The 70,548-nt window shown below is 46.1% G+C and overlaps 5 protein-coding genes across 6 annotated transcripts; 4 read left to right on the top strand and 1 right to left on the bottom strand.

Moving 5' to 3' along the window:
• Positions 1-22,456: 22,456 nt before the first annotated feature.
• LOC125517238 (F-box protein At5g03970) lies at positions 22,457-24,827 on the top strand. The gene is made up of 2 exons (XM_048682420.2): positions 22,457-23,667; positions 24,370-24,827. The coding sequence occupies exons 1-2, from the start codon at positions 22,500-22,502 to the stop codon at positions 24,420-24,422; spliced, it is 1,221 nt and encodes a 406-aa protein (XP_048538377.1). The 5' UTR covers positions 22,457-22,499; the 3' UTR covers positions 24,423-24,827.
• A 2,649-nt stretch (positions 24,828-27,476) lies between these two features.
• LOC125515586 (uncharacterized) lies at positions 27,477-32,656 on the top strand (the record flags this gene model as incomplete). The annotated part of the gene is made up of 3 exons (XM_087531282.1): positions 27,477-28,140; positions 29,379-29,474; positions 31,780-32,656. Coding segments are annotated over 2 exons (717 nt in total), but the record flags the coding sequence as incomplete, so codon positions are not given.
• A 143-nt stretch (positions 32,657-32,799) lies between these two features.
• LOC125515585 (uncharacterized) lies at positions 32,800-35,558 on the bottom strand. Its single transcript, XM_048681083.2, has 3 exons — positions 34,249-35,558; positions 33,290-33,392; positions 32,800-33,189 (listed from the first exon to the last, which is right to left on the bottom strand). Exon 1 carries the CDS (start codon positions 35,461-35,463, stop codon positions 34,318-34,320), a length of 1,146 nt encoding a protein of 381 aa, XP_048537040.1. The 5' UTR covers positions 35,464-35,558; the 3' UTR covers positions 32,800-33,189; positions 33,290-33,392; positions 34,249-34,317.
• A 1,533-nt stretch (positions 35,559-37,091) lies between these two features.
• LOC125512870 (choline/ethanolaminephosphotransferase 1) lies at positions 37,092-44,110 on the top strand. The gene is made up of 18 exons (XM_048677941.2): positions 37,092-37,456; positions 38,282-38,291; positions 38,376-38,426; positions 38,532-38,609; positions 39,143-39,218; positions 39,303-39,325; positions 39,403-39,503; positions 40,041-40,135; positions 40,320-40,388; positions 40,601-40,670; positions 41,013-41,076; positions 41,153-41,193; positions 41,311-41,395; positions 42,850-42,912; positions 43,013-43,071; positions 43,171-43,223; positions 43,609-43,681; positions 43,761-44,110. Exons 1-18 carry the CDS (start codon positions 37,320-37,322, stop codon positions 43,780-43,782), a joined length of 1,170 nt encoding a protein of 389 aa, XP_048533898.1. The 5' UTR covers positions 37,092-37,319; the 3' UTR covers positions 43,783-44,110.
• A 142-nt stretch (positions 44,111-44,252) lies between these two features.
• On the top strand, positions 44,253-46,786 carry LOC125512871 (GDSL esterase/lipase At5g55050). 2 transcript variants are annotated; one of them, XM_087531255.1, is made up of 5 exons: positions 44,253-44,945; positions 45,024-45,187; positions 45,591-45,827; positions 45,940-46,177; positions 46,310-46,786. In XM_087531255.1, exons 1-5 carry the CDS (start codon positions 44,672-44,674, stop codon positions 46,570-46,572), a joined length of 1,176 nt encoding a protein of 391 aa, XP_087387381.1. In that variant the 5' UTR covers positions 44,253-44,671; the 3' UTR covers positions 46,573-46,786. The 2 variants fall into 2 exon arrangements, with proteins under 2 accessions (XP_087387381.1, XP_048533899.1); XM_048677942.2 differs by having other exon boundaries at positions 45,940-46,189; positions 46,320-46,784.
• The last annotated feature ends 23,762 nt before the right edge of the window (positions 46,787-70,548 follow it).

Genomic DNA, 70,548 nt, shown 5'->3' with positions numbered 1-70,548 from the left:
CATCGTGACTCAGGGCTCTTACTGGCTCTCCAGCCCTCACCCTCTGGCCTTGACCACGGCATCGCGACCTGGCATACCAACGACGGCTGAGACCAGCTCGAGGGTCGGGACCCGAGGACGTAGAGTGCAGGCATCTAACCCAATTTTCAGGGACACATCACAAGATAAGGCCCAGTGCCAGGCGAAACCCGCCTAGAGGTAGGGCACCGTGAGTCCCGCGCTGGCTCACGGGTGCCCAGATACACCTCGCCAGGCCCTATCGTGCCAGCCACGTGTCAGGGCGGGGCTGTACACGCCCCGGGGGCTCCTCTCGGAGGGGGGCCCCCTCCCACGTACTAGTGGAAGCACCATGCTCCGCGCTGGCTAACGACACTGCCGAGGAGCGGCTATGCCCGTACACATACGGTAGCACTATGCTCCGCGCTGGTGATAAACAACTGAGGGTGGCCCCCGGGCCGCATCAACCTCAGGGAGCCCAGAGCTCAGTGTCTAGCCTCATCGTAACTCCTCCCCTCGGGAGTGCCGCGCGAGGGGGCTGGGCACGGGGGCTGCGCCTGGGTTACGCCCGGACGCACGCCGCCCAGCCAGGTCCCCCCGGGCCTGGTTCGTCGCACGCCTCTCCCCGAGCGGAGCCAAGGTATGACGGCCGTTTGGGCGTCAAGGGGGACTCCTGAGCATCGCGACTCAGGAGCCTAACTGGTCATGTAGCCCCTCACTCCGTGGCCCCGTCCTGGTTTCCGGTCGGGACCATTGCTGGGTGAGGCACACGCGCGGTCGGGCTCTACAGACGTAGAACGGTGGATCCACCCACATCACACCTCCTTACTTGTTGTTCGTGCGCCAAGGGGGACTCCTGAGCATCGCGACTCAGGAGCCTAACTTGTCACGTAGCCCCTCACTCCTTGGTCCCGTCCTCGTTTCCGGTCGGGACTATTGCTGGGTGAGGTACGCGAGGGGCCGGGCTCTGCCGGCGTAGAACATAAGCAAGTAGGAAGGAAAAGCGCAAATTTCAAGGAATTCAAAAGCAAATATTACAGTCCACACTGTTATCTCAACGCCAAACACAAGTTTAAACGCCTCCCCGAGGCATGATACATGTGCAGGAATTAAAAGCAGGACAGGAGCCACGACGGAGTCACTTGGCGGCGGGGGAGCAGCGCGGAGTGGGTTCGCCTCACGGAGTAGCTGGATCGGCAGCGTCTTGCTCCGGCTTGGTGCTGAAGGCCCGGAACTTCCCCAGCAGAGCCTCTGCGTGACCCTTCATGGCCTCGGCAGTGGCAGCGGCATGCTCGCCGCTCGCTGGCTCCAGCAGGCTGTCGAGGTCGACGCCGGGATCGCGAAGGTAGATGTGGGTGAGGACCCGCGTCAGCGCTACAGAAGACAGGACACGCGCCTCAGCCTTGGCAGTGGGGCCAAGGCCAAGGGTGACATCTTCAAGAGCATGAACCAGGAAGGGAAGCAACTTGGCGGGACCATCCTCGGTGCCAGCCAGCGGGCTCTCCAGGCCGCTGTCGTAAAGCATCCTCAGCGAGGAGCGAGCCCTCGCCTCCAACTCCATGAAGGCCGCGCGGTCCTCGGCAAGAACCAAGGCCTTGTCGTCCAGCTCGGCCTTCCTCGCCCTCAACTCCTGCTCCAGCACGCCTAGGCGGTCGCGGCGCTTCCTGAGCTTGGCCTCCCGGCCCTCAACGGCTGCCTCGCGAGCCTTCACGCTTTCTTCCTGCTCTTGGCGAAGGCGGACCTCTTCTGCGAGCTAGTCCCGCAGGCCTTGCAGCTCGTCCTCCAGCGCCTTGCAGCGACCACGGACATCGACCACCTCCCCCAGGGCTGCATCACGAGCAGCCTTCGCCTCAAGGATGGCCTACTTCTCCTCGTCGCATGCCGTCGAGGCCTGGACCAGCGCCGCCCGAATCGAAGCGTCGGAGCGAACCCATCTAGAAGCCAGCTCCAGGCGCCCGGCCACCAAGCGAGGGTCGGCGCCAAGAAGATCCTGCCGCAGTCGGTCCAGCTCGGCAACAGCACGATCCAGAACGGTAGAAGGAGTCGGAGAGACAGCAGCCGGTGGAGTAGGAGGAGAAGGCGGCAGCGCGGCCGCAGCATCCTAAGGCGGAGTCTGCCGCACCTCGATAGCTGTGGTGGTGGCGGCAGGCGAGAGCACCTCGGGAGCCACTTGTGCCGTGGGGGCTAAGCTCGCCCCAGCCGGCTCAGCCAGGCCTCGCGAGGACGACCGAGCAGGAGAAGCCTGTGCGTCACGGTCACCCTCCTTCCCAGGCAGGGGCGCTGCCACGGGTGGAGCCTCAGGAGCCCCCTTTGTCTTCTTCGCTGCGGGCACCGGCCTATCCAAGAGATGAGGACGTCAAGCCGCAGAAGCAGAGCAAGAAATAAAGACAAGAATTGAACACTTACGGGTCGTCGCCAGCGAGCTCGAGCGGCCTCCGGCCAAATTTGAAGCCTGAAAGCCGGCTGGAAGGGTCAACCTCGGGAAGCTTGGAGGCGGAAGGTGCATCTGCGGTTCGCCCCGGGGCCGGGGGAGACCCACGGGAGATCAGCCCGGTCCTGTCCTTCTTCGGGATCGGGGGCGAGCTCCCGCTGCCCTGCCCATCGTTGTCCTCGTCATCGTCTTCGTCGTCGTCCTCATCGTCATCGCTCGGAGAGAGGCGAAGAACGCAGGACCTGCGCTGGGAGAGGGGGGCCCTTGACTCTCCGTCAGTCGCCTCAGAGTCAGGCCCTTTTCCCCGCTCCCCTCCTTCCTCCTCTTCGCTGGAGTCATCGGAGGGCACGTCCACCGGTCCCTCGGGAGCTTCTAGGGGCACGGGCCCCTCCCCGTTGAAGACGGGCATGGACTTCACCACCCGCTCCCAGTCGTCGCGGAGGAACAAGGGCGTAGGAGCGCCCTCCAACTTCGCCACATTGCCCCCGACCAGAGATTGGAGAACCGCAGCCAGGTCTCCGTCGGCCAAGGCCGCGGAGCTCGGACGGGGCCTCCACATTGGAAGCGCGTACTGCCGAAGCGGAGCCAGCTGGTGCTCCAGGAACTCCCTCAGCAGCGACGCGCCGGTCAGCTTCGCCGCCGCCATGTCGGTCGGCCTCAGATCCGCGTCCATCTTCTCCAACACCATCTTCGTGTGGGGATCCGTAAGCTCCGCTCGACCCCAGTCGCTGGAGCTCATGGGCGGCTCTGTGGGCAAGATCAGCCGAGGGTGGATGCGCCCGGCATCCACCAAGATCCACTTGCTCCTGAAGCCCTCAATCCTCTTCCCAGAGTTCGAGATGGCAATGGCGTCGCCATACGCGACGAAGCTCGCGCACGCGGAAGCAGGACCGCGAGAGGTCCGGAGATAGAAGTAGTGGCGCAGCAAGGCCACTGAGGGCTGCACCCCAACGTGGGCCTCGCAATAATAAGCAAAGATTGCCAGGAGAAGGACGGAGTTGGGATGGAGATGCAGAGCCTGTAGCTTGTAATGACGGAGGACAGAGAAGAAGAACTCGAAGAAGGGAGGCACCAGGCCAGCAACAATGGCACTTACGAAGAGCGGATAGAAGGTGCTCCTTTGACCCTCAGGGGTGGCTGAGCCGGCCTTGAACTCCTTCGCCCCGTCGATGCCCCACGCCGTCGCCATCCGGCACAACCGGGCGAGGCCCGCCTCCGACAAGTTCGGCGGGTACAGGGCAGATGAGTACCAAGCTGCGGCCGGGGGCTGGCGAGGCGCCATGGCTTCCTAGGTCGCACGGTCAGAGCAGATCTGGAAATTTCGGAGGGAGGAAGGAGAGGCGCAAGAAAGGGGATCTGAGCAGCAACCGGGGAAAGCAAGAAGCAGGGCCTAGGCGGATGCCACTCCCTTATCAACTCGTGCGGTTGCTAAGGCGCCCACGTCCAGTCAACCGCCACGCAGCGCCCAAGGCCGCAAGCTGTTAGGGCCCTCGGCGCTTCGCTCTTGCCCTTTCGCCTCCCAGCACGGCCAAGTCCGGGCGCGCCTTGGTCCTGGGGGCTACTGTCGGCGTTCTGGGAACGGGGGTCCCCAGACATGCCTGCCTGAGGCCTGCGGCGTGGCTCAAAGGGGGGCCCAGCACGGCCCATCTTCACCAACACAAACCCAAGACCCTCGCGAGGGGCCAAGCCTCGTGGGGCGGACGACACGGAGCTTCCTCAGGCACGGCCTCGTCAGGCTGGCTCACGAGGAGGCGGAGAGATCAAGGCGGGGTACCTCACGAGGTGCCCGTGACGCAAGCCATGACGACTCAGGGCGCCAGGCAGGTGCCAGCCCGCGCAGTGTCCTCCTTCCCTCTTTGGTGCAAAGGGGGCAAGCGCAGCCGCGGAGTACCGAGGCAACAGGCAAAGTTTGCCATTTCGGTGCAACGAGACCAAGACCAGGAGGACTACGAGACGGAGGTCACCATGGAGCCCAAGACGGCGTCATCACCAGAGCTTTGCGCAGGCGAAGACTACTTTTGTCAGGATAGCTGCCCCCCTTCAAATTAGCCCGCCATTGTTGGCTCCCTTCCGGCTCGATATTTGGGAAGAGGACCAGGGCCTCTATAAATAGGACCAGCCACCCACATAGCAAGGGGGAGGTCGATGAGCTGAGGGCTGAGGGAGTTCGGTCGGTTGGTTGAGAGAGAGAGAGAAGAGAAAGGTGACTGAACTCCACCTAGCAGTTCATCGCCCCAGCCAAGAACAGGCCCTCGCGAGGCCTTTCTTCCTTGTATTGTTCGCCATCATCAGCCCAAGAGGCAATCCACACCCCACACACTGGAGTAGGGTATTACACCACAACGGTGGCCCGAACCAGTGTAAACCTTGTGTCTCTTGCGTTGTTCTTTCCGTAGTTTAGATCCTAACATGGCGGAGGGGTGTAGGTAGGTAGGAGGCAGAATCTCCGCGCGCACCCCAGTGTTCGAACCTCAAGGGTCTGCCGAAACCCGAAATCCGACAGATTTTGAGTTGAGCATCACATTGAAATTTTTCCTTAGTATTTCCTCGACCCCCTTTAACAGTACGGTGTTTCCTATGACTCAAGAAAGAGAAAATGAAACTACGAAAACAAAAGTCTTCACGCTTCATGTTCCTCGAATGAATACCAAGTCTTCAAGGTCACACCAATTTCTTCACTTTCAAAGTCTTCAGAAATCCAAAGTCTTCAGTCGAAGAACTTCATTTTTAGGGGTCGACTTTCTCTGTAAATATCAAACTCCTCATAGTCTTATAGACCTGTGTACACTCATAAAAACATTAGTCCCTTAACCTATAAGTCTTCAATACACCAAAATCACTAAGGGGCACTAGATGCACTTACACGCAGCCACCAGGTTATGAAAATCAAAGTACACCACATTATGTCTGTAAGTTGGGTAAAGCTTTATATGGTTTAAAACATGTCGCAAGAGCTTGGTATTCACGATTGAGCATGCAACTACAACAACTTGGATTCGTACCATCCAAGGCAGACACATCCTTGTTATTTTATAATAAAGGAATTGTCACTATTTTTGTGCTAGTTTATGTTGATGATATTATTGTTGCTAGTTGAAGTTCAAGTGCCACCACTTGTTTGCTTAAAGATCTTTAGTTGGAATTTGCCCTTAAGGATTTGGGAGATCTTCATTATTTTCTTGGCATAGAGGTCAAACAGATAAGAGATGGTATACTTCTGACATAGGAAAAATACACAGCTGACATACTCAGGAGAGTAGGTTTGGAAAAATGTAAACCTGTGAGTACACCTATCTTAACTTCTGAAAAACTTTCTGTTGAAAGTGGAGAGGCACTTGGATCAGAGGATGCAACAAATTACAGGAGTGTTGTGGGTGCCTTGCAATATTTAACACTTACACAACCTGACATTTCTTATGCTGTCAACAAGGTATGTCAGTATTTACATGCTCCTAGCACTACTCATTGGACTGCAGTTAAGAGAATTTTGAGGTATCTTAAGTTTTCAGAGGGACTTGGACTTCAGATTGCCAAATCTTCTTCTATGCTTGTTACTGCCCACTCTGATGCAGACTGGGCAGGATGTATTGATGATAGAAGGTCTACTGGTGGATTTTTTGTATTTCTTGGATCCAATCTTGTGTCATGGAGTGCAAGAAAGCAGGCTATCGTCTCTAGATCGAGTACTGAGGCTGAATACAAAGCTTTGGCAAATGCCACAACTGAAGTAATGTGGATACAAACACTACTTTATGAGCTTGGAATTAAGACTCCAAAAGCTACTAGACTATGATGTGATAATATTGCACTACTAGGAAAAGGCCTACTAGTGGCGCACCAGTTTTGCCTACTAATGGCGCACTACTGGTGCGCCACTAGTACCACGCCACTAGTATTATATACTAATGGCGCACCACGTCGTGCGCCATTAGTATAGACCAACATGCGCCATTAGTATCTGGCATACTAATGGCGCACTGTGGGGTGATGCGCCATTAGTATGAATATTAGGGTTTTTTTTACTTTTCTGATTTTTGCACAGGTTACAAAATATATTATTGGACAGAATATAGACAGCACCACGCAGCAAGAGCAGATTCATCGAATACAATAGAAGATTAGTCTCCGAATACAATTCATCATATTAGTCTCCGAATTCAAAAGACCGAACAAAGATAGAACATTACAAGTCTCGAGACCGCGAGTAGCGAGTTTGTCGGAAGTAATACTAATCCTAACAAGTCCTACTAATCATCATCATACAACTTCTACTCGTTATTAATAACAAGTCATACGATCATCATCTTGATAGTCATCGAACCAACCCTACTTAATTGTTCTTAGCACATGATCATCAGTATTAGGCAGGACCTAAATACCCTATTTAAGGTAAAATAGCATAAAACAATATAGACCCTGACTCTCCATTATGGAGAATGGAGATCATCCTGTCTCCAATTCTTGCGCTTCGCTTCCTTTTGCTTCCAAGAACCTCCTTACGACTGTCCATACATTTTTTCCATCCTTTGATTTTCATGTCTCCACTTCTTTTAGAAATCTCGTATGGACAGTTGAGATTCGTAGGATGACCTGGTTGTATGTTCAAAACATTAATACTACCTTTCTGATACATCAAATGAGGCACACAATTCTCTGGGATTATTTGTTGAAAAACATAGTAATAACTTCATAGTTAGCAATGATGTACTAGTTTTAGAAGTATGCAAAAGATGCACGAATGTCGTAATAGTAAAAATCTTACCAGGGTATCTCCGTGGTAGTTACCGTAGTTGAACACATGCACTAGTGGCATGTATTGACCATAATGTTGAGGAGTTTGATTGTGGATATTGTAATTCTCAATGTTAGTACAAAATCCGACTAGATGATTTTTCTCCTTGTAAGTTGTTAATTCGGAGCAATCGGTGTAGTGGGTTTTGTCTACCATCTCCCACACATTCTTTGAACAATAAAAATAAGCTGTCAATGGAAATAAGTTGTCAACTATTTTGAAATAAACAATACAAATTAGCTAATAACTATGTTTGAAGAAACTCACATAGCGGTAGAACTGGAGGCGTATCAACAAGGACCCAAATGTCCATATTGTCTTGGTCGATGTCAGGATTACCAAGATCCATGGTGATAAGCATACCCTCATCAAAACCATACATCTTGCAAAATGCTTCACAATTTGTGCAACCAAAATGGGTTACGCTCTCAGAATTATACAGATTTACTTCAAAGTCCACATCGTGATGAGTCCTTAGGTGAATTTTCTTTGTTTCAGAAATTTCATGGTCTTCAAAATCCATCCTCTCCAAGACATAGCGTCTTGCATGGCATGGGATAAGCTATACTCGAATTGTAAAAGATGAAAATTACACATTGAAATAGTTGAAGTCATGCTTAATTATGAAAAAAAACAATTGTCATCGTTGTGTACCGTTTCAACTTCGAAGGTCTCCTCGAGCTTAATGCTGAAGCACCGATCATCGTCCAGGTGAGGCCTGTCGCACAAACCTCGATCATCGTGGCACCAGCCGCACTCCCCCGGGAGACTTTCGTCGTCCGATGACGACATTTCCTATGTTCATAATTCAAAACTACATCATCTCTTGACATTAGTAATAACTATGAGTTGATATCACACTTCTATATGTATAACACAAGAGGCAGTTGATCCTACTTAATTAAGTACTAAGATACCCTGGCCCATGCATTAGTCGCAAGTACCCCATATGTCCTATTTTAAGCAAAGTCATGCTAAAATTCACGGAAAATTTCAGCATGACCTTTGCTGAAAATGGGACATATGGAGTACCCAAATTTGCCGGAACGGAAGTTAATCGACATTCCAGCAAACTCAAGGGCCTCTTGGGGTACCTGCAAAATCATCACGACACGATGGTCGGAGACATGACATTTGCTTGTCGGTGTACAAAAAGAGGGGTACACTTTTTGTACCCCTATAACGATGCACGTGCAGTTTGAGCCACGGGCACCACCACACCAAGCAAGGCAAGGGAGGTGAGCCAGGGTAAGACCGAAGCTCAAGAGAACTAGAACGACGCCAAGGCCAAGACCACGAAGAGCAAAGGGGATGAAGCGGACTCCCCCGGCAAGATCCTTGTCGGGAGACAGTTCTAGCAGCCCCGGAAAGACCCTTGCCGCGGCGACTCGTCCCGCGCCTACGGAGCAAACCACCCTTGAGTCCACTGCCCCCAAAGGGCAAGGATTTGGGAGACATCCCCATGGCGGCATGCAGATCTTTGTGAAGACATTCAAGATCATATACGCACTAAGGAGATGACAACCCTTGGCGGGATCCCAGCCGAGGAAGACCACAAGGCCCCCGGCAAGCGCCTTGCCGGGGATGACAGCAGGCGCCTCAGCAAGACCCTTGCCGGGGCCCCGGCAAGGCCCTTACCGAGGACACCCGCAGGGCCACCATCAGGCCCATGCCAACTAAACCTCCACCACCGCATGCATGCAGCTGCCGACCCAACCAGCTGGGCAGGCACCTACGTGGCGGCATGCAGATCTTCGTGAAGACCCACCACTGCGCCACCTCAACTGCCTGCCTACCTACGTGGCATCGCAGGCGTCGCTGGCCAGCGCGCGTGTCGACACAAGAAGGAGCGGCGACGGACGAGACATGTTTCTCCCCTGTCCCCGATAAAGCAAGGACACCTAAGCAAGACGCATTAAATGCGCCTTGTCATGTAATGCGAGGGATGACCTCGCATCACTGTACCCTTTCCACCTCCTGTGTGCCACTGTGGCAACCCCTTTTTCTATAAAAGGAGGCCCGAGCCGACCAGAGGAAGGATTCGGCTTTTTGGAGCTCCTCACGCCCCATAGCTAGCTCAAGAACACAGGTATACAATCCACCAAAGCAGGAGTAGGGTTTTACGCATCCTCGCGGCCCGAACCTGGATAAACGAACCGTGTGCTATCTATTTGATCCGCTCTTCTCACGACCCCGCGCCCCGCTAACCACAGTAGGGATTCTTGTGATCCCATAGGTGTCATTCCCACCGACATCTCTGGCGCGCCAGGTAGGGGCGCAGTTTTGAGAATCGGCTTTAGCAGTTAGTTCGGCGCTTCTTCATCATCATGGCGCCCAAGAAGAAGACGACGGTGGCGGTTGGCCAGTCGGAAGCCGGACAGCCCATCCCGACGCGGGCGAGCAGCGGACCAGTGGCAGAAAGGACCCGGGGCACTGCTCGCGAACACCAACACCATCCCATCAGCCGGAGTTTGGGAGGCGGCGATGATTGTGCGTCTGGTAACGGGCCACACGTCACCAAATCCAAAGGCGGAGCCAAGCCCTTCGCGGGTGGAGCGGGGCCTTCTAGGGCCATCGCCGCCCCGCCCGAAGGCGATGCAAGGGCCTCCAAGACTCCCACACCGGCGCCAACAGCGCGCTCCTCCCAGGCAGCGCGCGACGAACGGCGTAATCACGCCGAAGATCCCGGGCGTCGCCGCGGGAAGAGCTCCGAGCGCCACTCCCGGGACGTAGAAGACCTGCCCACTCGCCGAGGCGCTGGTGAAAATGGCATGCGACCGTGGGGTCGTGATAGAGCTCCTTTTGACATGGTCAGAAGTCGAAGCGCGTCGCGATCCGTGCAGGTTTCACTGCCACCGATGCCAGCAGAGGCCCTGGCGCGCGCGCAGTTGCTCCTCGACTTTCCTCCCACTACAGGGAAACTCGACGAATGGAGAGCCACTATCCGAAGCCTTGTTGCGGTGGCCAACAAAGACGAACCAAGTCTGGTGGGGCCCCCGGGTCGACGCTCTGATGGAGTCCCGGGGACCAGTGGCGGAAAAGCCGGCGGAGCCGCGACCACGGTGCATTCACCTCTTCCCCATCCGGTACTGCGGACGCCGGCTCGTCATGACGTCGCGGGCAACGACATCTCCATAGCATCGTCTGACCCGCGGACCCACTGTGACCAGCGCCAAGCTCTTCGGGAACGAGCCCATGAAGACGCTCAAACCACTATCGAGCGCCGGCACGGAGCGCGCCACCAGTCAGACAGGTGAACAGGGCCTGCTGTGAACCACCCGGCCCCGGAGAGCCCTGGAGGCCTACCTTACGAGGTAGGCTATCCGGCTTTTACCCGTGAGCTGCGGCAGTTCAAGTGGCCCACTCACCGCACCTTCAAACCTGAGATTGGCGAAAAGTACAACGGCAAGACTCACCCGTCTGAGTTCCTCGGCATCTACACCATCGCGATGCAAGCCGCTGGAGCCCGCGACGATAAGGTGCTTGCGAATTACTTTCCATTGGCTCTTAAACCCAACGCCATGTCGTGGTTGATGCACTTGCCGGTAGACTCTATTTCCTCCTGGTCGGATTTGTGCCATGAGTTTGTAGGCGCCTTTACTGGAGGTCACCAAGCCCATGGCCAAGCAAGCGACCTGCATGTCATTCCCCAAAAGGGAGGCGAGAGTCTGCGCAAGTATATACAGAGGTTCAGTCGGGTATAGTACAATATCCCTGATGTTCACCCTGCCGCCATCATCAGCGCGTTCCATCAGAACGTGCGTAACCGCAAGATGCGCGAAGAACTGGCAATGAACAAGGTGAAAGATGTGGCAGAACTCTATGTTCTTGCTGACAGATGTGCCCGAGCTGAAGAGGGAAGGAAGTACCCCGGCGAAGATGCCGGCGTGGAAACCGACTCCTCAGATGAGGATACTGCCGCCCCGGCGAAGAATGGCCGGCGCCGCAACAGGAAGCGCAAAGGTAAGGATGTGCTTGCCGTCGAGGGATCTGACGACGCCGGCTCCGCCAAGAAAACCAAGGCAGATGACCCAGGCAAGGAAATTGCCGGATGTGTCGCCTGCCGGGCCTTGGCGGCTGCCGAGAAGCCAGGAAACTCCGACAAGCAATACTGCAAGATCCATCGCACCAAAGGCCATGATCTCCAAAACTGCCGACAGGTTGAGCTCCTTGCTGAGAAGCAGAGGGCTGAATATGAGAGGCGGGACAAGGAGAAAGGCCAGGACGGTGCTGAGGGGTCTGGCAAGAAGCATAACGGCCAGGCGGGCCGTCGCGGCAAAGATAAACAGCAGGAGAGGCCCGCCCGGGGCCATGACAAAAAGCCAGAAGACGATGATCACGAAGAGGACGATGAGTCTGGTGACCAAGAATTTCAGAAAGCTACAGAGGCCATGTGCGTCGATGGCGGCACCTCGCTGCATACCTCTCACCACCAGCTTAAACAGTGGGTGCGTGAGATTACAGTGGCGGAACCGTCGTTTGATGCCCAAAGGCCGCTGAAGTGGTCCAGCACACCTATCATTTTTGACACTGAGGATCACCCTGATCGCACTACTGCAGTCGGGTGCTTGCCATTGTTGGTTTCACCAACAATACGAAACCTCAAGGTGACAAAGATGCTAGTCGATGGCGGGGCCGGTCTGAACTTAATCTCGCCTGTCGTGATCGAGAAATTGCAGATTCCTGATGAAGACCTCGAAGAGACGGGTACGTTTCAGGGGGTCAACCCGGGAAGAAGTCAACCAAAGGGAAAGGTCACGTTGCCCATGACTTTTGGGAGTGATCTGAACTATAGGACAGAAAGGATTGTGTTCGACGTTGCCAAGATCCCCTTGCCTTACAACGGGATCCTTGGCCGCCCAGCGCTGGCCAAGTTCATGGCGGCGTCACATTACTCCTACAACACCCTGAAGATGCCGGGGCCTGTGACGATCATCACCGTCCCGTCAGACAAGAAGGATGTGCTAATTTGCGCTGACCAACTCTACCAACAAGCAGTTGCAGCGGCGCTTGCTCCTGCCGCTGGAGCCCCAGGAAGGCGAAAGAAGAAGATCGGTGAGACCTCAGGCACCCACTCCGGCAAGCGCACCTCTTCGGAGTTTAGCGCTCCCGTCGAGGACGTGCCAGAGAGCTCCACCGACAGAAACAAGAAGTCCAGGGCCACACCGCCGGGAACCAAGAAGGTTTCTGTCAAGGAGGACGGCACGGGAGGAGCTTTTACCATAAGCTCCACCCTTGATGACAAACAGGAAGACGCGCTCGTCACCTTCCTGCGGGCGAATGTCGATGTGTTTGCATGGCAAGCATCCGACATCCCCGGCGTTCCCAGGGAGGTGATTGAGCACCACCTTGTTGTCTGTCCTCATGCGCGGCCCGTCAAGCAGAAGGTCAGAAAGCAAGCTTTGGAACGACAAGAGTTCATCACAGAGGAGATCCGGAGACTAGAAGTAGCGGGTTTGGTAAGAGGAGTGCTCCATCCAACGTGGTTGGCCAATCCGGTGGTAGTGCGCAAGGCAAATGGGAAGTGGAGGCTGTGTATTGATTACACAGATATTAATAAGGCTTGTACCAAAGACCCCTTCCCGTTGCCGCGCATCAACCAGATTGTTGACTCCACAGCTGGGTGTGATTTGTTGTAATTCCTCGATGCCTACTCCGGCTACCACCAGATCTTCATGACAAGGGAAGATGAAGAGAAAACGGCATTCATCACCCCATGTGGTACGTATTGCTTTATACGGATGCCTTTCGGGTTGAAGAGTGCTGGTTCAATGTTTGCAAGGGCGGTCCAGATTGGTTTTGAACCCCAGCTCCATAGAAATATGGAAGCTTATATGGATGATATAGTGGTCAAAACCAAGAACAGGGCAACCCTCATATCAGATTTACAAGGAACATTTGCATACCTACGCAAGATCAATCTCAAGCTGAACCCTGAGAAGTGCGTCTTCGGTGTCCCGTCTGGCAAGCTTCTCGGATTCTTTGTGTCACGGCGTGGGATAGAGGCCAATCCGGACAAGATCAAAGCTATAGAGCAGATTGAAGCGCCCAAGCGAGTCAAGGATGTGCGTCGGCTTGCTGGTTGCGTTGCCCCCATGAGCAGGTTCATTTCCAAGTCCGCCGAGCGCGCCCTTCCCTTTTTCAAGATTTTGAAAAAGGCGGGCCCGATGGAGTGGACGCCAGAAGCCGAAGCAGCATTGCAAGATTTGAAGAGGTACCTCTCCTCCGCGCCAATACTAGTTGCGCCTAGGCCACAGGAACCGTTGCTGCTGTACCTAGCGGCAACGAACTAGGTGGTCAGCGCCGCACTAGTGGCGCAGAGAGAAATTGATGATGAGGTAATAGCAGCGACGGAGCCCGATGCCACCGATGCCGAGACGACGCAGCCAATTGAAGTGCCGCCGAAGAAGAAAATGATGCAGCACCCGGTCTACTTTGTTAGTTCCCTCCTACAAGGGGCTAGATCGAGGTACTCCGGTGTGCAGAAACTGCTCTTCGGCCTTCTTATGGCCTCGAGGAAGCTGCGTCACTACTTCCAGGCGCACGAAATCACTGTCGTCACTCGCCTCCCTCTGCAACGGATATTGCACAATCCAGACGCAACAGGAAGGATCGTAGAGTGGGCACTGGAACTATCCAGCTTTGGCCTCAAGTTTGAGAGTACCTCGACGATTCAAAGCCGAGTCCTGGCGGAGTTCATTGCAGAATGGACCGCGACGCCTGACGAAGAAACCCAAGAGACTTCTCTCCCCGGCAAGGAGGCAAGTTGCGACTGGATCATGTACTTTGATGGAGCTTTCTCCTTACAGGGCGCCGGGGCTGGTGTACAGCTTGTCGCGCCCACCGGAGAGCACCTCAAGTACGTGATCCAGATGAACTTCCCCAGGGAGGTGTCAACAAACAATACGGCTGAGTACGAAGGGCTGCTTGCCGGTCTTAGGATCGCGGTGGACCTCAGAATCAAGAAACTCGTCGTCAGAGGTGACTCGCAACTTGTCGTCAAGCAAGTCAACAAGGATTACCAGAGCCCGTTGATGAAGGCCTACGTCGATGAAGTGAGAAAGCTGGAAGAGTGTTTTGACGGTATACAGGCAGAATACGTTCCCCGAGCGGAGAATGATATCGCTGATTACCTGTCAAAACGCGCTGCCCTCAAGCTACCTGTGGAACCAGGTACCTTTGTGCTTTGGCTAACTCAGCCATCCGTCGATCCATCAACAGAGCAGAACAAGAGGAGAAAATCAGGGCCCGGCAAGTACTTTCCCGCCGAGCTCCCCGAAGCCGCCGGCAAGGATGTTGCCAGAGACACTGAGCCCACCACGGGACGGCTAGCTCCGACAGAGCATCAAGCTCTTGCCATGGAGACAGCCGCTCCGATAGCGGAGGAAATGCCTTTAGTCCTCGCTGTCGAGCCCCAGGCTCCAGCGTGGGCACAGCATACCGTCCGATTCCTCCAAACAGGGGAACTTCCTGAGGAGCAGGAAGAAGGGGAAAAAGTAGCCCGTCGCTCTACTATGTACCAGTTCGTCGATGACGTCCTGTACAGAAAGAGGCCGAATGGCGTGAAATTGAAGTGTATCCCTCGAGAGGAAGGACTGGGGCTGTTGGCGGAGATACATGGAGGCATATGTGGATCCCACATCGGGTCAAGGGCCCTTGCCGGCAAAGCGTTTCGGCAAGGCTTCTTCTGGCCCACCGCCCTCCAGGATGCGATGACACTAGTCACCAGGTGTGAAGCGTGTCAGTTCCATTCAAAGAAGCTTCATCAGCCAGCTCAAGCCCTTCAAACCATTCCTCTCTCCTGGCCTTTCTCGGTCTGGGGGCTCGATATACTGGGCCCTTTCCCCCGCGCTGTCGGGGGCTTTGAGTACTTGTACGTTGCAATCGACAAGTTCACAAAGTGGCCAGAAGTGGAAGCAGTGAGGAAGGTCATAGCACAGTCAGCCGTCAAGTTCTTCAAAGGACTGGTGTGCCGTTTTGGTGTACCCAATAGGGTTATCACCGACAACGGCACGCAGTTCACAAGCCACACCTTCATGCAATATATTCAAGACCTCGGCAGCAAGGTATGTTTCGCTTCCGTTGCTCACCCACGAAGCAATGGTCAAGCTGAGAGGGAAAATGTTGAAGTACTGCGAGGCCTGAGGACAAAGACCTTTGACAGACTGCACAAGAGTGGAAGGCGCTGGGTTGATGAATTGCCGGCGGTTCTTTGGTCAATCAGAACGACACCAAATCGAGCCACCGGCCAGACACCCTTTGCCCTGGTATACGGGGCAGAAGCAGTTCTCCCCAAGGAACTCATATACGGGTCACCTCGAGTACTCGCTTATGACGAGCTTGAGCAAGAGCAATTGCGGCAAGATGACGCAATGCTCCTTGAGGAAGATCGTCTTCGGGCGGCTGTGAGAGCAGCGCGCTACCAGCAAGCCTTGCGCCGCTACCATAGCCGCAAGGTTCATGCCCGAAGCTTTGAGGAAGGCGACCTTGTTCTTCGGCGCGTTCAATCGGCCAAGAATTCCAACAAGTTGACGCCAAAGTGGGAAGGCCCTTATCGGGTAATACGAGTCACCAGGCCCGGTGCAGTCCGCCTGGAGACCGAAGATGCCGTTCCGGTGAGTAACTCCTGGAACATTGAGCATCTTCGCAAGTTTTACCCGTGAGGCGCGGCTTGCCGGGACCCCCGGCAAGCCACCTTTTGTACGAGCCTTGCTGATGACGCATGTAACCCTCTGTACAAAGCCAGGTGCAGACCCTGAGCATAAATAAATGAAGCGCTGGCGCCCTAAGTTATAGCATGCATGCTAGGTTGAGTCTCGTCCTTGGTTAGGGTTGATAGTGCTTAGCGGCGACTAACCCCTAGCTTAGAGGTCGAGTGTGCGTCTCTTTGTCTTTCTTTTGTCTTCTTTGGTTCATAGGACACACAGATATCCGTGCCGAACCACTTGGGGAGGGAAAAAAAGAGGAACATACCAGCATCTAGCCCCCGGAAAGCCAGTATTGCCGGGGGCTGCAAGAGCAAAGATTTACCCACGGCGAACTAGGGTTGCCGGGGACTGCAGCTTCAGATAAGTTCTTCATCCCTTATCATGCATTCCATTATGGACTGAGGTATGTGAAACCTCGTTTTCCCCTAAGCTACCGTGCTCCCATAACTCTAGGCCCTAGGGCTCGTTCCTGGGGCCAAGTTTGGTCATAGTCGCGGCAGCGAAAGGATGAAACAAGGAGCCTAAACCCGCCTCATCCCTGCCTCCGCCAAAGGCGTGAGGAAGGTCGAGCGAAGTGGGGAGACGGCAAGGCCTGTTGCCGGGCAAGGAAATGTCTATCTTGAAGATATCAAGGATTTACTCCTTGTCGTGGGTTCCACCGGCAAACAAATGACCCGGCAAGCATCCCTTTTTCATTAAAAAAACATTCCACTCAGGTACAGTCCATAGGGAATGAAAAACATGAATGATGGGATTACAAGTTTTAAATTCAACAAAGGCCCGAAGGCTTACAAACTAAAAAGAGATAGGGTGCACGTAATCCCTTTCTTGTCCCTCTCCTCAGGAGGCAGGTCAAGGAGGCGAAAGGGACAAAAGGAGCGCCTAGGCGAGCTACGGGTGGCAGAAGACACCAAGAGAACATCTTGGTGGCCGTCCAAAGGCTGGATGGTGATGGCGGCGCCGGAAGCAGAGCTCGAAGACGAGGCGGTAGGACGTCAGCATGCGTCGAAAGCGTCGGTGCCCGCGTACTCCAACTTGATGGCCTTGCCGCCCGCCCTCTTCCTCTTCCGCAGCCTCCCAACGCCAGCTGCCCAAGGAGACGACCCCGAGAAGTTCAAGGAGCCGGCGACACGGATGATGGGGTCGCCGGTGCCGCACGGAGCGGCACCAGACACCTAGTCGGACCCGTCATCCTGCCGCCTACTACCCTCGTCGTCGTTGCCGCTGTCCTCCTCGTCACTCCCGCCCGCGGAGGAGTCTTCACTATCAGAAGAGCTCTCCACGCAGCACCTTGCACGGGTCCCAAAGCACCCGAGGACCTTGACGGAGAGAAGGCCACCCTCCATCAGCTTAAAATGGAGAGTGAGCCCCTCCGTCAAGCGGTGGATATGAGCAAACGTCTTCCATCCCCGACGAAGATACATCACGTGAGGGGCGGGGAAGTCGTCGCGGACCCGCGTGCCATTGATCCCGCAACCCCTCATGTGCAGCCGCAACGATTCCGGCGGATCCAGCTCCATCTCCCGCGCAAATGGAGTCTAGAGACGAAGGCGACGGCGCGGCGGCCGACGCAGGCTGACGAAGAACTCACGAGGGTCATCCCCAACATGTCCCTCCATTGGAGGAGGAGCTGCTGGCGGAGGCGAGGCCGGCGCGCCGCCCCGTCCTCCTCTTCCCCGAGCGCCCCGGCCTCGACCACGGCCTCGCCCCCTCCCCCTTCCCCTCGCAGCTGGCTCTGCCACCGTAGGCGCAGGAGAAGGAGGGACGCGTTGTCGAGCGGCGACCCTCGCCGCCACTGTTGAAGGACCGGGATTCCCTCTCTCCATGACGGATGGAAGGGAGGAGCAGAAGCTGAAGGAAGAAGAAGATGAAAGAATGTGGGATGCCATCCCCTCTCCCGCTCTTTATAAAGGATCGGGGTTGGGACTCGGCCGCCCCGCTCGGACAATCAAGATACGGAAGGCGCAGGGAGCCAGGACCGACCCGCCGCCCCAACCAGCAACGGCCCGGTTTCCCGCCTCCACCGTTTGCCACCCCAGGCGCATGGGAGACACATGGAGGACGTGCAGAACCAAGGGGATGGGTGAGACGACCACTCCCCACCCCCGTGATCGTGGGGAGTGGACGCCTTGAAGATCGTGCCTCAGCCCCATTCAATAAATGGGCCGCGCCTCCACGCCTCCCTCCGTTATGGGGAAGGCGCGAAGAACCTTACCACGGTAAAAACCGCCCCGCCTGCCCGTGCACCGTTTTTGGGCCTGGCCCAACAACGCGTTGCGCTTATGTGTGGCCCAGGCCCGGGGGCTCCTGTCGGTGTACAAAAAGAGGGGTACACTTTTTGTACCCCTATAACTGTGCACGGGCAGTCTGAGCCACGGGCACCACCACACCAAGCAAGGCAAGGGAGGTGAGCCAGGGTAAGACCGAAGCTCAAGAGAACTAGAACGACGCCAAGGCCAAGACCACGAAGAGCAAAGGGGACAAAGCGGACTCCCCCGGCAAGATCCTTGCCGGGAGACAGTTCTAGTAGCCCCGGCAAGACACTTGCCGCGGCGACTCGTCCCGCGCCTACGGAGCAAACCACCCTTGAGTCCACTGCCCCCAAAGGGCAAGGATTCGGGAGACATCCCCGTGGTGGCATGCAGATCTTTGTGAAGACATTCAAGATCAGATACGCACTAAGGAGACGACAACCCTTGGCGGGACCCCAGCCGAGGAAGACCACAAGGCCCCCGGCAAGCGCCTTGCCGGGGATGACAGCAAGCGCCTCGGCAAGACCCTTGCCGGGGCCCCGGCAAGGCCCTTATAGAGGACACCTGCAGGGCCACCATCAGGCCCACACCGACTAAACCTCCACCACCGCATGCATGCAGCTGCCGACCCAACCAGCTGGGCAGGCACCTACGTGGCGGCATGCAGATCTTCGTGAAGACCCACCACTGCGCCACCTCAGCTGCCTGCCTACCTACGTGGCATCGCAGGAGTCGCTGGCCAGGGCGCGTGTCGACACAAGAAGGAGCGGCGACGGACGAGACAGGTTTCTCCCCTGTCCCCGATAAAGCAAGGACACCTAAGTAAGACGCATTAAATGCGCCCTGTCATGTAACGCGAGGGATGACCTCGCATCACTGTACCCTTTCCACCTCCTGTGTGCCACTGTGGCAACCCCTTTTTCTATAAAAGGAGGCCCGAGGCGACCAGAGGAAGGATTCGGCTTTTTGGAGCTCCTCACGCCCCATAGCTAGCTCAAGAACACAGATATATAATCCACCAAAGCAGGAGTAGGGTTTTACGCATCCTCGCGGCCCGAACCTGGATAAACGAACCGTGTGCTATCTGTTTGATCCGCTCTTCTCATGACCCCACGCCCCGCTAACCACAGTAGGGATTCTTGTGATCCCATAGGTGTCGTTCCCACCGACATTGCTGAAAATTGTTTTCTGTAAAGGATGATCATGCCAGCCAGCCAGGCAGGTGATTGTCACTCAAATTAAGCTGGGCTTAGACTGACTAAAGCATCTGTCTTCCTCCCTTTCTTTTTCTCTCTTCCTTTCACATTAACTTTACTTTCCAAAGGAAATAAAAATACAATGCATACATACATACTAAAGCAGGTAGATAGATAGTTAGATAGATGAGCATGTTCAGTTTACAAGAATGAATATAAACAAGCAAAGAATGCATGCATGCATATCAAGCCCGCCTTGACAAATCTACCAAGCCTGCCTAAAGCATGTCTGGATGATGGGTATCACACTATCAGTTACTACCAGTTAATTACTAGTCATGCCAAATAAATAAGATACTCCTCCTCATCATCATATAAAAAAATGACCAATCAGAATTAGTTAAGCTCAGTCTCAATGTTCTGAAAACATAAGAGCTCACGTCATACATATGCTGGTGTGGTAAAGGAAAATATTGATAAAATAGCTCTAGCTCTCAAGAGTCTAAACGGAAGCATGTGAAAAAATGGCCAAGATTGCACCTTCTATCTACTCTGGCCCTAAGTCCCAATTTAGTTTTACAAGCCAAAGCATGAGAAAACAACAGATAGAAGAAAAATCAAGCTTGTAGATTTAAAATATGGTTTCACACAACGCATGTTTGCTTATTTCAAGATATCGAACAACCTTCATTTGAGCCAAGGCAGATAACTTTTAAGCTATGCCACTGAAGAATAAGGACGCCAAACAGAATATAGTCAACACCATATTAAATAGCTCTAGCTCTCAAGAGTCTAAACGGAAGCATGTGAAAAAATGGCCAAGATTGCACCTTCTATCTACTCTGGCCCTAAGTCCCAATTTAGTTTTACAAGCCAAAGCATGAGAAAACAGTAGATAGAAGAAAAATCAAGCTTGCAGATTTAAAATATGGTTTGACACAAGGCATGTTTGCTTATTTCAAGATATCGAACAACCTTCATTTGAGCCAAGGCAGATAACTTTTAAGCTATGCCACTGAAGAATAAGGACGCCAAACAGAATAGATAGAAAAAATGAGTCAGAAAATTTACATCAGACCAATTAGGCTCATTTTTCAAACTCCTGAGCTTGCAACTTTGCACCCCCTGCCTAATAGACTAGACATACTGATTAAATCTTACACCCTATCCATCGAGTTTCACACTGACAGAAAGAACATCACATTTATCATCAAATGCTAAGCTAACATCATTCAAGCACTTCAATTGACAAATTTGCATAGTAGAGGAGCTCACCGTCCGGTGACAAGGCAGAGGTAGGTCGGCAGCGGCCGGCGTTGAAGAGGAGGGCGTCGTCGAGGAGGGCGGTGAAGAGGGGGGGCGTCGGCGTCTCGCCTGGATGCTCTGCACGACGGGGGAGGGGGCGGCGTCCGGAGGCAGAGGAGATGGTGGGCACGGCCCTGAACTCGGGGTTGTCGGCGGAGGAGGAGATGGTGCGGGGAGCCGGCGGCGGGCAGAGTCGTCGGCGGCGGGGCTGGATTAGGGGGGTGGGGGAGGAGGAAGGCGGTGGCGGCGAGGCTGGATTTGGGGGTGGGGGAGGAGGAAGGCGGCGGCGAGGAGCGATAGAGAGATTTGGGGGCGGCGGCGGTCTGGTGGGGGCGGCGGCGGGTGGGGCACGAGGCCGAAGGCGATGGACGGGCGGAGGAGGGGGGCTTACGGGCGAAGGAGACCGGGCGGCGGCGCGATGGGTGGGGCGGCGGTGCAGTGGGTCGGCGGCTAGGCCCGAGACGGCAAGGCGGGGCGCGGGGGTCGTCGGAGCGGGTGTGGAGCGAGTGGGGAAGTGGAGGGAGGGACGAAGGGATCGAGCGAATTAGCTAGGGGGAAGATTACTAATGGTGCACCCCTGGCGATGCACCATTAGCTAGGGGAAAAAAACTTAGTAATGGTGCATCTGTGGATAGTGCGCCATTACTAGTTTGGCGCACTGTCTACATGATGCGCCATTAGTATGTTTGGAAAATGAAAAAAAAATTGTTACTAGTGGCGCACCATGTATCTGGTGCGCCATTAGTGTCTTCCACACTAATGGCGCACCTGCATATGGTGCGCCACTGCTATATTGTAGTGGCGCACCACATGTCAGGTGCGCCATTAGTATCCATTTCATGTATAGCCTTTTTCCTAGTAGTGTTGGTACAACCTATCTGTCAGCTAATCCTGTCTTTCATGCATGCACGAAGCATATTGAAATTGATTTTTATTTTGTCAGAGAAAGAGTAGCTAGAAAGCTTCTTGAGATTCAGTTTATTCCTACTGGAGATCAACTTGCTGATGGATTCACAAAGCCTCTCACTATGAGAAGGTTAGATGAGTTCAAGTACAATCTCAACCTTGGCCGAAGTCCATGAGGTTTAGATTGAGAGGGAGTGTTAGAATATGTATAGTATAAAGATATTTCATTCAAATTGTAATCTATCTCTATCTCCTTCTCTCTCTCCCTCCTGTACCGAACTCCTTGAGATCGATTTTTGATCTCTACTTGTACTCCAAGGCTTTGCCAGTATATAAACATGCGGCCCGAGACCAAAGGATACAACGCTTTCAACCTAATTTACAAAACCAACAACAGGGTTTTTGTAGTTGGCTGCACAATGTGTCAGATGGGTTCATGTGCTCTGTTTTTTGTTTTGTTGTGTCATAGTGGAGTCGGAGATGTCATGACATCCTCTAAGAACTGATAGGTTGCAGCGGATTAGAGCAGATAAGCCATGCACATCTTTCCTTCATAGCTCATCGTCAAATCTGGAATTGTCTATTATGGCGTGTGGTCTATGATGCCAGGGATCTAACTTGGCTCATCACTGAAACTTCTTTTATTTTGTTGATTATGTGTACATTTTTAGGGGAGTTGTAACTTTGTACAACTTTTAAGGGTTATAACTTTAGAAAATAATCCCTACAAAGAACTTCAGAAAATAAAAAAGGCAAGAAATCTGCGCATTGTGTTTATGTGGTGTGGGCTTTTTTTACTTTAGCTGTAGTGGGCTCTCTCCCTTCTCCTACCTAAAAGAAAGGAGTTTTGGGCTTCTATCTCACAGACAGCGTGACCCCTCTCGTCTCTCTGGTCAATCCACCACTTTCCCCATGAGTTGTGACGAGGGCGAGAGGAGTAGCCGCCGCCGCCGCCGCCGTCGCTCCCGCTCGTCGGCGGCGCGGCCGCTGGAGGATGACAACCTCCTCTCTGAGATCCTCCTCCGCCTCTCGCCGGATCCGTCCTCCCTCCCTCGCGCCTCCCTCGTCTCCAAGCGCTGGCTCGGCCTCATCTCTGACCCCGGCTTCTCCCGCCGCTTCCTTCTCCACCACCGCCGCAACCCTCCTCTCCTCGGTTTCTTCGACCCTTTCAATTTCAAACCTGCAATGGATCCCCCCAATCGTGTCCCGGATGGCCGCTTCTCCTTGTGCCTCCACGGCGAGAATGGCGACGGCATCTTCATGCCCTTGGGATCCCGCCATGGCCTCCTACTCATCTACCAATTAGCGCGGTACCAGCTCTTGGTGTGGGATCCCTTCAACGTCGACCTACACCGCCTAGCCGTTCCCCCAGAGTTCGATCGGCTCGAGGTCCCGTTCAAAGGGGCGGTTTTTCGCGCCGCCGGAGACATTCAACACTTCCGGGTGGTCTTGGTAAGCACAGAGGCAGACGAGCAGCAACATACACGGGCCTTCGCCCGCATTTACTCGTCGGAGACTGCCAAATGGGGTGATCGCATATCAACACCACTTCCATCCAAACTTCCCACCAAGAGTCACATGTACTTTACCATGGGTGTGCTAGTTGGGCATTCCCTTTACTGGTTGTTCAATGACAGATCGGCAAAAACTCTACTGTTGGATGGCATACTTGAGTTTGATTTGGAGAAGCAGATCCTAGCTGTGAAACCAGTACCAATGGGTATTCCCAAGGAAAACATGTGCCGATTCCAGGTTATGCGGGCAGAGGGTGGTGGCCTTGGCATTCTCTTTCTGTCAAATTTCAGCGCCCAATTATGGAAGGTGGAGACCGATTGTGATGGTGCTGCTTCATGGGTGCTAGGAAGAACTGTTGAACTGTATAAGCTACTTTCCATTGATTCAAGGAAGAAGAGGAAATGGCACCAAAGTATAGAGGGGTTTGCTGAGTACAATAATGTGCTGCTCCTACGGACACCTACCGACCTCTTCATGATCCAGCTTGAGCCACTGCAGTTCAAGAAAGTTTCCAAGACCAAGAAGTGGGTTCGTTATCATCCGTTTGAAAGTGTTTATGCTGCAGGTAATAGCATATGCCTTTACATTGTAGTAGGTATAGCAAAATCAAGATAATATCTATAATTGGTTGATTAAATGCTGTTCACATCCTTTCGTGTTAAGATAACAAGTGTAAGTAGTTCCATATAAATCGGTTCTTTTGCTGATGGATGATCTCCTCAACATATAGCGATGGAGTCTTCTTTTTGGATGTTTGTGTGGTGGTGTTCTATGTGATGGTTATGATTTGGAAAGAATATATTTTACTGTAGCTAACCAGTTCTGCTCTCTGGAGAGGTGATTCTACTCTATCGTGATTTGAGTTCCCTTAGTTGAAACCAGTTGTGCATCTCATTTGTCAAAAATAAAATAAAATTTAGCAATGCTGTTTTTTGCTATTCTCATACTCTTATTGTGGAGTGTGCTTAAGCATACTTCTCCCTTCAGGTTAGCTAATTGTCTGAGTGTGCATATTCTTCATTTTTTATGGCAATAGTGAGTATTTATTGTTTCAAGAATATTCTCTTTCTTAGAGAGTAGGGGTTTTGTTTATTTACTCGTCATGATGTATCAAACCTGAGTTATTTTCCTCAAATTACATATGTGAGTTTATCCAAATATCTCATCAATGCCCAATAATCTGATACAACTGGTAGTATTAGTGCATAGCTGCAGTGCAGATGTTTCTCAAGATGAGATACATAATGGTTGGAATTTCCCCTTGTAGGAATGAGCATTGGTGGTGGACATGATGGAGCTAAACTTTTGCACAATACATAAGATGATTGGTCAAATGGATATGCTATTGTGATGTATTAAATGAGGGAGTAAGCTTATCTTTTTAGTAGTAGCAGAATGGAATATTTCCCTTTCTTTTGCTTAATTGATATTTTCTGTTTACTTTTACTGGCTGCAACATTGCATTTGCTATTTTTGTGGCTACTACTCAATAAGGTCCAAGTGTGATTCTTATGTTGTCCCCTCTACTCAAGTAATTGATACCCAACAATACCTCAGCATTTGGCTTCAAACTTCGTTTATTAACTCGGGCCTATATAGGTTGCATTTCATATTGCTGTTCATTTGGGATTGTTGTAATACCTAGTGCTCGGTTGCAATTATTGTACAATCTTAGCCTTGTAGGCAGTTTGCCTAAATATTTTATCAGCATATTTTTGTTTGTCATTCTAACTCACTTATGTAATCTCCTTCTAGTGTTTTTTTTAGATGTTGATATTTTCTCGAGTTATGGACCGTCAATTGTATGATCGAAGGGTCCACATTCATCGAGGTTTTTATCCAATACCGATTAAAGGCGAGTGTAGTCAGCTGCCACTTGATAGATAAAGAAACAAATAATACCATGCTGGATTTTAGTTTTCATAAAAGCATGGCCGCAATGTCTAATAAAATGCAATAGTCTTCTGAAGGAAATAGATTTTAATGATCTTACTTGATATATATGATTATTTTCAACATCTCTATAATTTATTTTCGGGCATCCAAACTGATTATGTGATATTGAAAACATGCAAAACATTAAAATAAATCTTACAAGTACAAGTTCGAGATAGTATTGAACTTATAATTTTTCACCCTTGATTTGTAACTGAATTCTACATATGAGATTTAAATCCAAAATGAGAACTGTTTACCTTATACTGTGTGAAGGTTCTATGTTTTTTTCTCACAAAGAATAGATAAATATGAATATATTTATTTTTGACCTTGGCTAGCTGGACTATGGTCTTCCCTAATACCATTGTTAAACCTATTTCAAAATTCACCTTGGATACATCCCTTCTCTTCTGTCCATTACGACCACCCAGGCTTCATAGAGGTATTCCAACAAGCTCGGAGTCTCCCTTGCAAAAACTTTGATGGCAGAGGCACATCTCTTATAATTTCTAAAACATTAGAAGAGCCTTTCAAATCTGGAGCAGAATTCTTTCCCGCCTCTCGTTGCTTATTACAAATTGGAACATAGTCGTAAAAGCAACTTTAGAGGAGTCATTAAAAAAATCACATTAAGCTCTACTGGAAATATAGTTGCACTATCAGATGAGTCCGCTTCGGAGATGTAAACTTGAAATCCTTTCATGCGGCGGCCAATAAAGCCTGTAGTTCCGTCTTTTTGGTGGATCTTGCTAATTACTCTCTTGAAGGTGAAACTAGGCCTACTGTGCAAGGACTTGGTCTTTCTCTTCCTTTCTTTAGTAGCAGAAGCTAATGTTAGGTGTTTAAATCATACGAAAACTGTGAGATACTAACTCAGGGTGGACGGGACGAGCGGTCTGTTGGGCCCGCTCGTGGACCGAAGTGGACCGGACCGCAAGCGGTCCGTGAAAAGGGGACCGGAAATTGATCGGTCCGGTCCTGCCTTGGCCCGGTCCGGCTCGGTCGGACCGAAGGCAACGCGCTTCTTCCGCCCAGCCGCCGCGCCGGCGACGCCCTGCTATGGCGCCAGTGAGATCCGCGACGCCACGCCCCTTCCGTGTGTCACTGCCGCGCCCCTCCTCAATCCAGTTTCCTTTCCTTTTATTCTGTCGAACATAAAACAAGAAAGAACAAAAGAGGTGGGGTGCGATCCGATAATCATGGCATTATCCCGCGACTAGATCCACGTCAAAATTGAGACAAAATCGTGGGCTCATGCACGCGCTATACTACTTCCATGTGTACTAGATAAACTGCTATAAGGAACTAACATGCGCAGGCCATTTAGATCGGGGCATCATCGGCGACGTCCTCTGCAAGGATGGCGTTTAGATCAGGTCATCAGGCACGGCTGTTACGCAAAGGAATAAAGAAAGAGAGAAAACTGAAAAGCTGCAAGTCCTGTGCAGGCATGCCGTTTAAATCGGGCACCTTCCATGCGTGCATGCCATTTAGATAGAAAAAAAATTATATGAGACCCGCTTGATGAATGACACGTGGCATTTACAAATCCCAAAACATCTAATATCTTCCCTCCCCTCCCCCCTCCCTCCCTATTTCAAGTGGGGGTGGGGTAGATGCTTTGTGATTTGTAAATCTATGTGTCATCCATCAGAATGGGTCTCGCGTGAGACTTGGTCTTATAAAATTCTTTTTCCATTTAGATGGGGCACGTCCCGTGCGTGCATGGCGTTAGTGTTGCAGGTTCAAGGTTGGGAACGATAATGGCGGTCACGGTTCAGGAATAACAGCGGCGCCGCCCAGCGCACATAGTGCCCACCTTGTCGCCGGCGGTCGCGCATGCCACCCACGTCGCCACAGCAACCGCGCATGTCGCACACCTCGCCGCTGCACCCCGTGCAAGTCGCCGCCAGTGGTCGTTGGCCGGTCCGGCCCGGGCTTCATCGTCGCCGGTCTGGTCCTTGAAATCAGGACCTGTCATGCTGCTCGGTCTGGTCCGGCCCGGACCGCCGGCGGCCGGTCCGAGCCGTTTGGACCGGGACCGGACCGGTCTGGACCGTGTCCACCCTGAATACTAACAGTACAAACTTGTTGACCATCGTAGACATTGATTATTACTCCGCCGGTATTATCAAGTGTGCAGGTGGCTTGTGGGGGAGGTAGGTTCTTCCATTCCGTGTTGCTGAGAATGAGATGCAGAAATGGCTTGTTGGGTGTTTCTGTGGTTTGCTCCCTCTTCGGACTACGTAGCACACACTGGTTAACTGTGCGTGGACTTGTAGGAATTTAACCGCGTAATTCGCTAATCCGCATCTATTATGTCATGTTGAACTTTTATCTGGCCCTTGCTAATGAATGTTGAATGTTGAACTGCAACTGCAACTGCTTGCCTGCCTGGTACCACTTTTCTTTTTCTTTTACCTTGGGATGCGGTGACTGAAAGATGACTGGTTTCTGGTACTGCTTCCCTTTTCTTTTTCTTTGGTATGTGGTGTCAGGAGTGAGCAAGGAGATACAGCGATCGCCCGTGTTTACTCGTCCAAGACTGGCGGATGGGGTGCTCTCATCTCATTACTGCTTCCACCCAAGGATCCTAGTACTTCCGTGATTTGTACGGGATTTCCCGGTATCCTAGTTGGGCAATCCCTGTACTGGTTGCTCTCTGACATGAAAATTAAGGAAAGATCGAATGGCATCCTTGAGTTTGATTTGGAGAGGCAGGTCCTATCTCTGTTACCAGTGCCGGTGGATGCCATTCCTAACAAACTCCAGCTTATGCGGGCAGAGGGTGGTGGCCTTGGTATTTTCTTTCTGTCAAAGTTCAGCGCCCAATTATGGAAGATGGAGACCGATTCTGATAATGTTGCTTCATGGGTGCTGGCAAGAACTGTTGAACTGGATAAGCTACTTCTCATGAGTTCATGGAAGAAGAAGAGAGAGCCCCTATGCATAAAGGGGTTTGCTGAGTACAATAGTGTGGTGTTCCTACGGGCACCTACCGACCTCTTCACGATCCAGCTTGAGTCGCTGCAGTTCAAGAAAGTTTCCAGAACCAACTTCGTGGCTCGCTATCATCCGTTCGAAAATGTCTATGTTGCAGGTAATAGCATATGCCTTTACATTGTAGGTATAACAAAACCAAGATATTGTTTATAATTGGTTGATTGAATGCTGTTCACATCCTTTCGTGTTAAGCTAACAAGTTTCATATAAATCGTTTCTTTTATTGCTCGATGATCTACTTAACATATAGCTATGTTGTTCTAGCATTTTCTTTTTGGATGTTTGTTAGGTGGCGTTCTATGTGATGGTTATGATTTTGGAAAAACATCTTTTACTGGTAGCTAGCCAGTTCTGCTTTTCTGGAGAGGCGATTCTACTCTATCATGATTTTGAGTTCCTTTAGTTGAAACCGGTTGTGCGTCTCCTTTGTCAAAAAACAAAACAAAATGTAGCAATGCTTCCCCCCCCCCCCCCCCCCCCTATTCTCATACTCTTATTATGGAATTATATGGTTTGAGTCAGAGGTGTGAAATTCATTATCTGTTTGCTCTGTTGTCATCCTAGAATAAAACAATGACACAATGATCAGCAGTTCTTTGTATAATAATCGAATTACATTTTATTGTTGCCTGCCTACTGGCATATTCAGAATTGTACAATGTTAGTATTAGTGCATAGCTCCATTGCAGATACTTCTCAAGATGAGAATATGAGATACATAACGGCTGGCAACTGAAGACAACTACATGAATAAAAACTAGCTTGAACCAATGAAATGTCAAATAGGTAGATCAGTTGGCATATTCTGAAGCTTCCATTCAATCAATATTTGTTATCATTGGTCTTGCTAATTTTAAAATCCACTATAACGATTTGGCTTGATATTTTAAAAACAGTTGTTCTGACAGTGGCAAGGTAGACAATCAACAAATTGAGTTTATTTTCTTTACCGGTTGAATATATTTTAAAAATGAATAATCATGATCCTTTTTATTGCTAGAGTTTATTAGTGTGGGTATATTTTATTTTATCCACTATGGCATGGAGCGAGCCTAAGCATAATTTTAGGTAACTTCTACCTTCAGGTCAGCTAATAGTCTAAGAGCGCACGTTCTTCAGTTTTGTGGCACTAGTGGGTATGAATTGTTTCGAGAATATTCTCTTTATTTGATAGTAGATGGGGTTTTATTTATCTACTCGTCATGATGTATCAAATGGGAGTTGTTTTCCTCAAATTACATATGTGAGTTTATCCAAATGGAAGTATTAGTTCATTGATGCAGTGCAGATGTTTCTCAAGATGAGATAAATAATGGTTGCAATGCCCCCTTGTAGGCATGGGCATTGGTGGTGGACATGATGGAGCTGAAGTTTTGCACAATACGTAAGATGCTTGGTCAGATGGATATGCTATTATGATGTATTAATTGAGTAAGTAAGCTTTTCTTTAAGTAGCAGCAGAATGAAATATATCCCTTCTTTTGCTTCATTGATATTTTCTGTTTACTTTTACTGGTTGCAACATCGCACCTGCTATTTTCGTGGCTACAAATCGATAAGATCCAAGTGTGATTTGTATGTTGTCGTTTCTACACAAGTAATTGATAGCCAACAATTCCTGAGCATTTGGCTTTGAACTTCATTTATTAACTCGGGCCTATATAAATTGCCATTTCACGTTGCTGTTCATTTGGGATTGTTGTTGTACCTAGTGCTCGCTTTGAATTATTGTACAATCTCAGCCTGGTAGGTGGTTTGCTTAAACATTTTATCAACATATCTTTGTTTATCACTCTAACTCACATATTTAATCTCCCTCTAGTTTTTTTAGATGTTGATATTTTCTGCAGTTATGGACTGTCAATTGTATGATCGAAGAGTATCATAAAGGGCTACTGTAGTCAGCTGCCACATGATAGATAAGGAAACAAATAATACCATGGTAGATTTTAATTTTAATAGAAGTGTAGCCGTAATATCACAATAATGTTCTCAAGGAAATAGATTTTAATAATCTTACTTCATATATTAGATTATCTTTCACATCTCTATAACTTATTTTTGGGCGTCCTCACTAATTATTTGAGATTAAAATTGAAAACATGCAAAACATTAAGATTAAGTCTTACAAGTGCAATTTCGAGATAGTATCAAACTTTTAATATTCTGATTATAGTTGTTCGTCCTCAATTTGTAACGGAATTTTACATATTCGATTTAAATACAAAGTGAGAATTGCTTACCTTATACTATGGGAAGGTTTTATGTTTTCACTTTTTCGCAAAACAATAAGTATGAATATATGGTTTTTTTTGTAACCTTGGCTGCCTTGACTATGGTCTTCCCTAATACCATTGTTAAACTTGTTTCAAGAATTTCACCTCAGAATACATCCCTTGTGTTCTGTACAATCAAACCAAAGCCCGTAAAGCAAAGATCTTCCACCTTGAGAAATTTTGGGGTGCCCGGACCACCTAGGCTTTGTAGAGGTATTCCAACAAGCTTGGAGCCTCTTTCAAAAACTGAGATGACAGAGGCACATCTCTTCTAATTTCGAAAACATTAGAAGAGCCTTACAAATCTGGAGCAGAATCCTTTCTCACCTCTCATTGTTGATTGCAAATTGGAACTTTGCGTCAACCTTATCATTGGACTTGAAGAACAAAGGCCTATGTCTGCTGTAAAAAGCAACATTAGAGTAATCATAAAAAAATCATATTAAGCTCCACTGGAAAAATAGCTCCACTATCAGATGAGTCTGCTTCATAGATGAAAACTCGAAATCCTTTCATGCGGTGGGCAATAAAGCCTATGGAAGAAATCTCGTTCAACCTCTTTCAGACCGTCAGGGCTCTTCAACCGACGATGATGAAGTCAAAGCTGCTATTATCTCGAGAACCTTTGGTAACAGAGTGGCTACCTCTCGACCCCCTTCTCTGGATAGGAGGTTGATAGTGTCGTCAAGCAAATTCCCCTGGCCCTGATAGCTTTAACGGGTTGTTCACCAAGAGATGTTGTTTGATCATCAAAGAACTTTAAAATCTTTGTGATGATTGTTATGAATGTGCAATCCTTCATACCAACCCCTATCACCTCCAAATGGATATGGAATACACTACTCTTGACTCTTTAGTTAAACATATAAGTGGAACACTTACATAGTCAATTTTAGCCTTGATCAATCGGGGACTTAAGGAAGTACTCCCTCTGTAAACAAATATGACCTAAAAAAGCTGAAACTCCAGCATGCTAAGGCACCTGACTGGAAGAATCCCTTGACCATCTAGCTTGTATATTCGATTTGCTACTATCTTGCTTGAGGTTTTTCTGCATGAATTTTATTACTTTCGATTTGTTACTGACAATCTAGCTTGTCTATTTCTGAAAAGTATACCTATTAGGTTCCAACTAAATGCATCTATTTAATGCATTTCCCGAAAATGGAGGTATTTGAACAACTGATCTTTTAGCTTCCGATATAGCCAAAGGCTTAGAATGTGTGAACAGCAGATGCTGAAGGCTTTAGGTAAAAAAAATATAAGTAGAAGGCGTGCCACTTGAAATTAACTGTTCCATTGGGTTTTGTCCAGTAGTTGAGATGATTCAACTTTGGAGCTTTTGGTCCAGTTTTCACGATGGCGAACCGAATCTGTAGTGTTTGAATCATACGAAAATTGTCAGATACAAGGAATAGTACAAAGTTGTTTGTCTGATGACGATGTTGGTTGCTCCGCAGGTATCTGGAGATGTGGGAATGGCTTGTGATCGACGCGTAGGTTCTTCCGTTTGGTGTGGCTGAGATGCAGAAATGGCTTGTTGGAGTGCCCATTTGGTGTGCTCCCTCTTCCTACTAAGTGGCACGCACCGAACCATGCGGCTGGACTTGTAGGAATTTAACAGCATAATTTGCTGATTAGTGCCTACTATGTTGAACTTTTATCTGGTCGTAGCTGATGAATGTAGAATGATGAGCTGCAACTGCCTGCCTGGTGCTGCTTTCCTTTTCTTTTTGGTTTGAGATGCAGTGACTAAAGGACTCGTTTGAGCTGGCTGTCGTCTGAAAGTATTTCACGAGTTAGCTTTCTCATCATTCAGGTGAAAACCGATGGGCCTCTAATCTGAAGAAATAAGATGATCTGCTCTGTGTTGCAAGTTGCTGTCATGCCGCCGGTGTCATTAGTTGGCTGTCATCGGAGACATATGCGTCCTCCATGAAGCCAAGGTTCAGCCCTATGTTTTCCTCCCGGCTGCAAGAGAAATATGCGTCCTCCATGAAGCCAAGGTTCAGCCCTATGTTTTCCTCCCGGCTTCAAGAAGCTCACTTTCAGAGCTGCGACCACGAACTGCCATACGAGCCGGCACACCCCATTCATCCTCTGGCTGTTGCCGGCCGCAAAGTACAGGTGAAGGCGCAGGTGCGCCCTCACTGCTGCCGGAGACACGGGCGGGATGGCTCGCAGCCGAGAACAGGGCACGCACGAGCAATGCCAGCCCGCCCGCGTTCGCGCCTCAGCTGACGCGTGGTGCTTACAGATTTCTCTTCTGTTAGAAAAATTGCCTCCAAGGGCAAGTCCTGCATGATCTCAGGAAAGGAAAAAAGAGGTCACCACTAGCTAACAGCAATAGCGCATAGAGTCTGGAGGTTTCGTGCAAGTGTCAGACTTGATGAAGGGTGAATGGCGTCTAGTTTCAGTTACTTAGCTGCCATCGATTTCAGTCTCGTGTTTGCAAGCGATTAGGCGCCAAACAACAAACAAGCAGACCGACAGCATGAGAAGTCCGGTTTCCAGTCCAACAAAATCTGTCACACACCCAAAAAATGAAGATTTTACGCAACACAGTGACTCTGTTTCCACGAATCTTCTGCTCAACTCCGTAACCGGCAGCAACCCTCCACTTCTCCCCGAGTCGCTTCCGGAATCGAGATCTCCGTTGGTCCATTCACATAGGTACAGCAAATCTGATCCTCCTGGGGTCAAAAGCAGTCTAGTGTGTTCTTTCCTGCGCATGATGAAAAACCTTCCAGCACGATGTTGCGAAAGCGATCTTGTGCTGCATCGCAACTCCTCGCCGCTCCAAGGGTTTAAACCTTTTCCGGTAAAAAAAGGGTTTAAACCATGATCTTCTGTATAATGGTAATGGTTCTCTGCAGATAGGGGAAACAAAATAATTGAATTAGCTAAATGTTTGAGATTGGCAAAGAATTCTAGCCAATTCTAGGTGTTCCAGCTGTCAAGCTCACGCACCATGGAGAAGAATGGTTCACATGGTTTGTTGTCATGCAGGTAAGCAACATCACACTGCCGGATGAATGTGTCGCTGTTTCTTCAAGATGCGCTGGAACTTGCTCTGCAAAAACATGCTTCTCCAGTTGCCTTACAAGTTACAACTACAGATAGTGTGGTTGCGTTGTTCATCTACTAGTGTGGTTGCGTTGTTCATCCACTAACGCTGCAGGTAGAAAAGTAACAGTCATGCTGCAAACGACTAACGCTGCAGGTAGTTGCAGAGGTGCTAAGCTCCGTGCCAGAGCAACTTCATGATTCCAAATTACAAGAAACATTGTATTGCTTTCATTTTTAACCAATGGGATGGAAAGATGCTGGTACCCTTGTCATCATGAAAATAGCTAAAAGGAAATTAGATAAAATAAAATCTACCTCTGTTTCTTAGGGGTCTTTCCGAGAAGATCATAGTAAACAGGGGAAGTCAAGAAACCTGGATATCGATCAATCCTACAGTGACTCTAACAGTCCAATCATGGAATATTTGCTTAAGGCGCAGGAGAATCATATTCAGTTTTGTACCTAGGAATACACCATTGGATATGCTCTTGGAACACTTAAAATCATTTTGCTTTTTTTTATCAGAACTTAGGCTACCAACATTATTCTCTATGTACATTCAATATACAATAGTATAGTGTCAAAAAACGTCTTATATTTTGATACAGAGGGAGTACAAGCTAATTCAGCCAGTTGAACAAACAGATTATAAGCATATGTTGTAAATGGCACTATATCATGCTACCAAAGTTTGACACATGAGTAAGATGTCTTGACATATTCACGTTTCCGGAAATCTCATCTTACATTCTCATTCTGATTGATTGAACAGACAGTATCACTCCATACAAACACAGTAGTAGTTTCAAATGCTTTTGCTTAATCAACTGTATCAAAACAAGCCAGGCAATGCAACTCACTGAATCAGGTGTGAAGCAAGCACCGGCAACAGAAGACTATAGCTTATTAGCCTTCCTCGGGCCTCCATCCTACGCCTTCATCTTGCGGAGCCACTTGAGTGAGCTCTCGAGCTCACTGTACGCGGTTGCCTGCGGAATGCTCTTGCTCTCGATCCCATAATCAAACACCTCATATGCATCCGGAACCCTCCCCGCCCGACACAATGCCCTGATGAACGTCGCGTACGCCGGTGGCTCGAGCTTCATCCCAGCCCCTACAATGGACTTGTACACCTCGAAGGCCTTGTCCAGCTTCCTGTTCCTGCAGAGCCCCATGAGCAGCGTGTTGTACGTCCGGTCATTGGGCTCGCACCCATTGGCCTGCATTTCCTCAAGCAGCTTGAGCGCGCCAAGGGCGTCGCCCTTGACGCACATCCCGTTCATGAGCGAGGTGTAGGTGATGACGTCCGGGAAGAGGCCCTGGGCAGCCATGGCGTCCAGGTAGGTCCTGGCCTTGGCGACGAGCCCGGCGCGCGCGAGGCCGTAGACGAGGGTGTTGTAGGTGACGAGGTCGGGGTCCACGCCGTCGTCCTTCATCCGGCGGAGCACGCCAAGGAGCCCCGCGGTGTCGGAGTCGGCGCAGTGCCCCTTCATGAGGGCGTTGTAGACGTGGGCGTCGGCGCGGACGCCGTGGTCGGCGAGCACCGGGAGGAGCTGCCCGATCTCGCGCGGGTCGCCGCGGCGGCAGCAGGCGTCAGCGAGGGCCAGCAGCGCCGGGCGCGGCGCGGGGTTGTCGGCGGAGTACGGGAGCGCCGCGAGGAGGTCCCGCGCCGCGGCGACGGAGCGATGCGCGGCGAGGCGGCGGAGGATGAGGGCGAGCGACTGCGCAGGGAGCGGGATGGTGGGCGCGGCCTTGAGCGCGAGCGAGGCGGCCGCGTCCACGTCGGCGTCCACCGCGGCGCGGATGGCGGCCGAGAGCTCCGCGGGCGTGGTGATGGGCCTCTTCTCGGCCGGCGGCCCCGGCCGGTCCGGCAGGGCCAGGGCCCCCGCGTGCTCGGAGGCGGCCCTGGGGGTTCTCCGGGGCGGCTTGCCGTGGGGCGGTTTACCGTCGGCGGGACGAGGCCCACGCGGTGGCGGGGGAGGGGGCGGCGGGGTGGACGCCGCGGAGGGCTTCGGGACGAGGGCGTGGCGGGGGACCTTGGCGGCGCGCATGGCTTGCGCCGGCACCCTCCCCATCGTTGGCGGCGGCGGCGGCGGAGGCGCGGGAGGGCGGCGAGGAATGGGGATGGGAATACGACCGTGGGGTGCCGGGTGGGCTTTGGCACGCGGGAGCCCGGATCTCAGCCCAATGTAAGAAGATTTCATGGGCTTCGTGGGCTTGTTGTTGGGCTGGATTTTCTCTCACGTGCTCGACGTTGACGGACGGTAAACGCACAGGACACGAAGACAGGGACACGGGAAATTCTGTCGTGGTCTTTGCCGGCCTGCCCCTCCACCTTTTCGCAATTCGTGAAATCGGCCCTAGGTTGTACCGTCCGACACCTAGGAATGGGCGTCGAGTGTGTATGTATGGTCACGTCTCTTTGTTGCTATACTTTTGGTATTGATAGCAATGCTGCACATAAAGTTTTGTTGGATGTATGATGGATTTGCTGTTACGTAGAGCGACATATTCTTCTGTCCACTAGAAATCATGATTGCAATGGCTCGCATACAAACCGACGGGCAAATGCGTTTGCATTCGACTCTTGCCTAAATTTCGACGTTTGAGAGCTTTTTTTTCATGTCCTTCTACTGAGTTAAAAAATGAACCAGATTTAAGAGAGGCATGTGACAATGCTCATGTGCCATTACGACTTATGACCAAAGCGGTTTCCAACGATAGGAGAACAGGTGATTGTTACTTGTATGGCGACATCATCTAATAACCTAATAAAAAGATATCTAGTCATAATATCATGATTGTGAGAGGTTTTTTCATGCCATCCTCCCCTCCACATTTTTGCAAATTCATGAAATCAAGCCTACGTTGTACAACAACGGGATACAAAGACCATACGACACGTATGCGTGTGGTCACATTTCCAGTTCCCTACTTTTAATGCTGATAGAAACGTTTCATGAATACTACTCCGTGTCACTTGTGTGAGTGTTTGTTATGTGGAGGCACACATATCCCTTTTCATTAAGCTCGTGCTTGTACCGGTCGACAAGCTTTAAGGATTATATTCACGACGCTTTCTTTGCTCATTATGACCTAATTTGTCGTTTTGTCTGCAAGAGGCAAGCTGCAAAAGGAATTTCTATTTGCTTCGTGAAGCACCGAATCCACAACATACAAAAAATGCTGAACGAGGAAATAAAAATAAGCTGCCTGACAGAAAACGCCAAATTGAACGAAAATGGCCAGGCACGAGGACACAACCGAAAAGTAACAAAGTTGCATGTGGCTTTTTCACTTGAATTTTTTATGCCAAGAGGTAGTTTTTCCGCGTCCTTCTGATGCATTCGGCTATAATCGTTGTAAGGGGTATACACTTACACATAGCTTAGGGAGTGCACGGGACAAATGTTCCCTTAGCCATTTTATACATTTATCCATGCATGTACGTCGTAATCCAAGTTCGTGATAACAACGTTTTTGAAGGCCCCTTGTCAATCTGTTTTTGGATCGACCACTCGTCATTGCATAAATGTACGTTGCCACATCGCCGCACGAAATTTTTTACGTCACCATATTGTCAAAGAAGGGGCAAGCAATATGAGCCACAGATGGCTCCTCCCAGTTGTGTGTTGACCTAGACGGCAGTAGGGGTGCTTATTCATAAAACTACGCCCTGCAGGGGGGCGAATCGTGAAACGGCCAGGCCTTCCCTCTCTCTTCCCTCCTCCCTCCGCCTCATATCACCACCACTCACCCAACCGGCGGCCACCACCATTGCCAGCCACAACGGGACAGATCCCCGCATAAATTCCTCCACCCGTCGCGCCGCCCCCATTCGCCCACGCGCGCGCGCCCGCGGCCGCCTCCTCCTCCCCCCCATTCGCCCCCTCCCTCCCTCCGCCGGCCGGGGATTCGGGTTTGGGGCGAGATGGGGTACGTCGGGAGCCACGGCGTGGCGACGCTGCGCAAGTACAAGTACAGCGGCGTCGACCACTCCATCGTCGCCAAGTACATCCTCCAGCCCTTCTGGTCGCGATTCGTCAACGTCTTCCCGCTCTGGTTCCCGTAAGCGCCCTCCCCTCCCCCCCTGGTCCGCTCCCCGCTCCGTATGCTGTCCTCCACGAGCGCTCCCCGTGCGCGCCCGCCCGCCCGCTTGATCCGTTCCGTATCAAGCTCAATGCGTGAGTAATGCGGTGATGTTCGTGAAATAGCCCCGCGTCCTGTTTCCATGTTGCTTTAGCGCGGATGATGGTAGCGTTCTGGCACTCTGCGTTGATCCGTCAGGCCGAGACACGAGCTATGCCCCCGTGTTTGTGTGTGTGATTTGGAATGCGCGCTTTGTTTTAACGAGGAACCGTCTTTAGCCGAGACTCTCTTTAGCCTGGGGAGCATCTTGCAGGCACCTGGTGCAGACAACGCTAAAGCAGTCTTGAGTGACGAGCCCTGGCTTTTGCTTAGTGATAGTGGAGTTGCTAATGAGGCGCTGTAAAGCTCGCTTTGCACATATTCCGTTGTATAATTAATACCGGATTAGCTACTCGCCTTCGTACACCTGCTAGCGCGATGTTCTTTAGTTTCTCTAAAGCCGGTGATTCGAAACTTCAATGTAGTCATTTTATATTCATGTAGGGTCAGAGTGACACATTCCAAACACATGATTTTTAATGAAGGATTTTGCTGTGGTGGGTTCGTTGTGATTTGTGAATCTAAGACACATCATGCTTGTTTATATACTTATTATAATGAAGGTTTAGCAGCGGTAAATTATAGTATCTTATAGTTACTTAATGGAAGTAATTTCGTTTTTTTCATTCATCTTGTATTGTTTGTTCAAATATGTGGACTGTAGACTAACCTTCTTTCTTTTGTCTCTGTCGAAATCATCCGCAGACCCAACATGGTGAGAGTTCTGCACATGCTGCTGTTGTCGCAAGCGATGCTATTTTGTTTGAAGGCCTGATAAAACATTGCCTTTTATTTCCAGATCACGCTGACAGGTTTCATGTTTCTGCTGACATCGGCATTGCTTGGCTTTGTAAGTAATCTAGAGCACGCAAATATGAAGATTTTGCGTCTTGTTAATTGCCACCGCAGTAATACTCTAGCAAGCTTTTAACTTGTCACTGTCATTTTGCTGCAGTTGTATTCACCTCATCTTGATACAGCGCCCCCTAGATGGGTTCATCTTGCGCACGGAATCCTTCTCTTCCTTTACCAGGTATCCAACTTTATATGCTCACCCAACCATTGTTGAGGAAATCGTTAACTGGTAGCTACTCAGTTGCTAGCGAGTAGGGGATTATTAATAGGCTAATCGGCAAGTTAATCGGCCATTTAATCAATTAATCGGCCGGTTTATCAGTTTATCAGCTACTCGGTGACCCAACGAGTAGCGATTAATTGGCAAGTTAACTGGTTAATCGAATGAATTGTTGAACAGGGCACCCAACCATGCAATACTGTACCATCTTATTCTCCCTTTCCAGCATAACACAACTGCCACGTTTTCTATAGAACAGATAAGGGTGATATTAATCTGCAGTTCTGGCAATATTGTTCAAGCATTTATGACCCATGCACGAAGGGCTTGCTATTAATTTTATGCATGCTAAGGTTCCTAAATGTCTTCAATGTGTGGCCCCTTGTCCTATTAGTCTCTAAATCTCTAGATTTTCTTACGGTTCTACCATGTGTAATTTCCAGTCACTGCCAGTTTAGAATTGTAATATACATGTTGAAATATGGATGCAGACTTTTGATGCTGTGGATGGTAAACAAGCAAGACGTACCAACTCATCAAGTCCTTTAGGCGAACTTTTTGATCACGGTAATCCACATTCCAAATTCGGCTTGCTGAACTCAGTTTTGGGAAAGCATGCATGTGACACTGACAAGCTTTTGTCCTGAACAGGATGTGACGCGCTTGCATGTGCTGTAAGGATATTCATCACTTTGTTTCGTACATATGCATAGATACTAAATTGTTGTGAACTGATTAGTCTATCTATTAGTTTGAGTCCCTGGCTTTTGGGAGCACAGCTATGTGTGGAAATGCTACCTTCTGGTTTTGGGTCATTTCAGCTGTCCCCTTCTACTTCGCAACCTGGGAACAGTGAGTTAATTTGTTCTTTCACTTCTATGTTACAGCATCAAACTATCTTAGGAGCAAGTATTGCTCTATACTCTTCTACACCTATCACCAAACTGGTTGTACTTTTGCTTGGATAATGTCGCCCTTATGAAGTATAATGATTCCATGTCCCTTTGGATGCTTTATAATTTTTAAATGATGAACATGTCTTGCAGTGCTTGTGCCATCTTTTTTTTTTCAAATGGTTTGTGAATCTTCATATGCCTTACTTGTACCAGCTCTTTTCATGTGGTTTGTTAAGTTGGAAGTGTTTTAATGTTCTCATAGAAGGTGCCAAGTAGGAAGCATGTTGGAACCTTATTAAGATTCCCGCAATTTAGTTTCCACAAGAGCATAGAAGCACTACTATTTTTGAGTTTGAAACCTTCTTACTATTGATGCCTTGTAATATTTATGGTTATTCCTATATCTGTGTTGGTGATACCTCCGCAGACATTTGTTGTGTTACTTTTGAGTGGTATCATATTTCCATCTCACACATAATTGCTCTCTGTGTAGCTATTTTACAAATACACTTGTTCTTCCTATAGTCAATGGGCCGACTGAAGGCCTTATGCTGATCTATGTGTGCCATATCGTCACCTTTTTCACAGGTACTATTTGACTTAACTTTTATCAACCTTCACAGAATCAAATCATGTCGAGCTTGTCAATCTTCATAGTTTTCTCCTGCTAATATACCGTACATATGTATCCGTCATGTATACGTCGTTCGTATCCAACCATATAGTTTACTGATATTAACTGCACATCTTTCCTTTCACTTTCCTTCCATAGGAGCTGAATGGTGGGCACAGGATTTCCGGAAATCAGTGCCCCTCCTTAATTGGGTGCCTCTTGTTCCTGGTATGTAGACCACCAAGCTTATGGTTCTAATTTTGCTTTTGTATTAAAACCATATGTTAATAATTTTCTTAACATGAAGCCTGACTGTTTCATCTGTTGCCGATGAAACCGTGTGCTGTTAATACTGTGTGAAAACTGTAAAATGAACTCGGATAGTGACAAATGCTGGCATTCCCTATGCTGAAGTCTATTTTCCATTGCTTCTTTTCCAGAAATCTCGCTCTATGGCATTGTGCTGTTTCTAATGATTGCTTTTGCTGTAATTCCGACAATTGGATCTAAGTAAGTTCTGTTTGTCATTTTGCGTAGTATTTTCTGTTTCGATTCTCGTTCTATCTGATCTGTGTTTTTTGCTTGCTCAATAGATCTGAAACACCTCTTATTGTACTACATAGCTCTAATACTCCAGTTCAAATAATCCCAGTGTCGAGGATCTGAATTACCCTCTTATTCTTTTTTATGTTTATTTATCTTGTTTATCCTCTTGTATTGGTTTGGGGTGCTAGCGAGGCAGATCTCTGAGCCTTTGAGTTGGAAAGGCACCACATTTGTTTAATTTAGAACTGATCAAACATTCAAGTGTTAATCAAGCTGCACTAAGCTAGTGTTGTAACCTACCTACAGCACTCACAATGTTTACAAAGTCGTCGAAGCAAGAAAAGGAAGTATGGTGCTGGCACTAGCAATGGTAAGGTCTAGATTTGTTGTCGTATTGCATAAAACTTTTCTCCATGTGACTTTCCACCCTTCTTCATTTTTACCAGCTCTTCCCTTTCGTTCTACTCATGGCTGGAACTCTCGTGTGGTATCCTCTTGACCCTTCTGAGTTCTATTGTATATATCTACTCTTTTAAAAAAAGAGCAATAACGTAGAAAAAAAATCTGTTACGTCATTACTGATGGATGTTACTTCAATGTGCAGGTCCTATCTATCTCCTTCAGATATAATGAGAAATCAACCACATCTGCTAATTATTGGAACTGGTTTTGCGTTTGGCTATCTTGTGGTAAGGCCTCTTCTAATACCTAGATTAAATATCTGGTTGATCTGTGTTTTGATGATGTTGCTCTTTTACACCTTTTCATGTTTGAAACTAATTCTTCATTTTGCCTGCCAATCTGGGCATTGTCACTACTGTTGCGATTCTGCTCTTGTTTTGACTCTTTATCCAAGGGTAGTTAGATTGGTCTCTTGGTTTCTATACCACCGTGACAGAATACTTCATTTTAATGTTACATATTTGGTCATGGTTAAATGACCAATTGAAACCTCATAATCTGCTCATCAAACAGCTTTCAATCCCTCAGATTTTAATTCCAAAAAATGGAAATTGGGCAGAACCTCCCCTGTAATTTTGATCCCACATCTCACACAATTCATATATATAAATACAAAATGCATCACAACATGTACAACTACCAGAAACATCCACACATACTCCCTCCGTTACCAAAACGTCCTATATTTAGGAACAGAGGGAGTACATCACATCCAGGTTCACATTCACCACATACATCAGTACTAGTTCACAACTACCAGTCAAGTCAGAATCAATAACCTTCTCAAAATAAAAACACTTGATCTCCTTTCTAGTTTTTTTGGGTCGCCAAGCAATTTAATTTTCAGCACATAACTTGTATTTGGATCCATCCTGTAAATAGAAGAGAAACTTATGCATGACATTGCTACTGGATATGAGGCAATCTGCTCCTTCCAATCCTGCATTTGGAGAGCAATTTGTGGAAGACACTCACCCTTCTAGACACGCCGACGACGCCGAACCTGAAGCCAAGCCTGCAGCCGCACCGTGGCCCAAGCCCGCATCCACGCTCAACCATGCAGCTGAGCTCGCAGCCGCGCCATGGCCTGTGCCCGCAGCTGAGCTCACCGACGAGCGCTCCACAGTCGCGCTGTTCCCGCTGCCGTGCCTTGGCTACCATCCCCAGCCCCGCCTTGGCCGCCCTCTGCCGTGCCTGGGTTGCCGTCCGCCGCTGTGCTTGCTCCGACCCCTGCAGCCGTGCCTGAGCCGCCACCCGCAGCCACCTGTTGGTCCATGGCCCCTCAGCTCACGCCACCGCCACGAGCCAGCCCTCCGCCGCCGCTGCTAGGGTTCAGGTTGGGTGGGGACTCGAGATAGGAACGAGAGCGACGGTTCGGTCGGGATTGTTTCTTCGGTTTGATATAGGATAGCGACTAGTAGAGGGGTATTTTGGTCCACCTAATTTTTTTTTTGACGGAACGGTGTAACGGAACCAATGGCGGTTGTCACATAAGGAAAGAAATTAAGACTAGATATGTCAAATAGGGAAGATAATTTTCTACAGGGCCAGACAAGGAACCTCATTTTAAGTTAGTGTCAAGTAAGGAATTTTCTCTATTAATTGGGGGGCACGTTTCTTTTGTAGATGCTGTTTTTCATAACTGTATGGACATTACTTATCTGCTTATATTGCTGCACAGGGAAGAATGATTCTGGCTCACTTATGTGATGAACCCAAAGGTCTGAAGACAGGAATGTGCATGGTAGTTGCCTAATGACCTGGTTTCTTTGCAGTGTTCTTTATGGAGCCTATGCCAGTATGTTTATACTTTGTCATGTCTAAAAACTGGCTTCCTTTTGCAGGCCCTGGCATATTTCCCGTTTGCAATTGCAAATGCGCTGACTGCCCGACTTGATGATGGGTTTGTGCCTCTGAGCCTTTTGTATTACACTGTATAATTATCATGGGCTATGATGGGTTTTGTATGACACTCTCATTTTATGGTCATTGATCGTTGCAGAAACCCCCTTTTTGATGAGCAGCTCGTTCTCCTGATATACTGCTTATTTACAGGTATTATCTTATTTTCACAGCACATTTCTTTTCAATGGACGAGTTGCAGAGTTTTGCATTCAATATACTAGAGGGATCATTTTTGTACTGTTGTTAAAAAGTAGTACGTATTATTTTTCTGGTTTTCTATTTTAGATTAGTGAATCTGTTTATATTGTCATGCGTTTGGTCAGGCATTGGATTGTTGTATTAGTCACTTGGTTGTACTTTGGTACTTGTTCTTGATTTATAAGCTTCAGACGGATCCTCCAAGTTATTCTTTACAGTAACAAATTTCACTTGACAAATATATATCACGAGACATGGATTACAGTATATCATGTGCCCATCATAGGCTGTAGTGCTAAACGTATCTTTGATCTGACTACTTTGATCAATTTGACAGTGGCGCTGTACATGCATTTTGCTACGTCTGTTATCCATGAAATCACCAACGCACTTGGGATTCATTGCTTCAGGTTTGTCAATTATCACTGCAATTCTTTTCCACATTTTGCATCAATTGTTCTGACTGACATGATTTCTGTCTGGCTACAGAATCACAAGGAAAAAGGCGTAACTCTGACTTAGTTGGTAATCAACATGGTATCTACCAAAGAAGCAAACATGCCTGCTTGTCTTCATTATAGGGGTGATGTACGAATCATATTTGCATCTGTCATTACAGGGACATTCTCCCCTGAAATTTACATCAGCACTAAAATTTGTGCTGATGAGAAAACAATGTATGTGAAATAGTTGGCAAAATTTTGTTGTATTGTTCATAGAGCAAATGCTCAGCAAAAACTTTCTGGGGGAAATGCTGTGCTGATTGGCAGAAGTTGCCTTTGTAACTTGTCACATTGTAACATCAGCAGAGATGCGGATAGTGTTGTTTATGCATTTTATTCGTCTCTTTTTTCGACCCAATGCCTCCATGCATGTTCCGATTTTCAGAGGCGGATACCATTAGCAGTCGGTTTTGTTTCTTTTTTGTTTTGAGAAAACAATCGGTTTTACTCCCTCCGTATATATCACTCTGCATCAAATGAATTCCCATGTTGAGATGGAGGAAGTAGTTCTGATTTGGCTGACAGATTGCGTTTTGAGTGTGCTCTGTATATACCACTGCATCAATGAATTCCCATGCTGATACTATTTGGGAGGACTTTTTAAATTCGAATTACTGATGTGCTGTGCAAATTGATTTGTTTCAGTACCATGTGATAATTGTGGCAGCTAGAACCTAGACAATTGTGGCTTCTTTTCTCTTCAGCCTTGTGGTAGTTATCTTGGTACAATTTTAATGGAGCAAGTAACTGTAATTGGAGAAGGTGCAGCACGGTGCACTGAGCTTAGCTGGAGCATGCTGCCAGGGTTCATTTCATTCTTCCAGCAGAATATAAATTGGCCAGACTTGCTAGCAAAGCATCAGAAGTTGTTTCTTTGTGTGGTGACTGGAGTCGGCCATGGCCGCGCTGCGACAAGCTTCAACGGCACTCCGGTTGCTGTTCGTGGCTGCGGTGCTCCGGTTGCTGTTCGTGCCCGTGGTGAGCAGCACCGTCGCCTCCATGGTGGTTCCGGCGATCTTTGTGTTCGGCGACTCTACTGCTGATGTGGGGAACAACAACTACTTGCCGGGGACCAGCGCCAGGGCTGATTTTCCTCACAATGGCGTCGACTTCCCCGGCGGTGAACCGACGGGCAGGTTTAGCAACGGCTTCATTGGCGCCGATTTCTTGGGTGAGCAAGCCAATTGATCACATGCTTTTGAATGAATGGCGGCTCGGTTGTCTGTCTGATCAGTTGTGAAATTTGCAGCTGTCCACATGGGCTTCAGCGGGAGCCCGCCGCCGTACCTCTCTCTCATCGCCGGCAGTGGCGAGGCATTGGGCAACACGACGACGAAGAAGCCGGTAGCCGCTTCTGCCTCCATGAGAGGAGCCAGTTTTGCCTCTGGAGGCTCCGGTGTTCTTGACTCCACGGTACGTCCAAGCCACATGTGCTGTAAACATTTCTGACTCTGTTTTTCCAATTTATCAGACATATATGTGGTTTAGTAGAAACATGTCGTCATTTATTTTTTGTGCGGACATAAATTTCGACTGAATTGGTTACAAACCCCAAGTACATTTGAAATTTTGTTCTATATTTTACTGTTCACTGGAAGAATTTAGGTGGAGCAGATGATTCGTTACTACCTAAAGTTGAGAAAATTCTTCAATTGTTCAATCAAAGCAACAACTTTCTCCTGTACTCCATCTCTCTTTAATGTCATGAACCACACACAATTTAAAATCTGGCCAGAATTAAAAATCAGCAAGTACAATTGACATCCTCAGCTAGTGCCAGCAACATTTGACAACCAGATGATGATCATATTACCAGGGAGACACGATCAACATGACGAAGCAGATCGAGTACTTCTCGGATCTCAAAGACCAGATGCTGTCAGCCAGACTGGGTGCCTTCGGTGCGTCGGCCTTCCTGTCCAAGTCCATCTTCCTCATCAGCGCGGGCTCGAACGACGCCATCGACTTCTTCTCGCAGGACACGTCGCCGGACTCCACCGCGCTCCAGCAGTTCCGGGAAGCCGTGGTCTCCACATACGACAGCCATGTCAAAGTAAGAGACCTGACCAGTGATGATCATTTCCATTCCATCAGGCTTCAACTCAGCCAAACTCACTGTGTTATATTCAACTCTGAATCAAATCAACTGCATGGTTGTGCTGCAGACGCTGTACAACCTGGGGGCGAGGAAGTTCGCGGTGATCGACGTGGCGCCGATCGGGTGCTGCCCGTACTGGAGGAGCCGGAACCCGGCCGGGGAATGCCTCGAGCCGCTCAACCGGCTAGCGAAGAGCCTCAACGACGGGATCCGGGACCTGCTCGCCGGCCTCGTCTCCGAGATGCAGGGCATGGAGTACGCCATTGGCAGCGCCTACGAGCTCGTCTCCAGCATCGTCGAAGACCCACAGTCTGCTGGTAATAATAAATCGCAGCATTCTAAGATCAAGCTAATACCAAGTACAGTACATCTAGAGTCTGCGGCAACGTACGTGCATCGCTCATGCTTGCACCAAGAATGTAATGTGGCTCGCTTTGCTGTGTGCAGGGCTGACGGAGTTGAGGAGCGCGTGCTGTGGAGGCGGCGGCAGGTTCAACGCCAACGGAGGGTGCACCCCCAGCGCCGGCTACTGCGGCGACCGCGGCAGGTTCCTCTTCTGGGACTTCCTGCACCCTACGCAGGCCACCTCCAGGCTCGCCGGCCGAGCGTTCTTCGACGGGCCGGAGCGATTCGTCGGCCCGATCACCTTCAGGCAGCTGGCCGAGGCGTAGGGTCGTCTTTGTATCATTCCACGACATGAGAGAGAATCAAATGTGGTTTTGTGTTTTTGGGGCCGGTCCAAGTCAAAATCCTGGTCTTAGGTCTTTCAAAAAAAAAAATCCTGGTCTTTGCCTTTCGTGACAGTTTAACAACTGGCGCCAATTGTCCAAATTGGGGGTTGATTAATGATTAATGTGCTATATATGCATACAATTGGGGCAGACACACTATTTACTCGTCGATCGAATTCTCGTGCACACTGACCTGGTATTGGAGACCACCTAAATTATCCAAAATCTCTTCAATTTATGAGCTGAGGGAGTATTATAAGTAGACAACGCTCAACAAGCTAAATGAAAAATATGCAATCAATTTCATGAAAAATAAAACACCGGGCCATTAATTTGGTGGACCAAACCCCTAACAATTGTGATTCTTATGTTTATGTTCCAAGCATTGTTCTGGCTGGTTCCCTAAAAGTTTCATTTTGAATATCAGCAAGTCTGTTGCAGCCCCAACCCAAAAGTCTAGTTCCTTTTACTATCTTTGTTATATATACTAGTACATATGCCCGTGCGTTGCAACGGAAGAAAAAAGTAGTATGTGTTTAAAGTTTGTGAAAATTATATGTGCAAGCAAAACCCCGTGTACATGTGTAAAAGGAACATTTAGCTTCTTGGTTTTGCCGGATGTGAAGTAATCAATCCGTTATTTTCCCACTCATTAATCGAGGACATTTACGAGTTTTGTTACATCATTGTATGCCATAGAAGGCCAATAAATTATTTAATCTACTTTTTCTTTCAATCGAGGAGACTTTTAAGGTATGAAGTTTCTGAATATTGTAGGAAACATGAACCATTTTTAAATCCTAACGTTTTTTAAAAATTATGTACACTTCAAAAAATGAGAACAAAATTTGAAACAGGAACATATTTCAAAATTTACAAACATTTGAACATAACAAAAATTCACAAACTTTTTTGAAAACACCAACCTTTTTTATAAAAACATGAACATTATTTGAATTTGTGAGCATGTTCTTAGAATGGAAACATGTGTTGAAATTTCATAAGATTTCTCGAAAATGTGTATCTTTTATATGCGAACATTATTTTGAATCGTGAAAATTTCACTAAAACAAGAATATTTTTCAAATTTGGAGCATTTCTTAAAATGGCATTTTATTTTTATAAATATCTAACAATTTTAAAAAATGATAAAAGTTTTTTTAAAAATGGGAAACTTTTTTCAAGTTCCGAATATTTTTCAAAATATTACCAAAATTTTGGAATTCAGGTGATTTTCTAAAATTTTATTTTTTAAATTTCTGAATGTTGTTTTAGAATTTTTTAAATTATGAAATAAATTCTGTAATAAAATAAATTTGGAAGGGAAAAAAGGGGGACGAGAATAAAAATAGTAGTAAAACAAAAAAACAAAGGAAAATAAGCCAGCGCATTATTGGTTGTCCTGTGCGAAGCTCCGACTATTTGTCGCCCTATACGGAAAATAGTATTTTCCAAGTTGCGTGGGCAGAAAAAAAGTGGGCTAGCTTCGCTGGGCCACAGCATCCGGGCCACGTACGAAATTCTGGAAAAAGGCCATTTTTTCTAGCAGACGAAAGTATAAGAATTTAGTACCACCTCGGATAGATTTTTTTCCGGCAGTGAATGGTTGAAAAAATTGGCGAAAGACACCTTGCTTTATTTGTAGGTATAGGTATAGATTCGGTGAGTTAATGTGTGGATTTCCTTTTTCTTTTATACATGCCATCAAATATTACAACAAATTAAAATCTATGAATATTTTCAGAAAATCATTTGAGGTTTCTTTATATTTTCTTGACGTTCTTTTCCTTTTCTCTTCTAAAGGTTTCCAAAAATCCCATGCCTTTCCTACTTCATGTTTGGACTCGAAACTTTGCCACAAATCCTTTTTGCTTTTATCAAAGCTCCACCAAAAATTCCAACATTTTTTGGGAAATTCTAATAGCTAGTCCTAGTTCAAACCCATTTGAATTAAATTAAAATGAGTTTCAATTCAAACTCTCCCACCATGCCCAAATTCAATTTTCCTGGAGTAAGCACATTTTAACCAGTCCAGGGGAATTTTCTTCACATTTAATCTCCAGTAATAACTCGCTGTGCTTTTGTAAAAAGGTTTTTTGCATTTTAAATAAAAAGGCAGAAAAGTAAATCAGATAGAGAGAAGCCCAAGCCAACCAGTCGCAGTTGCCCATCAAACTAAAGCCAGCCTAGTACGACCACAGGACCCAGTCGGCTTAAGTGCCTATCTTGGCCCACCAACCCACCTATCTATCTCTACTTTTATAAAAAATCGAGTTGGTGATAATGGTGTGCCTACCATCTTGTAATATAGACCGCCGATCTACATCTGACAGATAAAAAGCAAACTATGATAATTTTACAAAAAAACCACACCTCTCTCCACATTTACAGATAAGGTCTTGCCTCGTTCATCCTTATCTCCCACAACCTCATTGCTGAGCAATTAAAAAAGAAAGTCTCTGGAACAATCTGGCATGGTGGCCGCTGCCGGCGCCGTCCATCTCCATGCCTCCGCCTAGTCCGACCACCAGTCACCACCACGCCCACTCCTCCTCACCTTATCTCTCATCTTTCTCGAGATATCATTTTTTCGATGAAATTCTCGAGATACCATTTTTCCGATAAAATTCTTGAGATATCATTAGTTCTCACACATGGGATTACTCTTGCATGAGTCAATCACAACAGGTGTTTTGTAAAAAAAATGCATCTTGATGTTCCGTGCAATGCACGGGCATCTTGCTAGTCATTTTGAAAACTCTAGGCAAGCTTGGCAAAAATGTGTGGCAAAGTATGGCAATGCAACGCTTAGACCCAAACAGGATAAGTACGTACGTACTAGGAGTACTAGTGTTAAAAAAGAAAGGCGGGGTTTTCCTTCGCGGGATTAATCGGTACAAATCCTCATTTGACGTGTTAATTAATGCGTATTTTTTCTCCAAAACCCAAAGAGCTAACTATCTCACTCCTCATCGCTTGATTAATGCAGCGCCATGCAAACAAACCTTCTCACTTTCGCATGCATGCAAGGATATATTAATGTCCTTGGTTGCTAGTTTGCTAAAAAAAACCACCTATCTAAACCTATCCCAACCCATCCGCGAGAACTATGTCTCGCATATAGTGAGACTGTAGCTTCTCTGCGGCGTGTGTCTACAGTAATAGGCTGGCCCACTAGCGTAGTTAAAAGGGGTTTGACAACTTCTCTCCTAGTTCCTTTGTAGCGTTGGTAGTCACTTGAAACCACTAATTGGGGAGTACTACTTCAAAAGATCACTTACACCTCCTCTGGTTGTGATAAGTGGTGTGCACTGCATCACTTGTCACAACCTGAGAGTTTTTTCTTTTTTCATAGATCATTTATTCAAAATATTTATCTCTTAAACCGCGCGTCCAAATCTCGAACCGTTCTCACCCTTGGATTCCTCACGTCGTTGAAATAACATGCGGTGCCCTCATGTTTGGTTTTGATAATTGATGACAATCTCTATGGACTAATGATTGTCTTGAGTTATATTTGAAGGATTTGTCCATAGATTTTTCTTGAAGTCCATTTATTGGTTTCAAGGAGTTTATGAGTTGACCATGGTGCTTTTAAGGAATTATCCAAAGATTGGTCATGTGAGTGTTGAGCTTATTGCAAGCATGTCTTGAAGAAGAAGATTGCATGAACATTCATATTTACCTTCAAGACATCATCTTAATGGAGAAAGTTTGAAAGATTCAAGGTTGATCAAGACTATGTACAAAGAGTGATTCAAGTGATCCCATGGTATGGTAAGCATTATCCATTATGCTTTGTGTACTAACCCGCGGTCTATGTGAGAGTTCTTTGTGGGGTTAGGTTGCGGTGTGCAAGTTCAAGTGGAGCATCATGAAGAGATCAAATGCTTGAAGCTTGCCGTCCATTATGGTGACAATGGACTTGTGAAGATGTGCGGAAGAGTGGCTCACCCATAGTGGAGTAGGGGGGGGCAATCAACTGGTCTTCATCGAGCCAACGCAATCAAGAAAGGTGGTCCAACTTGAGGGAGTCAAGACCGTCATCATCTAGCTCAAGTGGACCATGTGCAAGGCAAAGGTTTTCCCTTGATAGGTTTTCTATTTTACCGATCTCATGGTGGTAGTTGGGAGACCGGGTTATAGGATCAATTGCCGTACTATCAAGGGGGGCTCTCGATGAGTAGCCTGATCGTATCTTTCGTAGAGAGCTCAAACCATTGCATCCTTGCATCATCTTTATTGGTTCTTGTTTGGTTCTTCTCTTTGTGAGTTTTGGAGCTTATGGTCATCTTGATGACAAGCTCGAGTTCATCGAAAACGGAGTTCACTCGCATCTTCTATGATGTTTTCGACGTTGGAGGTTATGTCGGTTCTTCTCTATTGGAGGTTTCACTCCTCTATTTGTTAGGCATACCTCCCCTGCCTCTTCTTACTATATCCAACAAGCTTGAGCTTGCTCGATTCAGAGCTCATTTGCAGAAGTTATGGCAGTTCTGGTTTTCCTTGGAGTATACTTGTTTTCATGGAAGTGGCATATGTTTGGTGCCAGCGGTAGTACCGCGGGGCCAGAGCGGCAGTACAACGTATCGCCACAAGCGGTAGTACCGCTGTCTCACAACGGTAGTACCGCCCATGGCCATAAGCGGTAGTACGGCTCTGGTTCCGCGCTGGTACCGCCTCGACTCGAGACATGGTTTTCTCGTGTCGGGTTCAGCGGCAGTAGTAGCGGCAGTAGGAGCGGTTGTGCCGCTCGTGTGTGGTAGTACCGCTGGGCCAAGCGGCAGTACCACCGCTGCCAACAGTAGTACCGCTGGCCCCAGCGGTAGTGCCGCTCATACGGCTCTGCCTCGCCCTCTGCTTTGCTCCGCTCTCTGTGTTCTACTGCCTGGGCAGTAGTACCGCTCCCCTGAGCGGTAGTACCGCTCGTGTGCGGACTGAGCACATAACGGTTGGATTCGGGAGCTCCTATAAAAGGGGGTCTTCTTCCCCATTGAGCCTTATCCCTTTAGCTCGTGTTCTTCCCCCATTGTTGACCTTCTTCGAGCTTGCTAACTCTCAATCCCTCCATGGATTATTGCTAGTTTTTGAGGGAAAAGAGAGAGGAGATCTAGATCCACATTTCCACCAATCACTTTCTCCTATATGTGAGGGGAACCCCTTGGATCTAGATCTTGGAGTTCTTGGTGTTCTCCTTGTTGTTCTTCCTCTCACCTTCCTCCCTAGCTAGCATTAGTTGCTTTGGTGGGATTTGAGAGAGAAGGACTTGGGCACTCCGTGTCCTTGCCATTGCATTTGTGCATCGGTTTGAGTTCTCCACAGTGGTACGTGGAAGTTACAAGTTGAGAAGCTTATTACTCTTGGGTGCTTGATACCCTTGAGCTTGTTCCTCTTGGGTGCTTGGTACCCTTGAGATTGTTCCTCTTGGGTGCTTGGGCGCCCTAGACGGTTGGTGATGTTAGGAGCTCAATCATTGTGGTGCAAAGCTCCGGGCAAGCGTCGGGGTCTCCAATTAGGTTGTGGAGATCGCCCCGAGCAATTTGATGGGTACCAGTGACCACCCCCAAGGGTTACCAAAGTGTACGGGTTCGGTGACTGCCCCCAAGGGTTGCCATTTGTATGGGTTCGGTGACCGCCCTCAAGGGTCCCTTAGTGGAATCACGGCATCTTGCATTGTGCGAGGGCGTGAGGAGATTACGGTGGCCCTAGTGGCTTCTGGGGGAGCATTGTGCCTCCACACCGCTCCAAACGGAGATTAGCATCCGCAAGGGTGTGAACTTCGGGATACATCGTCGTCTCAGCGTGCCTCGGTTATCTCTTACCCGAGCCCTTTACTTATGCACTTTACTTTGTGATAGCCATATTGTTTCTTGTCTTATATCTTGCTATCACCTATTAGTTTATCTTGCTTAGCTTAAGTTGTTGGTGTACATAGGTGAGCCTAGTTGTTTTAGGTTTTGTGCTTGACAAATTAACCGCTAGGTTTATTTCGCATTTGTTCAAGCCTAGACCGGAATTATTTTAAAGCGTCTATTCACCCTCCTCTAGGCGACATCCACGATCTTTCAGTCGTGATCTTCAACTAGATCCCATGTTGATAGGTTTTGAGGAACTTTTTTTCATGGAAAAACCGGACAAAAAAATTGGACGAAAAAATCAAACCGGGAGCATGTTTTTTCCTTTTCCAAAAGCTGTTACCGTGAGGCACGGCCATGCCTCTCACGGAAAAAAAATAGAAAACATGTATTTTTTCCAAGAGGCACGATCGTGCCTCTCACGGAAGCAAAATCGTGCCTCTCGCGGAACCTGCTACCTCTTGAGCACTGTGTTGGTTTTCCCTTGAAGAGGAAAGGGTGATGCAGTAAAGTAGCGTAAGTATTTCACTCAGTTTTTGAGAACCAAGGTATCAATCTAGTAGGAGATCACGCTCAAGTCCCACGCACCTACACAAACAAATAAGAACCTCGCAACCAACGCGATAAAGGGGTTGTCAATCCCTTCACGGTCACTTACGAGAGTGAGATCTGATAGATATGATAAGATAATATTTTTTGGTATTTTTATGATAAAGAGAAATAAAGATGCAAAGTAAAATAAACGGCAATAGAAATAGCTAAGTGTTGGAAGATTAATACGATGGAGGATAGACCCGGGGGCCATAGGTTTCACTAGTGGCTTCTCTCAAGAGCATAAGTATTACGGTGGGTAAACGAATTACTGTCGAGCAATTGATAGAATTGAGCATAGTTATGAGAATATCTAGGTATGATCATGTATATAGACATCACGTCCGTGACAAGTAGACCGAAACGATTCTGCATCTACTACTATTACTCCACACATCGATCGCTATCCAGCATGCATCTAGAGTATTAAGTTCATAAGAACAGAGTAATGCTTTAAGTAAGATGACATGATGTAGAGGGATAAACTCATGCAATATGATATAAACCCCATCTTTTTATCCTCGATGGCAATAATACAATACGTGTCGTTTCCCCTACTTTCACTGGGATCGAGCACCGCAAGATTGAACCCAAAGCTAAGCACTTCTCCCATTGCAGGAAAGATCAATCTAGTAGGCCAAACCAAACTGATAATTCTAAGAGACTTGCAAAGATAAACCAATCATACATAAAAGAATTCAGAGAAGAATCAAATATTGTTCATAGATAAACTTGATCATAAACCCACAATTCATCGGATCTCGACAAACACACCGCAAAAGAAGATTACATCGAATAGATCTCCAAGAAGATCGAGGAGAACTTTGTATTGAGATCCAAAGAGAGAGAAGAAGCCACCTAGATAATAACTATGGACCCGAAGGTCTGAAGTAAACTACTCACACATCACCGGAGAGGCCATGGAGTTGATGTAGAGGCCCTCCGTGATCGATGCCCCCTCCGGTGGAGCTCCGGAAAAGGCCCAGAGATGGGATCTCTCGAGTACAGAAGGTTGTGGCGGTGGAATTAGGTTTTCGTGGTGCTCCTAGATGTGGGGGGGGTACGTGGATATATATAGGAGGAAGAAGCACGTCGGTGGAGCAACGAGGGGCTCACGAGGGTGGAGGGCGCGCCCAGGGGGGTAGGCGCGCCCCCTGCCTCGTGGCCTCCTAGATTGTTTCTTGACTACCACTCCAAGTCTCCCAGATCATGTTTGTTGAGAAAATCACGTTCCCGAAGGTTTCATTCCGTTTGGACTCCGTTTGATATTCCTTTTCGGTGAAACTCTAAAATAGGCAAAAAAATAGCAATTTGGGTTGGGCCTCCGGTTAATAGGTTAGTCCCAAAAATGATATAAAAGTGAAAAATAAAGCCCATTAACATCCAAAATAGATAATATAATAGCATGGATCAATCAAAAATTATAGATACGTTGGAGACGTATCAAGCATCCCCAAGCTTAATTCCTGCTCATCCTCTAGTAGGTAAATGATAAAAAAGAATTTTTGATGTGGAATGCTTTCTAACATGTCTCTCAATGTAATTTTTCTTTATTGTGGCATGAATGTTCAGATCCGAAAGATTCAAGATAAAATTTTAATATTGATATAAAAATAATAATACTTCAAGCATACTAACTAAGCAATTATGTCTTATCAAAATAACATGGCCAAAGAAAGTTATCCCTACAAAATCATATAGCCTGGCTATGCTCTATCTTCACCACACGAAATATTTAAATCATACACAACTCCGATGACAAGCCAAGCAATTGTTTCATACTTTTGATGTTCTCAAACTTTTTCAATCTTCACGCAATACATGAGCGTTAGCCATGGATATAACACTATATGTGGAATAGAATGGTGGTTGTGGAGAAGACAAAAAAAGAGAAGACAGTCTCACATCAACTAGGCGTATCAACGGGCTATGGAGATGCCCATTAATAGATATCAATGTGAGTGAGTAGGGATTGCCATGCAACGGATGCACTAGAGCTATAAGTATATGAAAGCTCAACAAAAGAAACTAAGTGGGTGTGCATCCAACTTGCTTGCTCATGAAGACCTAGGGCATTTTGAGGAAGCCCATCATTGGAATATACAAGCCAAGTTCTATAATAAAAAATTCCCACTAGTAAGTGATATCATAGGAGACTCTCTATCATGAAGATCATGGTGCTACTTTCAAGCACAAGTGTGGAAAAAGGATAGTAACATTGTCCCTTCTCTCTTTTTCTCTCATTTTTTTCTTTGGGCCTTTTTTTTCTTTTTGGCCTCTTTTCTCTCTCTTTTTTTTATTTTCGTCCGGAGTCTCATCCCGACTTGTGGGGGAATCATAGTCTCCATCATCCTTTCCTCACTTGGGACAATGCTCTAATAATGATGATCACCAACTTTATTTACTTACAACTCAAAAATTACAACTCGATACTTAGAACAAAATGTGACTCTATGTGAATGCCTCCGGCGGTGTACCGGGATGTGCAATGATGCAGGAGTGACATGTATGAAAATTATGAACGGTGGCTTGATACATCCATTTTGCATCATGCTTTTATATCGATATTTATTGCATTATGGGCTGTTATTACACATTATGTCACAATACTTATGCCTATTCTCTCTTATTTTACAAGGTTTACATAAAGAGGGAGAATGCCGGCAGCTGGGATTCTGGGCTGGAAAAGGAGCAAATATTAGAGACCTATTCTGCACAGCTCCAAAAGTCCTGAAACTTCATGGAAGTCATTTTCAAAATATATAAAAAATACTGAGCACAAGAAGATCACTAGGGGGGCCACACCCTACCCACGAGGGTGGGGGGCGCGCCCCCTACCTCGTGGGCCCCCTGGTGGCCCTCCGATGGCCATCTTCTGCTTATGGAGTCTTTCGATGAGGAAAAAATCATAAGCCATATTTCCATATGAGACTCCGCCGCCACGAGGCGGAACCTTGGCAGAACCAATCTAGGCCTCCGGCGGAGCTGTTCTGCCGGGGAAAACTTCCCTTCGGGAGGGGGAAATCATCGCCATCGTCATCACCAACGCTCCTCTCATAGGGAGAGGGCAATCTCCATCAACATCTTCACCAGCACCATCTCCTCTCAAAACCCTAGTTCATCTCTTGTATCCAATTCTTGTCTCCAAGTCCGGGATTGGTACCTGTGGGTTGCTAGTAGTGTTAATTACTCCTTGTAGTTGATGCTAGTTGGTTTATTTGGTGGAAGATCATATGTTAAGATCCTATATGCATATTAATACCCCTCTGATTATGAAAATGAATATGCTTTGTGAGTAGTTACGTTTGTTCCTGAGGACATGGGAGAAGTCTTGCTATTAGTAGTCATGTGAATTTGGTATTCGTTCGATATGTTGATGAGATGTATGGTGTCTCTCCTCTAGGGGTGTTATGTGAACATCGACTACATGACATTTCACCATTATTTGTGCCTATAGGAAGGCATTGGGAAGTAATAAGTAGATGATGGGTTGCTAGAGTGACAGAAGCTTAAACCCTAGTTTATGCGTTGCTTCATAAGGGGCTGATTTGGATCCATATGTTTCATGCTATGGTTAGGTTTACCTTAATACTTTTGTTGTAGTTGCAGATGCTTGCAATGGAGGTTAATCATAAGGGGGATGCTTGTCCAAGTAAGGACAACACCCAAGCACCTGTCCACCCACATACCAAATTATCAAAGTACCGAACGCGAATCATATGAACGTGATGAAAACTAGCTTGACGATATTCCCATGTGTCCTTGGGAGCGCTTTACATCATATAAGAGTTTGTCCAGGTTTGTCCTTTGCTACAAAAAGGATTGGGACACCTTGATGCACTTTATTTACTTTTGTTACTTGTTGCTCGTTACAAATTATCCTATCACAAAACTATCTGTTACCTATTATTTTAGTGCTTGCAGAGAATACCTTGCTGAAAACCGCTTATCATTTCCTTCTGCTCCTCGTTGGGTTCGACACTCTTACTTATCGAAAGGACTACAGTAGATCCCCTATACTTGTGGTTCATCAAGATTCTTTTCTGGCGTCGTTGCCGTGGAGTGAAGCGCCTTTGGTAGGTGGAATTTGGTAAGGAAAAATTTATATAGTGTGCTGAAATTTACTATCACTTGTTACTATGGAAAGTAATCCTCTCAGGGGCTTGTTCGGGGTATCTTCACCCCGACCAGAAGAGCAAAGAGTTGCTCCTCAACCTACTGAACTTACTGAAAATGAAAATGTATGCTTTGAAATTCCTTCGGGTATGATAGAAAAACTGCTAGCTAAACCTTTTGCAGGAGATGGAACATTACATCCCGATGAGCACCTAATATATGTGGATGAAGTTTGTGGATTATTTAAGCTTGCAGGTGTACCCGGAGATGTTGTTAAGAAGAAGGTCTTCCCTTTATCTTTGAAGGGAGATGCATTGACATGGTATAGGCTATGTGATGATACGGGGTCATGGAACTACAAACGATTGAAATTGGAATTTCATCAGAAGTTTTATCCTATGCATCTTGTTCATCGTGATTGGAATTATATATATATAATTTCTGGCCTCGCAAAGGAGAAAGCATCACTCAAGCTTGGGGGAGGCTTAAATCAATGTTATATTCATGCCCCAATCATGAGCTCTCAAGAGAAATGATTATTCAAAATTTATATGCTCGGCTTTCTGATAACAATCGCACCATGCTCGATACTTCTTGTGCTGGCTCTTTTATGATGAAGACTATTGAATTCAAATGGGATTTATTGGAAAGAATTAAACGCAACTCTAAATATTGGGACCTCGATGAAGGTAAGGAGTCAGGTATGACACCTAAATTTGATTGTGTTAAATCTTTTATGGATACCGATGTTTTCCGTAAATTTAGCACTAAATATGGACTTGACTCTGAGATAGTACCTTCTTTCTGTGAATCTTTTGCTACTCATGTTGATCTCCCTAGGGAGAAGTGGTTTAAATATCATCCTACCATATAAGTAAAAGTAGCTGCACCTATTAAAGTTGAAGTAAAGAATGTCACCTATAATGATCCTATTGTTCCTACTACTTATGTTGAGAAACCACCTTTTCCTGTTAGGATAAAAGATCATGCTAAAGCTTCAACTGTGGTTCGTAAAAGCAATATTAGAACCTATACACCTCCTGAGCAAATTAAATTTGAACCTAATATTGCTATTGTTAAAGATCTCTTGTCTGATAATATTGATGGGCATGTTATTCATTTCCGTGATGAAACTGCTAGAATCGCTAAACCTTGTGCTAAAGATAAACCTAGATCTTTGGTAGGCATGCCTGTTATTTCTGTTAAAATAGGAGATTATTGTTATCATGGCTTATGTGATATGGGTGCCAGTGCTAGTGCTATACCTCATGACTTATACAAAGAAATTATGCATGATATTGCACTTGCTGAGATAGAAGATATTGATGTCACAATTAAACTTGCCAATAGAGATGCTATTTCACCAATTGGAATTGTTAGAGATGTTGAAGTCTTGTGTGGGAAAACTAAATATCCTGCCGATTTTCTAGTTCTTGGTTCCCCACAAGATTGCTTTTGTCCCATTATATTTGGTAGACCCTTCTTGAACACTGTTAGTGCTAAGATAGATTGCAAAAAGGATGTTGTTACTATTGGTTTAGGTGATATGTCTCATGAATTTAATTTCTCTTAATTTCGTAGACAACACCGTGAAGAGGAATTGCCTAGTAAAGATGAAATTATTGGTCTTGCTTCTATTGCCGTACCTCCTAGTGATCCTTTAGAACAATATTTGCTAGACCATGAAAATGATATGTTTATGAATGAAAGAAGGGAAATAGATGAAGTATTCTTTAAACAGGAACCCATCCTGAAACACAATTTGCCTGTTGAAATCCTAGGGGATCCTCCTCCACCCAAGGGTGATCCCGTGTTTGAGCTTAAACCGTTACCTAATACTCTTAAATATGCTTATCTTGATGAGAAAAAGATATATCCTGTTATTATTAGTGCTAACCTTTCAGAGCATGAAGAAGAGAGATTAATGAAAACTCTGAAGAAGCACCGTGCTGCTATTGGATATACTCTTGATGATCTTAAGGGCATTAGTCCCACTCTATGTCAACACAAAATAAATTTGGAGGAAGATGCCAAACCAGTTCGTGATCATCAATGATGGCTGAATCCTAAGATGAAGGAAGTGGTAAGAAAGGAAATATTAAAGCTTCTTGAGGGAGGTATAATTTATCCCATTGTTGATAGTCAGCGGGTAAGTCCTGTCCATTGTGTCCCTAAGAAGGGAGGTATTACTGTCGTTCCTAATGATAAAGATGAGTTGATCCCGCAAAGAATTATTACAGGTTATAGGATGGTAATTGATTTCCGCAAATTAAATAAGGCTACTAAAAAAGATCATTACCCCTTACCTTTTATGGATCAAATGCTAGAAAGATTATCCAAACATACACATTTTTGTTTTCTAGATGGTTATTCTGGTTTCTCTCAAATAGCTGTGTCAGCCAATGATCAATCAAAGACTACTTTTACTTGCCCTTTTGGTACTTTTGATTATAGACTTATGCCTTTTGGTTCATGTAATGCACCTGCTACCTTTCAAAGATGCATGATGGCTATATTCTCTGACTTTTGTGAAAAGATTTGTGAGATTTTCATGGACAATTTTTCCGTCTATGGATCCTCTTTTGATGATTGCTTAAGCAACCTTGACAGAGTTTTGTAGAGATGTGAAGAAACTAATCTTGTCTTGAATTGGGAAAAGTGCCACTTTATGGTTAATGAAGGTATTGTCTTGGGGCATAAAGTTTCTGAAAGAGGTATTGAGGTTGATAAAGCCAAGGTTGATGCTATTGAAAAGATGCCATGTCCCAAGGACATCAAAGGTATAAGAAGTTTCCTTGGTCACGCCGGTTTTTATAGGAGGTTCATTAAGGACTTCTCAAAAATTTCTCGGCCTCTGACTAATTTATTACAAAAATATATACCATTTGTTTTTGATGATAATTGTGTAGAAGCATTTGAAATGCTTAAGAAAGCATTGATCTCTGCACCGATTGTTCAGCCACCTGATTGAAATTTACCCTTTGAAATTATGTGTGATGCTAGTGATTATGCTGTAGGTGCTGTTCTAGGGCAAAGAGTTGATAAGAAATTAAATGTTATTCACTATGCTAGTAAAACTCTAGACAATGCTCAGAGAAATTATGCTACTACTGAAAAAGAATTCTTAGCAGTTGTATTTGCTTGTGATAAGTTTAGACCTTATATTGTTGATTCTAAAGTAACTATTCCCATGGATCATGCTGCTATTAAATATCTTATGGAAAAGAAAGATGCTAAACCTAGACTTATTAGATGGGTTGTCTTGCTACAAGAATTTCATTTGCATATTATTGATAGAAAGGGAGCTGAGAACCCCGTTGTAGACTACTTGTCTAGGTTAGAAAATGTTCTTGATGACCCACTACCTATTGATGATAGCTTTCCTGATGAACAATTAAATGTCATAAATGCTTCTCATACTGCTCCATGGTATGTTGATTATGCTAATTACATTTTTGCTAAATTTATACCACCTAGTTTCACATACCAGCAAAAGAAAAAGTTCTTCTATGATTTGAGACATTACTTTTGGGATGACCCACATCTTTATAAAGAAGGAGTAGATGGTGTTATTAGATGTTGTGTACCTGAGCATGAACAGGAACAGATCCTACGCAAGTGTCACTCCGAGGCTTATGGAGGACACCATGCTGGAGATAGAACTGCACACAAGGTATTGCAATCCGGTTTTTATTGGCCTACTCTCTTCAAGGATGCCCGTAAGTTTGTTTTGTCTTGTCATGAATGCCAAAGAATTGGTAATATTAGTAGACGTCAATAAATGCCTATGAATTATTCACTTGTTATTGAACCATTTGATGTTTGGGGATATGATTATATGGGAACTTTTCCTGCCTCTAATGGATATACACATATTTTAGTTGCTGTTGATTATGTTACTAAGTGGGTAGAAGCTATTCCAACTAGTAGTGCTAATCATAACACTTCTATTAAAATGCTTAAAGAAGTTATTTTTCCAAGGTTTGGAGTCCCTAGATATTTAATGACTGATGGTGGTTCACATTTTATTCATGGTGCTTTCCGTAAAATGCTTGCTAAATATGATGTTAATCATAGAATTGCATCTCCTTATTACCCACAGTCTAGTGGTCAAGTAGAATTGAGCAACAGAGAACTCAAATTGATTTTGCAAAAGACTGTTAATAGATCTAGAAAGAATTGGTCCAAGAAACTTGATGATGCATTATGGGCCTATAGAACTGCATATAAAAATCCTATGGGTATGTCTCCGTATAAAATGGTTTATGGAAAAGCATGTCACTTACCTCTCGAACTAGAACATAAGGCTTATTGGGCTATTAAAGAGCTCAATTATGATTTCAAACTTGCCGGTGAGAAGCGGTTATTTGACATTAGCTCACTTGATGAATGGAGAACCCAAGCCTATGAAAATGCCAAGTTGTTTAAAGAAAAAGTCAAAAGATGGCTTGACAAAAGGATACAAAAGCGTGAGTTTAATGTAGGTGACTATGTATTGCTATACAACTCTCGCTTAAGATTTTTTTTGCAAGAAAACTTCTCTCTAAATGGGAAGGTCCTTACGTTATCGAGGAGGTCTATCGTTCCGGTGCCATAAAAATCAACAACTTCGAAGGCACAAATCCGAAGGTGGTGAACGGTCAAAGAATTAAACATTATATCTCAGGTAATCCTATAAATGTTGAAACCAATGTTATTGAAACCGTAACCCCGGAGGAATACATAAGGGACACTTTCCGGAACGTTTCAGACTCCGAAAAGGAATAGGTATGTGGTACGGTAAGTAAACCAACTCCAAAACAATTCTAATGGCAATTTTCTTCCGTTTTGGAATATTTAGAAAAATAGAAAAATAAGAAGCAGTCCGGGAAGGACACGAGGGCCCCACGAGGGTGGAGGGCGCGCCCCCTACCTCGTGGGCACCTCGTGTGCTCTCCGGACTCCGTTTTCTTACACGACACGTATTTTGGTTGGTAAAAATTCATTATATAATCTCCCGAAGGTTTTGACCACCATATCACACAAAAATCTCTTGTTCTTGTTTCGAGCTGTTTTCTGCCAGGGTTGTCAAAGCTAAGCATCATGTCATCTCCCTCCTCCTCCAACAATGAGGGAAACGACGCTTGGCTAATGAAGATAGAGCTGAAGAGAGAAGAACCCATGGAGATCAACAAGGATGAATGGATCAAGAAGGCCACGGAGGACCAAGTTCCGGCAACAGAAGACATCCTTCAACTTGATCACAATCTTCTTACCCCAACTGAGATTGAAGCTTTCAAGATGATTGAGCTAGCTCGTATACAAAACAAGTATCTCACACATGAAAATATTTTGTTGAAGGAGCATATCATCGCACTCAAGGGCATTATCCATAAGTTGGAAGACCTCCTACGCTCAATGTGCGACTACCCATCATCACCACCATCTTCTTCATCAACAAAGGAGACATAATCACATGGGTATGGGCACTCCCCTTGGAAACTCCCAAACTTGGAGAAGTGTCCCGGTATCGTATCACCATCACTTTTATCTTTACTGTTTTCTTAGTTCGATCCTTTTGGTAATATCTTGATCTAGTAGTATAAAGTTTTTAGCATGATCTAGTTGTGAGTTTTGCTTTATGATCCTTCTATGTAATCGAGTCCGTGAGCTATATATAATAAAGATTAGTGTTGAGTCAAGGGCTTGATTGTTTTTCCATGATCTTGAGTGAATAAAAGAAAAGAGAAAGAATAAAAAGAAACAAAGAGATCATATGGACCTTATGGAGAGTAATGAGCTCACATAGAAAAAGTATGATGAATAAAAGTTGTTGAGAGTTGACAACCATGGTTTTGGTCATCGTTGCAATTAATAGGAAGTAATAAATAAAGAGAGGTCTTCACATATAAATATACTATCTTGGACATCTTTTATGATTGTGAGCACTCATTAAAATATGACATGCTAAAGAGTTGACGTTCGACAAGGAAGACAATGTAATGGGTTATGTTTTCTTACATCTGAGATAAATTATATTGTCATGGATCATCCAACATGATTGAGCTTGCCTTTCCCCCTCATGCTAGCCAAATTCATCGCACCAAGTAGAGATACTACTTGTGCTTCCAAACACCCTTAAACCAGTTTTGCCATGAGAGTCCACCGTACCTACCTATGGATTGAGTAAGATCCTCCAAGTAAGTTGTCATCGGTGCAAGCAATAAAAATTGCTCTCTAAATATGTATGACTTATTAGTGTGGGAGAAAATAAACTGTATACAATCGTGTGATATGGAAGAAATAAAAGCGACGGACTGCATAATAAAGGTCCATATCACAAGTGGCAATATAAAGTGACGTTCTTTCGCATTAAGATTTTGTGCATCCAACCATAAAAGCGCATGACAACCTCTGCTTCCCTCTACGAAGGGCCTATCTTTTACTTTTATCTCCTGCCTTACATAAGAGTCATGGTGATCTTCACCCTTCCTTTTTACATTTTATCTTTTGGCAAGCACAACATGTTGGAAAGATCCTGGTATATATGGCTAATTGGATGTGAGTTTTCATGAACTATTATTGTTGGCATTACCCTTGAGGTAAAATGTTGGGAGGCAAAACTATGAGCCCCTATCTTTCTCTGTGTCCGATTAAAACTCCATACCCATAAGTATTGCGTGAGTGTTAGCAATTGTGAAAGACTATATGATAGTTGAGTATGTGGACTTGCTGAAAAGCTCTTATATTGACTCTTTCCTATGTTATGATAAATTGCAATTGCTCCAATGTCTGAGATTATAGTTTGTTAGTTTTCAATGAAGTTTATGATTCATACTTGAAATTGTTATTGAATTGTTACTCTAGCATAAGAGATCATATGACAAGAATTATATAAGTTGCTGTTCTAAGATTGATCATGATGCCCTCATGTCCGTATTATATTTTTATAGACACCTATATCTCTAAACATGTGGACATATATTTCGATTTCGGCTTTCGCTTGAGGACAAGCGAGGTCTAAGATTGGGGGGAGTTGATACGTCCATTTTGCATCATGCTTTTATATCGATATTTATTGCATTATGGGCTATTATTACACATTATGTCACAATACTTATGCCTATTCTCTCTTATTTTACAAGGTTTACATAAAGAGGGAGAATGCCGGTAGCTGGGATTCTAGGCTGGAAAAGGAGCAAATATTAGAGACCTATTCTGCACAGCTCCAAAAGTCCTGAAACTTCACGGAAGTCATTTTCAGAATATATAAAAAATACTGAGCGCAAGAAGTTCACCAGGGGGGCCACACCCTGCCCACGAGGGTGGGGGCACGCCCTACCCCCCTGGGCGCGCCCCTACCTCGTGGCCCCCCTGGTGGCCCTCCGATGGCCATCTTCTGCTATATGGAGTCTTTTGATGAGGAAAAAAAAATCATAAGCCATCTTTCCGGACGAGACTCCGCCGCCACAAGGCGGAACCTTGGCGGAACCAATCTAGGGCTCCGGCGGAGCTGTTCTGCCAAGGAAAACTTCCCTCCGGGAGGGGGAAATCATCGCCATCGTCATCACCAACGCTCCTCTCATCGGGAGAGGGCAATCTCCATCAACATCTTCACCAGCACCATCTCCTCTCAAAACCCTAGTTCATCTCTTGTATCCAATTCTTGTCTCGAAGTCCGGGATTGCTACTCATGGGTTGCTAGTAGTGTTAATTACTCCTTGTAGTTGATGCTAGTTGGTTTATTTGGTGGAAGATCATATGTTCAGATCCTATATGCATATTAATACCCCTCTGATTATGAACATGAATATGCTTTGTGAGTAGTTACGTTTGTTCCTGAGGACATGGGAGAAGTCTTGCTATTAGTAGTCATGTGAATTTGGTATTCGTTCGATATTTTGATGAGATGTATGTTGTCTCTCCTCTAGTGGTGTTATGTGAACGTCGACTACATGACACTTCACCATTATTTGGGCCTAGAGGAATGCATTGGGAAGTAATAAGTAGATGATGGGTTGCTAGAGTGACAGAAGCTTAAACCCTATTTTATGCGTTGCTTCGTAAGGGGCTGATTTGGATCCATATGTTTCATGCTATGGTTAGGTTTACCTTAATACTTTTGTTGTAGTTGCGGATGCTTGCAATGGAGGTTAATCATAAGTGGGATGCTTGTCCAAGTAAGGACAACACCCAAGCACCGGTCCACCCACATACCAAATTATCAAAGTACCGAACGCGAATCATATGAACGTGATGAAAACTAGCTTGACGATATTCCCATGTGTCCTCGGGAGCGCTTTACATCATATAAGAGTTTGTCCAGGCTTGTCCTTTGCTACAAAAAGGATTGGGCCACCTTGCTGCACTTTATTTACTTTTGTTACTTGTTGCTCGTTACAAATTATCCTATCACAAAACTATCTGTTACCTATTATTTCAGTGCTTGCAGAGAATACCTTGCTGAAAACCGCTTATCATTTCCTTCTGCTCCTCGTTGGGTTCGACACTCTTACTTATCGAAAGGACTACGATAGATCCCCTATACTTGTGGGTCATCATGGCTTTGCCACAAATACGATGTCAACTACATGATCATGCAAGCAATATGACAATGATGAAGCGTGTCATAATAATGGAACGATGGAAAGTTGCATGGCACTATATCTCGGAATGGCTATGGAAATGCCATAATAGGTAGGTATGGTGGCTGTTTTGAGCAAGGTATATGGTGGGTTTATGGTACCGGCAAAAGTTGCGTGATACTAGAGAGGCTAGCAATGGTGGAAGGGTGAGAGTGCGTATAATCTGTGGACTCAACATTAGTCATAAAGAACTCACATAATTATTGCAAAAATCTATTAGTTATCGAAACAAAGTATTACAGGCATTCTCCTAGGGGGATATATTGGTAGGAAAAGACCATCACTCGTCCTCGACCGCCACTCATAAGGAAGACAATCAATAAATAAATCATGCTCCGACTTCATCACATAATAGTTCACCATACGTGCATGCTACGGGAATCACAAACTTCAACACAAGTATTTCTGAAATTCACAACTACTCAACTAGCATGACTCTAATATCACCTTCTCCATATCTCAAAACAATTATCAAGTATCAAACTTCTCATAGTATTCAATGCACTTCTATGAAAGTTTTTATATTATTCCTAAAAGAAATTTTCCATGTTGTTCTAAAGAAATATCAAAATAATATAAGTGAAGAATGAGATATCAATTATTTCTATAAAATAAAACCACCGGCGTGCTCTAATAGATATAAGTGAAGCACTAGAGCAAAAACTATATGGCTCAAAAGATATAAGTGAAGCACATAGAGTATTCTAATAAATTTCCAATCATGTGAGTCTCTCTCAAAGGGTGTGTACAGCAAGGATGATTGTGGTAAACTAAAAAGCAAAGAAGCAAATCATACAAGACGCTCCAAGCAAAACACATATCATGTGGTGAATAAAAATATAGCTCCAAGTAAAGTTACCGATAGACGAAGACGAAAGAGGGGGTGCCTTCCGGGGCATCCCCAAGCTTAGGCTTTTTGGTGTCCCTGACTTTTACCTCGGGGTGCCATGGGCATCCCCAATCTTAGGCTCTTGCCACTCGTTGTTCCATAATCCATCAAATCTTTACCCAAAACTTGAAAACTTCACAACACAAACTTAAAAGAAAATCTTTGTGAGCTCCGTTAGCGAAAAAAAACAAAACACCACTTCAAGGTACTGTAATGAAATCATTCTTGATTTATATTGGTGTTAAAACTACTGTATTCCAACTTCTTTATGGTTTATAAACTCTTTTACTAGCCATAGATTCATCAAAATAAGCAAACAACACACGAAAAACAGAATCTGTCAAAAAAACAGAATAGTCTGTAGTAATCTGTAGCTAACGCAAACTTCTGGAACCCCAAAAATTCTAAAATAAATTGCTGGACGCGAGGAATTTATCTATTAATCATCTGGAAAAACAATTAAATAAATATCACTTTCCAAATAAAAATGGAAGCAATTCTCGTGAGCGCTAAAGTTTCTGTTTTTTACAGCAAGATCAAAAAGACTTTCCCCAAGTCTTCCCAACGGTTCTACTTGGCACAAACACTAATTAAACACAAAAAACACAACCAAAACAGAGGCTAGATAAATAATTTATTACTAAACAGGAGCAAAAAGCAAGGAATAAAAATAAAATTGGGTTTCCTCCCAACAAGCACTATCGTTTAACGCCCCTAGCTAGGCATAAAAGCGAAGATAGATCTAGGTATTGCCATCTTTGGTAGGCAATCCATAAGTGGCTCCCATAATAGATTCATATGGTAATTTAACTTTCTTTCTAGGGAATTTTTCCATGCCTTTCCTTAATGGAAATTGGAATTTAATATTCCCTTCCTTTATATCAATAATTGCACCAATCGTTCTAAGGAAAGGTCTACCAAGAATAATAGGACATGAAGGATTGCAATCTATATCAAGAACAATGAAATCTACGGGCACATAGTTCCTATTTGCAACAATAAGAACATCACTAATTCTTCCCATAGGTTTCTTAATAGTGGAATCCGCAAGGTGCAAGTTTAAAGCACAATCATCAAAATCACGGAAACCTAGCAAATCACACAAAGTTTTTGGAATCATGGAAACACTAGCACCCAAATCACACAAAGCATAACACTCATGATCTTTAATTTTAACTAGATCATTGATGGCGCGCGTTGCTGCGCCCGTCTATTTTTACGATAGAAGGATACTTCAAATATGTAGATACATGAAAAAAGAAAAGTAGCAAATAGTAGGGAAGGACTGTTGTTCTCGGGTCCGATGGGCATAGAATTGAACATTAAAGCCCACATTGTTGTGCAGAGCTGTTCACACTCCAGTGTCACGGTGCATGTTAGGTATGATTGATGAGAGTGCCAGGCTCGATCATAGTTGTGGTTGCAATAATAATCGTAGGCAAGTATAAATCCACACGCACATCCAGGAGATGTTTTTTAAAGCAAGAAATTGATCCCTTACCGGGGTAGTCCAGGAAATTATTGCAAATATGTTACGACCATTTGAATATATTAGATATGGGAATGCTGTGATTAAAATAACATGGCAGGAATTTTAACCAAGCTATGAGTAAAAAAGCATGGAGAAGAATGTTAGGACCATTTGAATATATTAGATGTGGGAATGCTGTGAAGAAATAACATGACAGGAATTTTAACCAAGCTATGAGTAAAAATAAGCATGGAGAAAAATGAATCCACATTTAGTCACACTGAACAAGTAGCACATAATCAAATTTATATTGCTTGGGAAGATCACACGAGTTCAATACATTTAGAAATGAACAATTAATCCATAGAAATGGTTAGGATTTTGTTCGTGGTACAGTTATTTGAGAGCTCTATTTTTGTTTCCATGCATCATGGAGAGTTATGCCCTCTGACGCAAGGGTTTATGAAACAACTATAAGTTAACTTGGATCTACCTTGAGACATCGAAACTGAACTTGTACTTGAATGACAGTGGGAAAAAAATAAAAAGGAAAAAGAAATGAACATGAGGATATTAGATGCTCTCCAAGTTTCAACTTAGATGTCCATTAGATGAATTCTGGGTAATTAGGAGTTCTAGGATGGATGGAAACGGCCGGCATCCATGCAGCACAACACAGGTAGTCATGTGCGCGAAGGGGAGGGCAGCGGCAAGCTCCCGATCTCAAAAATCCTCAATCGACCACAACCACCATGAACATTACCTGTATGTACAAATTTTGGAATGAGAGGATATCATGACAATGTAATTGTTTGGTGCAAGATGGAATCATACAACTGAAATTAAATATAGAGAAATTTGTCTGAGCATCATGTTGAAGAATGTCGTGCAGTACATCCCAACAAGAGTGCTTGCAGTAGACCATATCTTAGGCCATGAGGTACTATAGTAGGATGAAATCCATACTGTTTTGCAAAACTGGTTGAAAAACGCCACATTTGTATACTGTTACATGGCTTCAGGCAACTTTTTTTATCCCAAGAAGTTGCCTGAGGTGAAACTGTACCAATGTGAAGAGCACAAATTGCTTACATATAGTACCGAGATGTGTATCTTCCTTGAGCTTCACAATCATCTTAAAATGCTAAGTGTTATGTGTACTCACATCCACTGTATTTTAAGACTATCTTGATGCAGCACATTAGTTTAGAAGGAAGGGAATCCCTATTGTGACAACAATACATGGTCAAATAAAAATCTCAAACCAAATCAGTGTTTGTTTTTCAAGTACTTTGCCATTCAACCTAATTACCAAGCATTTGAGAGAATATTGGTTCATGGTCAGGATGGGTATTGATCTAGACCATCAGGTCCTCGACTTGCTTTGACGTTCCTACATCATACGCCTCTTGACAGAGGCTTCTAAAACGCACTTGCACAAGTACCTGCTTAAAATTATTTCAAATTCAGTAAGCATGGCTCGGAGAACCCAACCTAGCAAAAAGGTCAAACTCATCAATTAAGAGCACATGTCTTTAGTTGGGAGTGGAAAGCATCATCAATTAATAAAAAATATATACTTGATGGAGAAAGAATTGGGGGAAGAACAGAGAAGAACTAATTGAAGAACATGGATCGAACATCGACAACGCATGTGGAGTAAATGAAGAGAAAGGATCGACATGGTAACTGACCTGCAATTATTTGTGTAGTTTGATTATTTCAAACAATCACAGAGACTGAAATCATATCATACGAATAAAAGGTACATAGTAGAACACACAAATATTGAGATGAGGCGTAATTAAAGGAGGCATAAGAGCACACTGTATACCGGCAGATTCAACTGGAAGAACGAAAGAAACCAATCAGTACTTAGCTCGAATTCGTCCTTGTAGAGAACCTGCAATCATTAGAGATTCTAAATTAGACAGAGAACACATTTGTATATGTAGATAAAAATCGAGAACTGGAACCAGCGCATCACCTTCTAACCCAACTGAAGCAGGCTGCCCTGCGTTTCTTTTAATATAAAGAATAGTATCACTAAAAATAGAGGAGGAATTGGGGGATGAAGAGATGCAGCAAAGAGGGAGAATTAGAACAACTGGAAACCTTAGCATCATCCAGCGCAGCTATGCTGGAGAATGGTTTGCCAATGAGCAGAGTGGGGAAGGAGCAGCGGCAAGGTTGGGATTATATGGGTTGCATGAATTGACTGAAAAATATGAACCACCAATGGAAACTGACCTGCCCGGAGCATCGAATGGCATTACTGGTATTAAACTCTGAATAAATCGTCCTTGGCGATTGAACTTCATGGCTGTTCGTCGCCACACACCATCCAGCCGCGCTATGGAACCGAACGGATTGAGGAGCCGCTGTCCGTCACATCCATG

Source organism: Triticum urartu, chromosome 6A (assembly GCF_056163025.1).
Source record: "Triticum urartu cultivar PI428250 chromosome 6A, HENAU_Tu73, whole genome shotgun sequence".
NCBI lineage: Eukaryota > Viridiplantae > Streptophyta > Magnoliopsida > Poales > Poaceae > Triticum > Triticum urartu.
This window is presented reverse-complemented; position numbering and strand designations above follow the sequence as displayed.

What these genes read in the sequence shown, in the direction of transcription:
- LOC125517238 (XM_048682420.2), top strand. Translation starts at nt 22,500, where the DNA reads ATGAGTTGTGACGAGGGCGAGAGGAGTAGCCGCCGCCGCCGCCGCCGT. An exon ending in TGAAAGTGTTTATGCTGCAG is followed by an intron (nt 23,668 to 24,369) that starts GTAATAGCATAT and finishes TTCCCCTTGTAG; the next exon opens with GAATGAGCATTGGTGGTGGA.
- LOC125515585 (XM_048681083.2), bottom strand. Translation starts at nt 35,463, where the DNA reads ATGGGGAGGGTGCCGGCGCAAGCCATGCGCGCCGCCAAGGTCCCCCGC.
- LOC125512870 (XM_048677941.2), top strand. Translation starts at nt 37,320, where the DNA reads ATGGGGTACGTCGGGAGCCACGGCGTGGCGACGCTGCGCAAGTACAAG. An exon ending in TTGGGTGCCTCTTGTTCCTG is followed by an intron (nt 40,389 to 40,600) that starts GTATGTAGACCA and finishes CTTCTTTTCCAG; the next exon opens with AAATCTCGCTCTATGGCATT. An exon ending in ATTCCGACAATTGGATCTAA is followed by an intron (nt 40,671 to 41,012) that starts GTAAGTTCTGTT and finishes ACCTACCTACAG; the next exon opens with CACTCACAATGTTTACAAAG.
- LOC125512871 (XM_087531255.1), top strand. Translation starts at nt 44,672, where the DNA reads ATGGCCGCGCTGCGACAAGCTTCAACGGCACTCCGGTTGCTGTTCGTG. An exon ending in CATACGACAGCCATGTCAAA is followed by an intron (nt 45,828 to 45,939) that starts GTAAGAGACCTG and finishes GTTGTGCTGCAG; the next exon opens with ACGCTGTACAACCTGGGGGC. An exon ending in CTCCAGCATCGTCGAAGACC is followed by an intron (nt 46,178 to 46,309) that starts CACAGTCTGCTG and finishes TGGCTCGCTTTG; the next exon opens with CTGTGTGCAGGGCTGACGGA.